This window comes from Lipotes vexillifer, unplaced genomic scaffold (genome assembly GCF_000442215.2).
Source record: "Lipotes vexillifer unplaced genomic scaffold, Lipotes_vexillifer_v1.1 scaffold217, whole genome shotgun sequence".
In the NCBI taxonomy this organism is placed as follows: Eukaryota; Metazoa; Chordata; class Mammalia; order Artiodactyla; family Lipotidae; genus Lipotes; species Lipotes vexillifer.
In genome coordinates, this window is record NW_006788200.1 from 8,769,354 (window position 1) to 8,836,956 (window position 67,603).

The following is a 67,603-nucleotide window of genomic DNA, read 5'->3' on the forward strand; positions in this document are numbered from 1 at the left end:
TGCTTCTTCTGCTATTCTTACTCCAACCACATGCCTTTACTTGTTGCAGTGGATTTTTTCAGTAACCCCATCTGCACAGTCCCAGAGGGTGTACGCTGGGATGGGCCCTGTCCAATGCTGACAGGTCAAAACCCTTCCCTAGAAAGTATATGTTTGACTTCATTGGCTTTATTGCCTTCTTCATGTTTGCAGAAAGACATTGCCTGAATTCAGAACTTACTGATTTCCAATAAAACAAATGGGCATTTCTTCTCAACTTTAGTGAGCTATGCACACAATGAGTTTATGAAGGAAAATAAATTCCCCAAGGTTATGTATACAGAGACTGAAAAGAAGTCACATTTTTCAAAAGTTACAGGCACACTGCAATTTGATTGGGAGTAGAAACTGGATTTAAAATTTTATAACTTCTTCTAACACGATAGAACAAATTAGTATTTTTGTAACAGAATGTAAGCTCCTGAGAGCAAGAAGTTTTGTGTTTAATTTACCGCTTTATCCTGAGAAGCTAGAAAAATTCCTGCACAGAGAAATACTTATTAACTAAATAAATAAATTTATCTTGAGCCCAGTTTTGTCTACTGAACTTGTACCTTTATAGAGAAGACGAATATATAGATAAATAGGTATTACTTTGCTCTCACAACTGTTGTTAGATACTTGAACAAAACTGCATCACAGGTGAGGGGGAAAGGAGTTTATAACACTCTATGACCCAAAAGGTGTTCAATGCAGTTTAGCTATTATTACATTACTCTTTGAAATAAAGACTACCTGAAGTTGTGAAGCAGAACGCTTGGTGGCGCTGCAGGTTAAGAGAGTGAAAAACTGTCGCTGCATGCTCCCCGACTCCATAAAAACCGATCCGCTTCTGGCAGCTCACAAAGGAAACATTTATACTGATGGGTAAAGAAGATTTCAGAGGCAGCTATCCCCCTGTCAATGTTAAGAGCTAACTCAAGATTACTGAACCAAGATAGCAGAGTTGGCTGCAAAGCAATTATTTTGTGATTACATACTGCATCTTTTAGACCCGGAGGAACCATGGAGACGCCGCTACCCAAAGCGACGCAAAAAAGGCAAGTGACTGCCATTATTATTCTATTACTATTGTGGGAGGTGGGTGGTGAGGTCATTAAGTATTCCGTTCTAGAAGAGAGACACAGCGGCTCATTTGTGGCCAACCTAGCAAAAGATCTGGGGTTGGGCTTAGGAGAGCTGGCTTCGCGCGGCGCCCGGATTCTTTCCAAAGGGAATAAACAGCATTTGCAGGTCGAGCACAAGAGTGGGAATTTGCTCCTAAAAGAAAAACTGGACCGGGAAGAGTTGTGCGGTGACATGGATCCATGTATACTGCATTTCCAGGTGTTACTGAAAAACCCGGTGCAGTTTATTCAAGGTGAATTACAGCTCCAAGACGTAAATGACCATGCCCCTGAGTTCCTGGAAAATGAAATCCTACTGAAAATCTCAGAAAGTAGCCATACAGGGACTGCATTTCCTTTGAAAATAGCTCAAGATTTAGATGTGGGCAGTAACACAGTTCAGAACTACACAATTAGCACCAACTTCCATTTCCAACTTTTCACTCGAAATCGCAGCGACGGCAGGAAATACCCGGAGCTGGTGCTGGCCAAAGAGCTGGACCGTGAGGAGCAGCCAGAGCTCAGGTTAACTCTCATGGCGCTGGATGGTGGGTCACCTCCAAAGACTGGGACTTCCCAGGTTCTCATCATGGTCCTGGACATAAATGACAACGCCCCTGAATTTGCTCGGCAGCTCTACGAGGTGCAGGTCCCAGAGAACAGCCCTAGAGGCTCCCTTGTCATCACTGTCTCTGCCAGAGATTTGGATGCTGGGACCCACGGAGAGCTCTCCTACTCATTTTTCCAATCATCAAATCAAGTCATTCAGGCCTTTGAAATCAACACAGTAACGGGGGATATTCGATTAAAAAAAATGTTGGATTTTGAGGAAATTCGATCTTACCGTATGGAAATTGAGGCCTCAGACGGCGGGGGTCTTTCAGGAAAATGCACTGTAGCCATAGAAGTGACGGATGTAAACGACAACGCCCCTGAATTGACCATGTCATTGCTCATGAATGATATCCCAGAAAACACCCCTGACACTGTGGTCGCTATTTTCGGAATTTCAGATCCAGACGCCGGGGACAATGGCAAAATGATGTGTTACATCCAAGACCATCTCCCATTCCTTCTGAAAATTTCTGCAGAAAATTTCTACACCTTGGTAACAGAAGGAGCGCTGGACAGAGAGAGCAGAGCCAAGTACAACATCACCATCACCGTCACAGATATGGGAACCCCCAGGCTGAAAACCGAGCACAACATAACCGTGCTGGTGTCCGACGTCAACGACAACGCCCCCGCCTTCACCCAGACCTCCTACACCCTGTCCGTCCGCGAGAACAACAGCCCCGCCCTGCACATCGGCAGCGTCCGCGCCACAGACAGAGACGCGGGCGCCAACGCCCAGGTCACCTACTCGCTGCTGCCGCCCCTCGACCCGCACGTGCCCCTGGCCTCCCTGGTATCCATCAACCCGGACAACGGCCACCTGTTCGCCCTGAGGTCCCTGGACTACGAGGCCCTGCGGGCGTTCGAGTTCCGCGTGGGCGCCGCCGACCGCGGCTCGCCCGCGCTCAGCAGCCAGGCGCTGGTGCGCGTGCTCGTGGCGGACGACAACGACAACGCGCCCTTCGTGCTGTACCCGCTGCAGAACGCCTCGGCGCCCTGCACCGAGCTGGTGCCCAGGGCGGCCGAGGCGGGCTACCTGGTGACCAAGGTGGTGGCGGTGGACGGCGACTCGGGCCAGAACGCCTGGCTGTCGTACCAGCTGCTCAAGGCCACGGAGCCCGGCCTCTTCGGCGTGTGGGCGCACAACGGCGAGGTGCGCACGGCCCGGCTGCTGAGCGAGCGCGACGCGGCCAAGCACAGGCTGCTGGTGCTGGTCAAGGACAACGGCGAGCCACCGCTCTCGGCCAGCGTCACGCTGCACGTGCTGCTGGTGGACGGCTTCTCGCAGCCCTACCTGCCGGCCCCGGAAGCGGAAGCGGCGGACGCGGCCCCGGCCGCCCCGCTCACCGTCTACCTGGTGGTGGCCTTGGCGTCCGTGTCGTCGCTCTTTGTCTTCTCGGTGCTGGTGTTCGTCGCGGTGTGGCTGTGCAGGAGGGGCGGGGCGGCCTCGGTGGGTCGCTGCTCGGTGCCTGAGGGGCCCTTTCCGGACCACCTAGTCGGCGTCAGCGGCACGGGGACCCTGTCCCAGAGCTACCAGTATGAGGTGTGTCTGACGGGAGGCTCCGGGACCAGGGAGTTCAAGTGTCTGAAACCTCTTGTCCCCAACATCATGGGTGAAGGGGTTGGTACGGACACCGAGGAAAACTCGAACTTTAGAAACCACTTGGGGTTCAATTAAGAATCTCACTTGACAAGACGTGATAAATGATCATATTCACTAATGTATTAATTTCCAACCCTTTCATTCACATAGCGCTTACATATTCACTCATTCGTAAGTTTTGTCATATTTATAGTTTGAAGTGTTTTACATTCAGAATCTCTAGGTGTTTTTTATTGTTGCTGTCTTTTTTTTTTTTTTTTAAGCCCTTCACATTTTGCATGTGAGATGAGACATTAAATGGTGAAATGGTGTTTCTCAGTTTTCTGGTGGTCAGATTTTTGGAAGTCACAAATGTTTTCAGGTTCCTGATATATGAGCTTGTTCGTTGATATCTTGTTATGACTAAGAATTATGTTTTACGATTATCATAGCATGTCAGGCTATTGTAAATGATGGCTTTTAGGTTTAAAAATAATTTTCACCTATGCAAAAAATTTTGTGACCTCGAATATCGTTGGATTTCTGTAGTGTTGTTTTGAAAACACTATTGTCTTTCCTCAAATGAACTAATATTTTATCTGGATGTTTTCTGAGTATTTTCTTTTTCAAAATTGATATTATTTAGACCGTCTGCTAGAATTTATAAGGACTTAATCCCAGTTAAATAGAAAAAATATTGGTAGAGTTATGATTTCTTTTTCATAATAAATGGTTTTTAGTATGCAAATAATGATTTTCATTCTTTTAAAATAATATGTAGTCACATGATTCAAACATATTCAATAAGACCAAAAAAGAAAGTGAATTAACACCATGATTCTCCCACTCATAAATAATTATCAATGTCATCATCATTCTAAAATATTTCTATGATGCTTATAAGTTACTAGCTGGATGGAAATAATTTTATAAAACGAATCTGTAAGAAATTGCTTCTTTATAATTAAAACCATCAGATTTTACTGAAATATAATAAAAATAATATGAAACTACAGAACTTGCTTAAGCTTAGGTAAATATTCCCTATAAGGTTAACAAAGAGGAGTATGGTGCATATAAGATATTAGCAATGATCAACTGCCTGTTGAAAAACGAACAAACAAACATTCTTACACTTCCTCCTCTCCTCACCTTACTTTATACTTTTGTTATATGTAGTTACCTTAACAATGTTTATAACACTTACAATGTGTTTTAAAAGGATAATCTTCATAATTGTTTAGACATTTTATGTTTCAAATATTTAATTTGTCATATAACACTACAACTTTTTTCAAGTTTATTCAAGTCTGTCCAGAGGTAACAACTTTTGAACCTTTTGTTTTTTTTTCCCCCATGATATTTGCCTCCATATTTCTAAATAATATGCTTACAAAATGCTTTTTCTCAAATTTAAGTTTTAGATATTATCCATTTACTTCCAAAGGGCACACACACAAACTTGCACATTTCTTCTACCCCATCCTCTCTCATACCAATATCATTATTCTGTTTAAATAGTGTTTAAATAATGATGACTTTGTAAATATCACTTAGACCCAAACCTCATATTGCTCTAAGATTTTGTTTCTATTTCTTTACTCTTAAGTTAATAATTGCCTCATTTTCCACTTTACTTAAAAACCCTTAGAAGAAAACATAGGTGTAAATTTTTCTATGTACATATTTTAAAGTTATCCCCATACTTTCTAAAGTCTAAAGCTCCTCATTGTATTATTAAGCCCATAAAAAAAACCCTCTCAGTTCCATTATTTTTTCTTGGAGCTATTGTGGAGCCACCCAGACTCCTGCTCAATTGTACACTATTTTCTCTCTAGATCTACTCCACAGCTGGCAGTTTGGGATTTGCTATACCCTTCATCCTGGACATTTCTTTTCTCTCTCTCATGTGTTTGATTTCATTTTCTGCATTTATTATGTCTTCCTCTTTATTGGTTTACCCCCCTAAATTCCTGAAAAATATTTGGTGATAAATTTATTCAGAACTTGAACATCTGAAAATTTTGGATGCTATAAAATCAAATGTTGATTTGTTGATTTTGTTGGATGTGGAATTATAGGTGAGGAATTATTTGCTACTAGTATTTTGAAGGCATTGCTTCATTGTCTTCTAATCTCCAATGTTGAGATATTCAACATTCTGATTACCCATTTTTTCTGAGACCTATTTTTTTCTTAGATCCCTGGTTCTCAACTGGGGGCAAATTTGCCATCCAGCAACATCTGGTAATGTGTGGAAACGTTTTTGATTGTCACAAGTGGAGGAGATGGTGCTAGTGGCATCTGGTGGGTAGAGGCCAGGAATGCTGCTAAACATTCTACAATGCACTGGACAGCCCCCTGCCCACAAAGAAGTATATGGCCCCAAATGCCAATAGTGTTGTAGCTGAGAAACCTCGCTCAAGATGAAATTAGGTCATTATATATTATCTCCATTGTTGTAGAATTTCTTAATTATGTGTAAGAATTCTGTCGTTTATTGTGATAAATACCCAATGAGATTTGTCAATCTTGTGTAATGTGTTCTTTAGACTAAGACAGGATTTGGGATTTGTGTGTGTGTGTGTGTGTGTGTGTGTGTGTGTGTGTGTAATTTAAAAAATGATTTCCTCTATTCAGTGTTCTTTGTTTTCTTATTCTGTAACTCTTGTTAGTTGTATAGTGACCTCCTTGGTTGATATTTAATTTTTCTTAACATTTCTCTATTTACTATTTTTGTCGTTATTTCCCTGGATTCTAATAGATTTTCTCAACCTATTTTTTAACCCTTCTGATTGAGTTTTAAACTTTTGCTAGTATAGTTTTCCTCTCAAAAAGCTCTCTTGTTCTCTGAAGGTTCTTTCTATAGCTTTTTAGTTTTTAATTTTTAAATTGAGATGTAATTTACATACCCTAACAGTCACATTTTAAAGCCGTTCAGTGGTTTTTAGTATATTCAAACAGTTGTACAATCATTACCACTGTCTAATTCCAGAACATTTTCATCACCCTGAAAAGAAACCTGGTTCCCATTAGTGGTTACTTTCCCTTCTCTCCTCCCTCTAGCCTTCAGCAACCACTGATCAACTTTATGTCTCTATGGATTTGTCTGTTCTGGACATTTTATATAAATGGAATCATACAACATGTAGCCTTTTGGGTCTGTCTTCATTCACTTAGCATGTTTCCAAGGTTCATCCATGTCGTGGCACATATCAATACTTCATTCCTTTTTATGGCCAAATAATATTAATGTGGTATTGATGTACCACATTTTATCAGCTGATGGACGTTTGGGTTTATTTCCACTTTTTCTCTATTATGAATAATGCTGCTGTGAACATTCATGTACAAGTTTTTATGTGGATGTATGTTTTTGATCCTCTTGGGCGTATACCCAGAATTAGAATTGCTAGGTCATAAATACAGTTACTCTGTTTAACTTCTTAAGAAATGTCAAACTGTTTTCCAAAGTAACTGTACCATTTAACATTCCCATTGACAGTGTAGGAGGGTTCCAGTTTCTCCTCACCAACACTTGTTATTTTCTTTTTGATTATAGCTATCCTAGATGGTGTGAAGTAGTATCTCATTGTGGTTTGGTTTGCATTTCCCAGATGGCAAATGATGTTGAGCATCTTTTCATTTGCTTATTGACCATCTGAATATCTTCTTTGGAGAAATATCCACTCAAATGCTTTGCACATTTAAAAATAGGATTTTGGTCTTTTTATTGTTGAGTTGGAGTAGTTCTTTATTCTGGATACTAGACCCTTATTAGACATATGATTTACAAATATTTTCTCCTATTCTGTGGTTTGTCTTTTAAATTTATTGATAGTATCCTTTGAAGCACAAAAGATTTTTTTATTTTAATGAAACCCAATTTATTTATTTTTTCCTTTGGTTGCTTATTATGCTTTTGGTGTCATATCTAAAACATCATTGCCTAATCCAAAGTCATGAAGATTTACACCTATGTTTTCTTCTAAGGGTTTTATAGTTTTAGCCCTTACAATTAGGTCTTTATCAATCAATGGCAGCCTTTTATTGTATCACAGAGACTTGGTCTTTTCTTATACCTCTGAAGATATTAATTTTAATTAATTTTAAGGTTTTTAAAATTTTTCTTCTAATCCTAGCATTTCATTTTTCTTTAGTATTACTTTTATCCTCTTTGTCTTTGTTCTCCACTCTCATGTTAGACTTTCCTTTTTATGTATTATGCTGCTTGGCTGTCTGTATTTTGTTTTTGTTCTTTTTCCATGAGACAATAAAAAGCTGATTAGGCACTGCATATTTGGGTGGGACTAGTTGAGTGGTGGATCTCACCTTAGGTTAATTAAATAGGAACAACATTTTGCTTGGGGACCAAAAGTTAATATCTGTAAATCTCTTCTCTTGGGCCTATGTTGTTTTCCAGAGAAGAATTCAGTAAGAATGGGAGTAGTGGTGGAAGGTATTATAAAGAAGGCACTCAGCACTCTGAGAGCTCGTTGGTTGGAAATGGGGTCTTAATCAGTATGTAGAATTTCTTTAACACTCTTCTCAATAAGGTCTCAGCCCTACCCTCAGTTGTGCTAGTGTCCCTCAGTCCAGCCCTGTCTATATAACATCTACAAATAGTGTACCTCCCATTTCCTGCCACTAAGAGAAAAGGGAGGGCACCTTGCTTCAGTGATTGGGGAAGGAATTCTCAGATACATGTAGTCCTTGTACAGATTTTCAGCCACTGTTGTTTTCAGCCTCTCCTTGGACCCTCAATATGAATCATTACTTTGGATGGATTTGATTTTCTTATTAATCCTATCCACCTGCACCCCTACTTTCTACTCTCATTTGACAACAGAAAAAAGTAAAATCTGTCCATAACCAATTGTCTGTATACTTTGCATCTTCCAAAAATTTTAGTGACTTTTCTCCCCTGCTGTTTACTCTTCTATTCTTTTTGTCTTCATAGGTTCATTTATGTTAAACCTTTGCTCTCTGTTGTTTAAATGAAGTTTCAGGGGGGAATTGAGATAAACTGGTATGCTCAAACTGGAAATGATAATGCCATCCTTACTCTCAGTTATTTTATCCCAGCTTCTCCAAACCTGAATTATTTATAGTGCATCATCTCTTGGTTTACTGGATTTCATCAGGTGTAATCCTTTAGAGAAGAGTTTATAGGTGCTGTATTTCTTGAATTATCACATGCTTGAGAAGTGTTATTTAGCTGGGTATAAAATTCTTCAGTCAACTTTCTTCAGAGATTTGTTGATACCAAATATTACATTAACCCTTTCATCAGTTTCTCAGTTCATCTATAAATTGACTGAATTTTATCCTTAAGTAGTTTTTTTCAATAAGCACTCAGGAATGCTAATGCAATGTTTTATAAATTCTTTCCTGTTTGCTGCATTATTATCTTTGTACTTGAACATCTTGGCTAGGTATAACATTATTGAGCCATAATATCTTTCCCTCAGAACCTGAAGACATTTCCATTGTGTTCTGGTATTAAATGTTGATGAGGAGAAATCTGAGGCTATTTTCTGCATCTGTAGATGACTTGCTTTCTACCCTTGAAATTCATTATCTTTATCAGGTAATGTCTTAATTTTGATACTTCTGTATTATCTTCCCTGAAGCTCAGTGTACCCTTTCAATCTGTTCTGTGCAGCTTCAAGTATGTCACTTATTTACTTATATATGGTAAGTATAAATGGTTTTTAAATCTGTCTGATAGTTCCCACATCTGAAGTTTGTATGGGTCTATTTCTGCTGTATTGTTTCTTATTCTTCTCATTTATGTTGTCTGTTTGTTCGTGTAAATTATATGGTTGACTGCACCTGAAAATTTATTTGTAGGGTGTCCTCAAGGCCTTGGTTGCATGTTCCATCTTTCAAAAGTGGTTTTCATTTGTTTTAGCCAGGATAGAAACACTATAAATAGGGGACCATCACAAACCAAGTTATGGCTTAAGGTTTCTTGCAAGTCAACCTATGCAGATTCAAAATACAAACACACATGAGACCCACTCTGTAGCTACAATTTCCCAGGCATGTTTTCTCTTCTCTTTCTTCTGTCCTACTTAACACCAGGGAGGCTTCTATATAATTCCCTGGAGTTGAGGGGAGGGAGCAGGTTTAGATTTTTGTGGTGTTTACACTGTGTTTATATTGTGGATGTAGCCCTGTGGGGTCCCTTAAAATGGGGAGGATCTTCATATAATATGCTGCACATCTGGCTGGCCCTGAGACTTGATTTGTATTTCTTTGATCTCACATCGCTTCAAATCAAAGCCCAAGGGAAAATGTTTTCACATGCCCTGAAAGAATAATAAGTTTTGTTGTTTTGATATACTGTTTACCCTTCTATTACAGGCTTCCATCAAAAATTAGGCTATTGGGCTTCCCTGATGGTGCAGTAGTTGAGAATCCGCCTGCCGATGCAGGGGACACGGGTTCGTGCCCCGGTCTGGGAAGATCCCACATGCCACGGAGCGGCTGGGCCCGTGAGCCATGGCTGCTGAGCCTGTGCATCCGGAGCCTGTGCTCCACAACGGGAGAGGCCACAACAGTGAGAGGCCCGCGTACCGCAAAAAAAAAAAAAAAAAAAAACAAATTAGGCTATTTTCACCTCTTTAATATTTTAAGGTGATTTTTATTTTATTTTATTTTATTTCATTTCATTTCATTTTTTGGCTGGACCATGGGGCTTTCGGGATCTTAGTTCCCCAACCAGGGATCCAACCCAGGACCCTGGCAGTGGAAGTGCAGCATCCTAACCATTGGACCACGAGGGAATTCCCTAAAGTGATTTTTTAAAAGTCTTGTCCATCACTTTTTATTGTTTTCCACGAGGTTCATCTGAATTTTCATCAGTTTCATAAATAAAAAGCTCTGCCTAATGTCTTTTCAATTTGAAGATTCAATTTTGCCATAATTTCAATGACATATTAGGCTATTTTTTCTTTGAATCCATTGAATATAATGTTCCATTCATTGGGTATTCTGCCCAGTCAAATCAATGATCTCCCTTCCCCATTAAATTATAAGCTCCTCATGGAGAGAGCTGTTTTTCTACTGTGTTTAGAAAAATACATACTGAAGTAATTATGGATGAGTGAGTATTGAATAAATTAATGAATAAATTTCAATCTGTTATTTTATTGTCTGGCTTTATAAACTTAAAAACTATAACTATAAGGGCCTCCCTGGTGGTGCAGTGGTTAAGAATCCACCTGCCAATGCAAGGGACACAGGTTTGAGCCCTGGCCCGGGAAGATCCCACATGCCACGGAGCAACTAAGCCTGTGCACCACAACTACTGAGCCTGAGCTCTAGAGCCTGCAAACCACAAATACTGAGTCTACGTGCCACAACTACCGAAGCCTGTACAACTAGAGCCCATGCTCTGCAACAAGAACAAGAGAAGCCATGACAATGAGAAGCCCGTGCACCGTAATGAAGAATAGCCCCCGCTCACCGCAAATAGAGGAAGCCCACACCCAGCAACAAAGACCCAACACAGCCAAAAATTAAAAAATTAATTTATTTTTAAAAAACTAACAAAATATTTTATTTATAAAATGCTTATATACTATTTACACTATTTGATACTTGCTTCATTCACCTAACTATGTATCATTTAGGATATGTGAGCCAAGGACTTCCCTGGTGGTCCAGTGGTTAAGACTCCATCCTTCCACTGTAGGGGGGTGTGGGTTCCATCCCTGGCCGGGGGAACTAAGATCCCGCATGCTGAGTGGTGTGGCCACAAAGAAAAAACAATGTGAGCCAGTTATCATCTTTTAAAATGTATGTGATGTTGAGCCCTTTTCTTATTTATCCACAGATAATTAAATTTTAAAAGTAATTTTTATCTACCATGTTGCCTGTGAGGGGCGAAAGAAAGTGTTTATGGTTCACTTTTAGACCATGCTCTGTTTTGTAAAAATATACACATTAAATTTATTAAAATTTTCATCCTTAGTCTCTCAGGAGTGCACCCATAATTTTTCATTCTTCCCTATTCTTAAACCAAGACGTGTTAGCTTAAGAGAATAGTGCCTTAACTGTTTAATGAGTTTATATTTTACATCTTTTCCTTTACAAACTCTAATTGAGAAGCTCCTATTCCTTGTAATTCAAGTGAAGGTATAAAACTGAATTATTCAGAGTTCAAGACAAAAAGAAAAAAACAGAAACCATTCTACATACATCTAACTAAAGGAAAAAAAGAAATTTTATAGAGGGAATTAGTTGCTTACAAAATCGGAAGAACTGGACAAGCAGAAGCAAGAATCAACACTGAACTACTGGTTTTGAAGGCATACTACCATTGTTGCCATAGAGAAATTAGGAAGCTGCTGCTGCTGCTACTACCCAAACTGTTACTCCCACAATGGCCTCTCCTCTCCCACCTCCAAAATTGGTGACTACACAGTGGAACATAGAGTCTGGCTGCCACAATGGCCTCCAGTTCCCCCTGAAACTGATGGCTAGACACAGAAATGCTGACTTGGCTGCAAGCACTCATATCTTTCTGACCTGTTGGTCAGCAGCAATGACAACATGAAGATGACCTTTGCCTGTCTTCAAAGGCTCATGTGAAGGCATCTCACTGGTAGAACCTAATTTACATCCAGAATAATAATTCAAAGGAGTCTGTAAAATGGAGTTTTAAGCTTTGCAGACCCTAAATTTTTAAAAAGTTAATAAAAAGAAGTAGGAATGGATGACAGGTGCCAATAGCACACTAGGGAAGCATCACTGGTTCAAAGGATCTTGTCCCAGAAATTGAATTTAGTACTTAATTGCTTTGAGGGCTAAACTTTCAGTGGAACAAGAATTTTTTGGCTACAAAACACACCACCAGGACTTCCCTGGTAGCGCAGTGCTTGAGAATCCGCCTGCCAATGCAGGGGACACGGGTTTGAGCCCTGGTCCGGGAAGATCCCACATGCCGTGGAGCAACTAAGCCCATAAGCCACAACTACTGAGCCTGTGTGCCGCAACTACTGAAGCCTTCACACCTAGAGCCTGTGCTCTGCAACAAGAGAAGCCACTGGGATGAGAAGCCCACGCACCGCAACAAAGAGTAGTCCCCACTCACTGCAACTAGAGAAAGCCCGCACACAGCAATGAAGACCCAACACAGCCAAAAATAAATAAATAAAATAAAATAATTTTTTAAATAAATAAATAAATAAAACACACCACCAATATGGAGAAATACAATCATATGCTCCTCTAAAAACCAATCCAATCAGGCAATTTATTTGATCCTATCTCCTCCTAGTGGGTAGTGGGGGCTACAGCTGTGGTCTGAATGGGTATGGCATAGACTACTAATTTCACCCAAATATATGTTCTCCCATTATTTATTATTAACAGACTTCTCATTTTTAGCTGCCCATGTGGATATGTGGGCTATAGATTATACTTTCCAACTTCTGTTGTAGCTGGGTATGGTCTTATAACTAAGTTACGGCTGGTGAGATGAGCACAAGTGCCATGGAATACTTCTTAAAGAAGTAGTCTTTTAAAAAGGAAGGCACAGCTTTCCCTTTCTCCTATTTGCTGGTCTGAATGGCAATGTAATAGCTGGATATTAGGCAGCTGTCTTGGACTGTGAGGTAAAGGTCATGTCCTGAAGATGGTAAAGCAACAAAATGGAATGGGACTGGGTCCCAGATATCATGCAGTGCATTTCAGCCACTAGCCTTATTTTATGAGAGAAAAATAAAATTCTATTTTGTATAAGCAGTTGTTAGGGTTTTTCTATTATTTCAGACTAAAATTATATAGAACATAATTCTAGCTGATATAGTAAGCTTTTTAAATAAAGTGATATTTAAGGTAAGAACCAAAGAATGAATAGAGAAAATTGTGAGACTTACATGCATTTCTTAGAAATCAAGATTAATTGAGAACAAATAGGCTAAGCAAATAACTCAGGATTCAAGAAAAACAATTTTAAAAATAAAATAAAAGAAATGGAATTTATAAATATAAAAGCATAATTTACTTATATAGAATAAAAACCACATAGATTTGACCAATTAAACACAAGTCTATTTCTCTGAAAAATTCAAGGGTATTTTGAGATAAATTGGTGGATTGGACATGTGCCTTTAATTTGACTCTATCTAAAAATGCATTAACACAAAAGTGAAGAGATATTTTCAAAAATATAAATCTATAAGGATGGAGAGAATAAGGTATAAGACAGCAGATAAAAATCTTAGTAGCTGGAAAGCAGATGGATAACTTAGTAGAACTGATAAACCAACTACCCATCCTGAAGTAGGAAAAGCTGAGAACCAACCATGGTTAGACTGCAGGATTTTCAGAAGTATTGGATATCAGTACTATCAGCCCTAGACACTCTGGAAATGATGACAGGGTGCCAAATAAGGAGACTTGTGTTAAAATTGCCTGAGAATCAGTTAAATCTCTAATGGTCAAATCACCTTCCCTGACTCCAGTCATGGAGTAACCTACTTTCCCATCCCTAGCGTAAGTCTGGAGTTTTGTTTTCTGATGACTGAAGGAAAAGAGAGTCAGCATATTAGAGGGTCCACAGTCAAAACTGAGGGGAGGGGTAATATGCATAGTGGAAATAGGTGACCATCTAAACAGTGAATGCTGATTGTTAAAATGCTATTTTAGTCACTGGGACCAATTACAAATATTTCAGTTCTCCTCCTCTCAGACACATGGTAGAATTTCAATTCTATTTCCTCTTTAAAATACATGTGGTTATATAATTTCATTTCACCATTAAAATGGAAGAAGTGACATATATTATTTCTGGGCTGGAGCTTTTGGAGACAGTGCATGGTTTAACAAGTTTACTTTGCCCACTATAGTGATCATGAAAGCCTTTGTAGAGATGGGAGTCTCCAGAAGCCTGGATCCCTCACTGACAGCTGTGAGGAGGGTCCCATGCTGAACTGTATGGGACATGTAGTGTGAGAAAGAAATCAACCTTCATTGTGTTAAATCACTGAGATTTGGAGTAACTGTTTAGTACTGAAGCATAACCTAACCTATCCTGAATAATGCAGGCCTACACTCCACTTCCCTCATTCAATCCTTTACCTTTTCAATCCATACCTTTTTCTCCTGGGTAGGAGATTTTTAAAGAGTTGGAGAATCTGACCAGTCGAAGATAAAGACCTAATCACACTGACACTGAGGTTTCTCCAACAACAAGAGCTCCCATTTCACCTTAGAGTAATAATCAGAATGGACAAGCCCTGATAACACGTTCAAAACTATTACTGAGCTCTTTAGTCTCCCAAACTAAATCAAGAACAGACACCTGAATGAGACTCCTAAAGAAAGTTTCTAAGAAGAAATATAGAAATAAAAACAAAGCAGTATGGTGTAAGGAATAGATCTTAATTTTATCTTTTTCCAAATAGTTATATAATTGATAAAAAACTTTATTAAAACCCTTTTCTCAATGGAAAAAAAAGAAATAAAAACAAAGCAAAGCAAAAAAAAAATAGGGTAAATTGGAGAAAATAGAAAATTTCTAAGAGCAAGAGGAAATTAGTTTCCTAGATGAAACTGCTTGTACCAATTGTCCTGTACAATGGATGAAAATAAACTCAAAGACACATCAGTGTTTTTAATTTTCAAATGCTTGGGACAATGACAATATACTACAAGAAGAACTAAAAATACAGGTCTCAAAAAGAAGATATAAAATAAAATTCACTTTAGACTTCTTAACAAACACGTTGGTTTAGAGCTCATGGACAAAATATTTTAAAATTCTGAAGAAAAATTATTTCCAACCTAAAACTCTATAATCAGTCACACTTACAATCAAGTTTGAGAGTAAAATAAAGATAATTTAATACACTCAAGGTCACAACAAAATTTACCTCTCATACACCGTTCTCTGGAAACTACTAGAAGATATCTATCAAAATGTGAAAGTAATCTAGGAGAGAGGAAGTAAGAAGAAAGCGAAAAGAGATAATCCAAAGCAGAACAAGTGAGGGACTTCCCTGGTGGTCCAGTGATTAAGACTCCATGCTCCCAGTGCAGGGGGCCCAGGTTCGATCCCTGGTCAGGGAACTAGATCCCACATGCCACAACTAAGCCCACATGCTGCAACTAAAGATCCCACATGCCGCAATGAAGATCCTACGTGCCACAACTAAGACCCAGTGCAGCCAAATAAATAAATATTAAAACAAAACAAAACAAACAAACAAAAACCAAAGCAGAACAAGTAAAATGAATCTCCACATGATGTTGAAGGATGATCCCAGGATGACACTTGTCTCCAGTATAGTGAACAACTAGTCCAGTTTGGAGCTATATGACTCAAGAGACAGGCATTTCGAAGGATATCATCATCAAGTCCCCTGACATATCTTCAATCAGATGAAACTCTTGGAGGATGTGATCTCTTAAAGCTATAGAATAAACCAAAAAAGAGGAAGAATAAAATCCTTGAAATAGGAAACCCAATCAGAATAAAAGGCAAAAGGAATTCCAAGAATGACAGCAAAGGAAAGTTCCAGGATGAGACCTATGCAGCAGACATAGGGAGCAACCACTCAATTTTAAGGAGAATTGATATCTCAGGAGACATGGGAATGACCATGTGGAAAATTGTATTGAGAGGAATTGGAAGTGTGAGAAGAATAGGTTACATATCTAAAGAAAACCAAGCAAATGAAAAGGCAAGGCAATCATTAACTTCAAGGAAAAAAAAGTGGGACTTCCCTGCTGATGCAGTAGTTAAGAATCTGCCTGCCAATGCAGGGGACATGGGATAAAACTGGACAGCCAAATGCAAAATAATGAAACTAGACCACTATCTTACACCATACATAAATATCAACTCAAAATGGATTAAAGACTTGAATGTAAGACCTGAAACCATAAAACTCCCAGGAGAAAACACAGGCAGTATGCTCTTTGATATTGGTCTTAATTTCTTCCCGGATATGTCTCTTCAGGCAAGGGAAACAAAAACGAAAATAAACAAATGGGACTACATCAAACTAAAAAGCTTCTGCACAGCAAAGGAAACCATCAACAAAACAAAAGGACAACCTAAAGAATGGGAGAAGATATTTGCAAATCATATATCCAATAAGGGGTTAATATCCAAAATATATAAAGGCTCATATAACTCAACAAAAACAAAACAACCTGATTTAAAAATGAGCAGAGGATCTAAACAGAGATTTTTCCAAAGAAGACAAAGAGATGGCCAACAGCCGCATCAAAAGATATTCAACCATCACTAATTTTAAGGAAATGCAAATCAAAACCACAGTGAGATATCATCTCACACCCAATAGAATGGCTATTATCAAAAAGGCAAGAAATAACAAATGTTGGAGAGGATATGGAGAAAAGGGAATCCTCATATACTGTTGGTGGGAATGTAATTTGTGCAGCCACTGTGGAAAACAGTATGGAGATTCCTCAAAAAACTAAGAATAGAACTACCATATGATGCAGCTATTCCACTTCTGGATATTTACCTAAAGAAAATGAAAACACTAATTTAAAAAGATATATTCACCCCATGTTCATTGCAGCATTATTCAAAATAGCAAAGATATGGAAACAACCTAAGTGCCCATTGACAGATAAATGGATAAAGAAGATGTGATACCCATGCATAAAATGGAATACTACTCAGCACAAAAAAGATGAAATCTTGCCATCTGCTACAACATGGATGGACCCTGAGGATATTATCCTAAGTGAAATAAGTCAGAAGGAGAAAGACAAATACTGTATGATTTCACTCATATGTGAAATATAAAAAACCAAAACCAAAACCAAAATAAACTAACAATCCAAACCAAACAAAAACAAACATATAGATATAGAGAACAGAGTAGTGGGACTTCCCTGGCAGTCCAATGGTTCAGACTCTGCCCTTCCAATGCAGGGGGTGTGGGTTTGATCCCTGGTTGGAGAACTAATATCCCACATGCCACGTGGCGTGGCAAAAAAAAAAAAAAAATTAATTACAAAAAAATATAGAGAACAGAGTAGTGGCCACCAGAGGAGAAGAGGTGTAGGGGTAGGATGAAATGTGTAAAGGGGGTCAACTGTGTAGTTGAAAACTAAACTTTTGGTGGTGAACACACCATAGTGTATACAGAAGTCAAAATGTAATGTACACATGGAACTTATATAAGGTTATAAACCAATGTTACCTCAAAAAAAAAAAAAGTCTCCTTATTGGTAAGGGAACTAGGAAAATGAGGAGGGAAAGTGCAGAAAACTACTGTATTTTCTTATAAACCTTTTAGTACTGTTTGATTTTTTTTTTTTTTTTTTTTGGGAGTACGCGGCCTCTCACTGTTGTGGCCTTTCCCATTGCGGAGCACAGGCTCCGGACGCGCAGGCTCAGTGGCCATGGCTCACGGGCCCAGACGCTCCGCGGCATGTGGGATCTTCCCAGATGGGGGCACAAACCCGCATCCCCTGCATCGGCAGGTGGACTCTCAACCACTGCGCCACCAGGGAAGCCCAATACTGTTTGATTTTGAATCAAGGTCAAAGATTATTTGAAAAAAGTGTATTTTAAAAGATCAGTAAAATAGAGATCTTGCAAGTCTCCTCAAGGATAAAAAGGAGGGGACTTCCCTGGTGGTCCATTGGTTAAGACTTCACGCTGCCGATGCAGGGGGCCCAGGTTCGATCCCTGGGCAGGGAACTAGATCCCGCATGCCACAGCTAAAGATACCGTGTGCCACAACTAAGACCCGGTGCAGCCAAATAAATAAATTTTTTTTAAATGTCCTATACTGCCAAAAACAAAAAAAAGAATAAAAAGGAGATAAAGTACTAAATATTACTAATAAGAATAGAGTTATAAATAGAGATAAATAATGCAATGAAAACATAATACCAAAATGTTTGTAAATCGAAAACATAATACCAAAATGTTTGTAAATCCAGATAAAATAAATGGTTTTTAAAAATAAACTACAAATTACTTTCAAAAGAAACAAAACCCAAACAGATTAATAATCAAAAGTAAAATGGAAAAGATAATCATAGATTTACCACCCAAACCCAACCCATTTAAAAGGCAAGTTGTAATAAAGCATGTAGAAACAGATGATAATATAATTATAAAAACTATTCTGTTACATAAAAATAGATAGAAAGCTTCCTAATCCATACTACAAGGCCAGGATACTTTAATACCAAAACCATAGAAGCTAAACACACACATTCATGTATACACACAGAGCAGCAAGGGCCAGAAAAATCCTAAAACTATGCTGGCTCATCAAATCCATCTGTGCATTAACACAATAATATGTAATGGTTAAATGTCATTTATATCAAGAACTCAAGAATTAAAAAGCTACAGAATAAATTTCAACAGATGTCAAAAATTACTCTAAAATATTAAAGAATAAAGAAAAATAAGAAAACTTTTTTGATACAAAAAATAGAGCATTTACCCCAAACTGAGATCAGCCATCATAGTTAAAGATGAAATACTAGGAGCGCTTCCACAAACGCAAGAATGACACCTGCTTGCTACTATTAATTTTAAGAGTATTCATTGCATACTCTTGGAAATGCCAGTCATGTGAACCCTAACATATACATAATACTTAAATCAGGTGAAGGGTGGAGGATGGGGGGTAGAAAATGTTCCAAAAAATATTGTGGGTAAAGAGTGAAGACCTTGAAACTGGAGGATTATTTAATTCACAAGAAACTGAAAAAAGGCCAGTTACTCTGAAGGGTGTACAGCATTATTGTTAAGCAGTTTACAAATAAAGAAAAGGCTCTCAACCAATATATGTTGACTTTTTGATGGAGACTTCATTTTCTTATATATTCTTTACTATCAATCTTAAAAACAGGATAAGGTTTTCTTAGGATTAACTGCTGGTGGGAAGCCAGAGTTTAATTTTGTGCACCTAAATTAAGGAAAAAGACTGATTTATTTTTCTGCGAATGTAGACTCACAGAGATGGATACGATGTAAGCATTTACAAACTAGGATTACTGTGGCCAGTTGAGGGAAAATATGAAATGAAACAGCAAAGACACTAAGGGGAAAAAAAAAATCCTACTCCAGCTCCTTTAATCCGCCATCTTTTTGTCCTATTCCTGAAATTGGGAGTAACATCCACAAAACGCAAGGTGGCGCTGCAGGCTAAAAAGAGAACAGGATTGCTCTGCTCCTGCTGCTGGGTGTGGCGTGGCGTGAGGTACCTGTCCAGTTTTCCCAGCACCACTTTCTGAAGAGGCTGTCCTTTCTCCACTGTACGTTCCTGCCTCCTTTATCAAAGGTGAGGTACAGATTTTAAAGTTCAGACCTTGCCTTGACTGCTTGCATGAAGATGTACCTTGTCACATCTTCTGTGCTGAACTCCCAGCCACCATCCAGCTGCAATAAGTCCTCAGAGGTCTAATGATCATTAGGCCAATGGAGAAGTCATCTGGAGCAGTCCCAAGAACTGGATCCTTGCTTAGATGCCGAGTCTTCCAGGACTGTGGCAATGGAATATGCAGTCTACCCAGGAGCAGTGGCTGTTCCCGAGGCAGAGCTTCGTGTCCTGACCAACACTGGTGCAACTTGTTCTGCCCCTGACCACCACCATGACCCAGTTATTAGCTGGGGGAAGAGCACATCTTTGGAGCTGAAGCAAACCCTGAGGGAGCTCACACCTGGAGGCTGCTGACAGCCCTCTCAGCAGCTGGAACAGAAAGCCCTTCCTACACGAAGTGCCAGGGCTACATTTCCAAGTCCTCTGTATCTAGTGACTCTGTGAAGAGGAGCATCCTCCTTAGTCTCTGGCCTGCTCTTACACATGGATGAGCTCAGCCGGCTTTCCTCCCAAGGGCCCCTCCTTTTCCTATAGAGCCCCTACTATGGAATCGGAGCATTAGTTACCGGATGCTGGCAGCTGAGCAAAAAGCCATGGGGGAGCTAGAGTGACTCCTATTCCAAGTAGGACTTGGAGACTCGCAGAAGAGCAGGATACATTTAACTTCCATTCCCTCAACCTACTTAATGTTAGGGAATCAAGAAACTACTGCAGGGGCTTCCCTGGTGGCACAGTGGTTGGGAGTCCGCCTGCCGATGCAGGGGACGCGGGTTCGTGCCCCGGTCCGGGAGGATCCCACGTGCTGTGGAGCGGCTGGGCCCGTGAGCCGTGGCCGCTGGGCCTGCGCGTCCGGAGCCTGTGCTCCGCGGCGGGAGCGCAAAAAAAAAAAAAAAAAAAAAAACTACTGCAGGAGAAAAAAATCTGTAGGGTTCCAATCTGGGGGACCATTTTAGAGCACACTTACCTGGAATGGACTGTATCCCTGTCAGATGTCATTTCTGGAGCTTGTACAAATTGACTAACATCAACATACTCTCCTTCATGCCAGGAGGCTTGGACTACATGGAAGATGTTTTTTCTCTGCCTTTGGGCAAAGCTAAGTCCAGACTCTAGAACTGTCTGCCTTAAGGTCACTCTTACTCTTGACAGAGTGCTGTGGCCTTTTTTAAATGGTTCCTCCTCTTCTTTCCCTGCCAGACACAAGGGTAGATTTTTCTCATGTTGTTGCTGTGGGAACCTAGTCGAGGTCCTACAGGGAAACCTCATGTTATTGTGAGGGCTCCAGATGGCTGGGTCCCCCTGGAGTATTTAAATCTCAGGTATGTCTGCACTTAACATCCAGCAGTTGGTCAAGTATAGTTCAGGTTTTCCTCGCCCTCCTGTTTCCCCCTGTGGTTTCCCAGTACAAGTGCAGGGCCTCTCTGTATTTGCCTGTCTCTCCAGTCTAGGGGACAACAGTTTGCCCTGGACCGTCCTCTCTTGTATGCATCCGGGAGGCATCGTCTTTTTTCTTTTCATTCTCAGTATCTTACTGGTTGTTAGGACTGAGTAGCCACCTCCAGTGTCCATGCGTGCGACACAAAAACATGGGAGACTTTTTTCACCATTTTGAAAAGTACCTGCTTGTGCTCTATAACCAGAGGTCTGAGATCTCTGTTCCTCAGCAGAAATTAAACCTTGGCATAGAAAACATGTGAAGAATAAAAGAGGCAATAGTTGGCGTTGAAAAAAAAAAAAAAAGAGAAGAAAATATTCGCATAAAGAATGTTGCAGATTCCAGTGTTAAGAGGAAAGCAGACCAGACTAGAAAAGTTGAGGAAAGGAAGCCGTGGTAATAGGTGTTGGGAGAAAGTGGAGATCCCTCCCCACAAGCATTGCTATTATCCAGCTCATTTCTAAGGATTCAGCTGATGCCATTTCTGAATTGCTCGAGGCCAAGAAAAAGTGTTTTTTGAAGACTGGTTAAAAGAATGGAGGCCAGAGTGGAGCGTGCTATGCAGCAAAGGCAAGTACTATTTCTTTGTGTATTTCTGCAAGTGTCTTGGGTTGGCGGGGAACCACTACTGTATTTTGTGGAAGAGGAAGCTGAAAAAGGCACCTTTCTGGCCAGCCTAGCAAATGACCCGGGGTTGGGGGAACTATCAGCCCGTGGACCTAGAATCATTTCAGACCAGAATACAGGATTTTTACTACTCGATCCGCTTACTGGTGATTTATTTCTAAATGAGAAATTAGACCGACAGGACCTGTGTGGCCCCACAGAGCCTTGTGTGCTGCCTTTCCAGTTGTTACTGGAAAAACCTCTTCAGATTTTCCATGCTGAATTATGGGTCAGAGACATCAACGATCATTCTTCAGTATTTCTAGATAGAGAGATTCCCTTGAAAATATTAGAAGTTACCACTCCAGGGGCGGCATTTCTCCTACAAAGTGCACAGGATTCAGATGTTGGAACAAACAGCCTGAGAAACTACACCATCAGCCCCAATGCCTATTTCCACATTAATGTCCATGATAGTGGGGAGGGGATTATCTATCCTGAATTGGTGCTGGATAGACTGCTGGATCAAGCCTGAGCTCAGTTTACTCAGTTTACTCCTCACCGCCTTGGATGGTGGCTCTCCACCCAGCTCTGGAGCCGCCCTGGTATGCATCCTGGTTTTGGACATCAATGACAACGCCCATGAATTTGTACAGTCTCTCTACAAGGTGCAGATGCCTGAGGATAGCCTTGTTGTCTCTCTGGTTGTCACCATGTCAGCTAGAGATTTAGATACCGGAAGTAACGGGGAAATAGTTTATGCACTTTTTATGCTACTGAAAGAATTCTCAAAACGTTTCAAATCAATCCAACACTGGCAATCTTCATTTAAAGCTGAATTGAACTATGAGGCAATGCAAATTTATATATTACCTTCAGGCCAAAGATGGCAGAGGACTTTCTGGAAAACGTACGATGGTGGTTCAGGTAACAGATATAAATGACAATCCACCAGAACTACTCATGTCATCACTTACTACAGCAATTAAAGAAAACTCACCTGAGACAGTCATAGCTGTTTTTAGGATTCGAGACAGAGATTCAGGAAACAATGCAAAGATGGTGTGCTCCATCCAAGACAATCTCCGCTTCGTCCTGAAGCCATCTGTAGAGAATTACTACACCCTGGTAACCGATAGCTCTCTGGACAGAGAGAAAAGAGCTGAGTACAACACCACCATCACCGTCACTGACATGGGAACCCCCAGGCTGAAAACCGAGCACAACATAACCGTGCTGGTGTCCGACGTCAACGACAACGCCCCCGCCTTCACCCAGACCTCCTACACCCTGTCCGTCCGCGAGAACAACAGCCCCGCCCTGCACATCGGCAGCGTCCGCGCCACAGACAGAGACGCGGGCGCCAACGCCCAGGTCACCTACTCGCTGCTGCCGCCCCTCGACCCGCACGTGCCCCTGGCCTCCCTGGTATCCATCAACCCGGACAACGGCCACCTGTTCGCCCTGAGGTCCCTGGACTACGAGGCCCTGCGGGCGTTCGAGTTCCGCGTGGGCGCCGCCGACCGCGGCTCGCCCGCGCTCAGCAGCCAGGCGCTGGTGCGCGTGCTCGTGGCGGACGACAACGACAACGCGCCCTTCGTGCTGTACCCGCTGCAGAACGCCTCGGCGCCCTGCACCGAGCTGGTGCCCAGGGCGGCCGAGGCGGGCTACCTGGTGACCAAGGTGGTGGCGGTGGACGGCGACTCGGGCCAGAACGCCTGGCTGTCGTACCAGCTGCTCAAGGCCACGGAGCCCGGCCTCTTCGGCGTGTGGGCGCACAACGGCGAGGTGCGCACGGCCCGGCTGCTGAGCGAGCGCGACGCGGCCAAGCACAGGCTGCTGGTGCTGGTCAAGGACAACGGCGAGCCGCCGCTCTCGGCCAGCGTCACGCTGCACGTGCTGCTGGTGGACGGCTTCTCGCAGCCCTACCTGCCGGCCCCGGAAGCGGAAGCGGCGGACGCGGCCCCGGCCGCCCCTCTCACCGTCTACCTGGTGGTGGCCTTGGCGTCGGTGTCGTCGCTCTTCGTCTTCTCGGTGCTGGTGTTCGTCGCGGTGCGGCTGTGCAGGAGGGGCGGGGCGGCCTCGGTGGGTCGCTGCTCGGTGCCCGAGGGCCACTTTCCGGGCCACCTGGTGGACGTCAGCGGCACGGGTCCCTGTCCCAGAGCTACCAGTATAAGGTGTGTCTGCGGGGAGGTACTGGGCCAGCGAGTTCAAGTTCCAGAAGCCGAGTATCACCAATCTCGCATCCCAGAGCATAGGCAGGAAAAGTGGAAGAATATCCCTCATATCAGAATGATTTCGGTTTCTGATAAAGAATGAAAAATAAATGCCGGTATTATATCTGTAAATATATTCCTATTAAGAAATTTATCTCGATTTACCTGTAGAGGAGTGCTTTCACATCATTCCAAGTATTCTTAGGGTCACAGAATAAATATCTTTACACAGAAAAGGATTCAGCTTCAGCCCTAAGAACACTCCAAAAAGCATGGATTGTTTACTGTCACCTTTTGTCTCAATTATGCTTTGTGTGCAGTCTATTACATGACACATCTTATTTGAGATATTTTTAAATTGGAATTCACTGTCTTCAAATATTACTGCTAGTTTTATTTTCTAAGTTGATTAGAGTGCTCAACAAGTATACCTATCCTAACTTTTAAAAAAAAGCACTTACTATGCATCATACACTATTTTACCACTTTTAGAAGTAATCCTATGATGGGAGGTATTTTAGAAATGAGCAAATAGATGTTCATAGACGTTCAGTGAGTTCACTAATGTCACCAACTAATAAATGGCAGAGCTAAGCATCTCTCCTAAATCCTCTGATTCTGGGGCCTTGCTGTGATGCTATACTGTTTTCTTTTGTTAGATATCGCCTGGCAAGTTTCTCCCTAATTAAGGAGAAATCTTTTTTTCATACTAATATTCCTGTTCAGTGTTTCGTGTATTTGCAAAGAAGATATGTATTTGTGGTTTTATTTTCTTATAAACTAATAATCCACTTTTTCTGGATCAATTATTCAACTATTATTTTTAAAGCTCTGATCTATCCAAATCTCAAGTAAAAAAAAAAATGAAAGATCAATCTGTGCTTTCTCCTTGTTATCTGAATATGTGACCTTCATTTGAGAGAACAGATTAACGACCATGAATAGAAATATTACATAATTTTGATCGCTTCATTTGTTTATTTTCCTCACATTGCAGTAATTTTCCTACAGTAGTCCCTACCTTTTTAACACGTTTTTCTCCTTTAATTTGAAAGTTTATTTTTTAAAGTTTCTATTCAATATACTTCAGTACTGAATCGGAAAAGTATAAGAAAAAGAATACTTTTAAATATGCAATATTTAAGAGAAACAAATGATCACTGAATTACTTAAAGATTCTGGAGAGTTAAGGAGAAGCTTTGTTTGTTATAATAATCTGTAACTGCTTTTTCTTTAACAGCTATCCAGATCATTTTTGCAGAGCTGTATTCTGAATATATCATAAGCTAGTGCTGATAACTCTTAAAATAGAAATATTACTGTGCATTACTAATGGGATATGGTCTAACGACAAAAAAAAAAGAACCTCACAGCATTAAAATCTTAAGTTGTTTCCATAGCGTCAGGATAAAATTATTTAGTTTTTCAAGCAAATCAATGGCATGGAAAAGGGGAGGAGGGAATCTTGCACAATGAGAGGAATTAAGACATACCAACCAAATGCAATGGATAGTGGATCTTGTTTAATCTTGATTCAAACAATCATAACAATTTTGAAGTAACTGGGAAAATCTGAATATAGATGGGATATTAAACAATATTAACTTAATTTCTTAGGTGTGGTAAGGGCATTGTAGTGGGTTTTTTGAGACATTAAAAGTTAGAGATTTATAATGAAGTTTTATGGGTAAAAATTTAGTTTGGGATGTGAAAATGTTGGGGAGATAGGGTAAACAATTGTAGCAAAATACTGATAATTGTTCTAGCTAGTTATGAGTACCTGGGGGTTATCATACTATTCTCCTTCATTATGGGGTTTGAAAATTTTCAAAATAAAAGGTTTTTAAAAATTTACACTATAAGAAGAGAAGAGGACACCCTTCTGAGATACAGAATCATCACTACCATCACAGATTATACATGTATTAGAAAGATTCTCCAGCCTTTCCGGTTTCATCGTTTGATATGATAACTTCATCCTGAAATAATGCTGCTCATGAATTCTTCTACCACGTGAATCTTGGGGTTTTTTTTAGTCATGACAATGGATTAATGCAAACTGAGCTTACCTAATGGCATCACATTACATGCCTGGTGTGTGTGTGTGTGTGTGTGTGTGTGTGTGTGTGTGTGTGTGTGGTTAATCTCTTTCTGCCTCAGTTTCCCCATCTGTAAGGTGAGGAACTCACAGCAGCCCTATGTAGTAAGTACCATTAATATCTCCACCTTAGACAGATGAGAAAACTGAGGCAGAGGTTAAATAACGTGTCCAAGGTTCACAGCTACTAATTATTCCCATAGTTCATGGCAATAAAAGTATATAATTCTGAAAGTTTTCTATGTTATTATATATATATTTAAATTTCTGCATATAGTCTTTCTTCTCAGGCAAACTGTTACATAAATATTTTCTTTTTGCTACAAACGCAATTAGCATTATTGAAAGTAGTCTCTACTAATATCATTTCTCCTGTATGGCCCTCAGACAATTGCCTCAACCTTAAGGTTTAGAGATAGTAAAAATAGTATTGTAGCCTTACATAGCTCGGTGATACGTACTGGCAAGAGTTGGGAACACTGGGAGTTCCCTGGTGGTCCCGGGTTAGTCCCTGGTCGGGGAATAGAGATCCCGCAAACCACGCGGCTCAGCCAAAATTTTTAAAAGCAAAACAAAAAGAGCTGGGAACATTGCATCCATTTTCAACCCAGAAAATGTAAGATCCTCTGAGGACGCGTGGTGGCGCTGCACGATAAGGTACAAACCGGAACCGCAGCTGCGTCTCCATTAACAGGCAAAACTCAACAGCAGAGCCTGGAAGCCCATGAGAAGCTTGGATGCCACAGAAGGAGGACTGGGTCCTCTGTAAAGGACTACTCACTGGAATATTTCTGAAGTACCTTGTGGAATAACTACAGTCTCAGAAACGTACTCAGGCCTTTACAGCTCAGCGGAACCACCCTCGCCAGAGGCTATACCGAGCAAGAACAATGGAGGTTGGCGGGAAGCTCATTTGCAGACAAAGGCAAGTCTTTTTCTTCTTTTTCTTCTTGGGCTTAGCTCAGGCGGGCTCTGAATTTAGGCGTTATTCTGTGGTGGAGGAAACTGAAGGGAGCTCTTTTGTAACCAATTTAGCAAAAGACCTGGGTCTGGGGCAGGGGGAACTTTCCAGGCGGGGAGCTAGGGTCATTTCCAAAGGAAACAAACTGTATCTGCAGCTCCATCAGGAGACTGGGGATTTACTGCTAAATGAGAAACTGGACCGCGAAGAACTGTGTGGTCAGACAGAGCCCTGTATGCTGCGTTTCCAGGTGTTGCTAGAGAATCCCTTAGAGTTTTTTCAAGCTGAGCTACAGGTAATAGACATAAATGACCATGCTCCGGTGTTCATGGACAGAGATATGTTGCTAAAAATATCAGAGAGCAGTCCTCCTGGGACTAAGTTTCCTCTGAAGAACGCTCAGGACATGGATGTAGGCCGAAACAATATTGAAAACTATACAATCAGTCCCAACTCCTATTTCCGGGTCCTCACCCGCAAACGCAGCGATGGCAGGAAATATCCGGAACTTGTGCTGGACAAAGTGCTGGATCGGGAGGAGGAACCTGAGCTCAGGTTAACCCTCACTGCTCAGGATGGCGGTTCTCCACCCCGGTTTGGCACCGCTCAGGTCTACATCGAAGTCCTGGACATCAACGATAATGCCCCTGAATTTGAGCCGCCTTTCTATAGGGTGCAGATCCCCGAGGACAGTCCCATAGGCTACCTGATTGTCAAAGTCTCTGCTACGGATATAGACATAGGAATCAACAGAGAGATTTCCTATTCACTTTTCCAGGCTTCAGAAGAGATTAGCAAAACCTTTGAGATCAACGTCATGACAGGAGAAATTCGACTGAAAAAACAACTTGATTTCGAAACAACTCAGTCTTATGAGGTCACTATCGAGGCCAGAGATACTGGAAGTCTTTCTGGGAAATGCACCGTTCTGACTCAAGTCATGGATGTGAACGACAATGCTCCAGAAGTCACCATGTCTGCACTTACCAGGCAGATCCCCGAGAACTCTCCTGAGACTGTGGTTGCAGTTTTCAGTGTTTCAGATCTTGATTCTGAAGAGAACGGGAAAATAAGTTGCTACATTCAGGACGATCTACCTTTTTTCCTTAAATCTTCCATGGAAAACTTTTATACCCTAGTAACAGAGAGACCGCTAGACAGAGAGACCAGAGCAGAATACAACGTCACCATCACCGTCACGGACCTGGGGACACCCAGGCTGAAAACCGAGCACAACATAACCGTGCTGGTGTCCGACGTCAACGACAACGCCCCCGCCTTCACCCAGACCTCCTACACCCTGTCCGTCCGCGAGAACAACAGCCCCGCCCTGCACATCGGCAGCGTCCGCGCCACAGACAGAGACGCGGGCGCCAACGCCCAGGTCACCTACTCGCTGCTGCCGCCCCTCGACCCGCACGTGCCCCTGGCCTCCCTGGTATCCATCAACCCGGACAACGGCCACCTGTTCGCCCTGAGGTCCCTGGACTACGAGGCCCTGCGGGCGTTCGAGTTCCGCGTGGGCGCCGCCGACCGCGGCTCGCCCGCGCTCAGCAGCCAGGCGCTGGTGCGCGTGCTCGTGGCGGACGACAACGACAACGCGCCCTTCGTGCTGTACCCGCTGCAGAACGCCTCGGCGCCCTGCACCGAGCTGGTGCCCAGGGCGGCCGAGGCGGGCTACCTGGTGACCAAGGTGGTGGCGGTGGACGGCGACTCGGGCCAGAACGCCTGGCTGTCGTACCAGCTGCTCAAGGCCACGGAGCCCGGCCTCTTCGGCGTGTGGGCGCACAACGGCGAGGTGCGCACGGCCCGGCTGCTGAGCGAGCGCGACGCGGCCAAGCACAGGCTGCTGGTGCTGGTCAAGGACAACGGCGAGCCGCCGCTCTCGGCCAGCGTCACGCTGCACGTGCTGCTGGTGGACGGCTTCTCGCAGCCCTACCTGCCGGCCCCGGAAGCGGAAGCGGCGGACGCGGCCCCGGCCGCCCCGCTCACCGTCTACCTGGTGGTGGCCTTGGCGTCGGTGTCGTCGCTCTTCGTCTTCTCGGTGCTGGTGTTCGTCGCGGTGCGGCTGTGCAGGAGGGGCGGGGCGGCCTCGGTGGGTCGCTGCTCGGTGCCCGAGGGCCCCTTTCCGGGCCACCTGGTGGACGTCAGCGGCACGGGGACCCTGTCCCAGAGCTACCAGTACGAGGTGTGTCTGACAGGAGGCTCTGGGACCAGCGAGTTCAGGTTTCTGAAGCCAATTGTGACCAATTTTCAGGGCCATTCCCCTGGCCCAGATATAGAAGAAACCCCCAACTTTAGGAAAGATTTTGGTTTCAGTATTCAGTGACAGCAATTGTGTTTCACGTTCCATATATTTTAAATTGATACTTCAAGGTGATGGTTTTTCTGGCAACCTATCATGAACTTTTAAACTACACTAAACTTGCTTGCAAATTTTGTTTTAAAGAAAGGTATCTTTTCTTCATTACTGTAAGAAAATTAATGGTCCTAAATCTTGCCTCTCAAAACACTGTTGAAGTCAATAAATGTACAGGTCCTTTCTGGCATAGCTTAGAAATGTGTTAGGAAAAAAATCAGTGGGAAATTAATTCTATATAATCAGTTATATTTCCTTGAGGTTTTCTTATTAGTTTTTAAACCATTAAGTATATAAGAGCAGTACTGCACTAACACACTGAAGCATGCCCAATCAGGAAGGAGAGAGAACTGGTACAACGAGAATCTGGCTCTTACTTTATTCTGCTCTCATAGCACTTTATTCTTATTTTCTCTTATTAATTGTATATTCATTAATATACCAGTGTTAGTTTTAATATAGTTATTGTAATTGCTTTCCATTTAGTTTCACTGGTGTAAAAGGGGAGAAAAAGCTACACTGTGTTTATCCAGTGTGATGAAAGGGCATAGTAGGAAATTGGCTTTTCCCACTTGAGAAACATTGGTCATCTTGTGACAGAAAATGCAGTAGCTGTCCAATCTCCATTCATCTTTTCTTCTTTGGTAACACACTCCAAATTTCATTTAGAGCATTAGTGTGCTTAGTCAAAAGAACGTTTTCCCAGGCTCCTTGGCAGCTAAAACGGGACATTTGACTATATGTATATGCAAATGTTGTTAGAGACTTTCCAAGAAGGCCATTAAAAGGGAGGTGACTCATCTAGGAAGGGGTCCCTTTTTGTCCTCTAACTGCTTCTTGCTGCTTGGAATGTGGGAGTCTTGATTGGAACACAATCAGTCATATTGAGCCATAAAGCAACACCAAGGATGGAAATAATGGACCAAGACAATCAGTATAGAATAAACTTTAAAGAGATGAGGACCCCTGATAATCACAGTTACCGTGTCATCCCTGGATTGCTCACTTCTGAGCTTTTTTTACATGAGAAATAAAGGAACTTCTATCTCATTTAAGCCACCATCATTTTAGTTTTGTGCTACCTCCAGTGGAATCCAATCCTAATGCTTTCACAGTAAGACTTTTTGTTAAAATGTTATACAATACAGTAAAATGGACAAATCTTAAGTGTATAGTTTGATCTAACTGATCTTTGTCAAGTTTTCCTTGATTTCTAATTTACTTAAGAGTACAGAGTGCTTTACATTCATTATCTTTTTAATCCTCTGCCAAACCCTAAGGAAGTTGGCATGTTATTTCCTCTTTTACTTGTTCACAATTCTTAAGTAATAAAAGGAAAAATTTGGAATATATTCTAAGTCTACTTGAATGGAATGTTCCAGTTCTTAACCAGTACGCTATCACAGCAGGCATTAACTGGTGGCATTGTCTTCCTAACCAAGTAAGTGAAATCCTTCTATTGCATGAATTGAACTCCTATGTAGAAATGTAACTTTTAGTCTGTAGCTTGATTTTGTTTCTATACCAGAGATCACACTGCTCTGGACCAATAAACCCAAAGTTCTTACAGAAGCACTGACCTAAGTAAGCTGGGTCAGGTACCACAATTGACCTTCATCATGATCTTATCAGCCTGATTACCTTCCTGTACCTTCTCAACATATCACATTCATTATTGCAGAAATGAAGGCCCTAAACAGGGAGTAGAATTACCCTATGGTTGTATTTCTTGAGTTTTTTTGTACTATTCCTTCAGTCTTTTTCTGTCAGTCCTAATATATATTTTCTCTTTTTTTGAAAGTTTATTATATACATTCTGTAAGTCCCTTATTCAAATTAAATATACTGTATTCATTTTAGTGCACTATTTCTTTGAAAGTAGTTGCTATTCTAGTATTAGCTCTAAATGAAATAACTAATTTCAGAAAAGTATAGGCAATGAGGTGGAGGAATTTTTATCACTAAATAATTTAGAGATTCTGGAAATTAAATAGAAATAAAGATGATAGGCTCCAGTTATTTTCTATTAAAACTAACCATATGTCTTTGACAATGCCTCTTAAAAATTATGCTGAAAAAAGATTTAGAGGGTCATAAATGACTTTATTCTGAAAGGATGGCTCACAAGAGCTGAATCAGACATTCTTCAGCATTTGCTATGGTAATCCAATTTTGTAGAGTGATGAATTTTGTTAACTCAGATGCTGGGTGCATGAAATTTCATGCTTATGTATTCATTTTCTATTTCTACTATTAAAAATTATCACAAACTTGGTTGCTTAAAACAATAAAAATGCACTACTATATAGTTCTGTAGATCTGATGTCTGATATGGGTATGACTGGGTTAAATTCAAGATGTCACCAGGGGTGCATTCTCTTCTGGTGGCTCTAGAGGAGAATCTATTTCTTTCTCTTCTCCAGTTTCTAGATGCTGCCTACAGTACTTGACTCATGGCCCCTTTCATCCATCTTCAAAGGCAGCAACATTGTTTCTCTTAGTCCACTTCTTCTGTAATCACAGAGGGGTGTAATCACCCCTCTGACCATAGCCAGGAAAGGTTCTGTCCCTCCCAGATAATCCAGGATAACCTACCCCCCACAAGGTCCTCAATTTACTTATATCTGTGAATTCTCTTTTGCCATGTAAGATAACATATTTACAGATTTGGGGAATTAGGGCATGAACATCTTTTGGTGGGTAGCCATTATTCTGCCTACCGCAGGTTGACTGCTTGAAAGAAAATTATCTGGTCTAGCAGGACCACCTGTGGCCAAAGGAAGGCATACAAAGACCTTTATAACAGAAGTTTAGACCCCACTGATTGAATGCTTTGACCCCAGACAAGGTATTTATCAAAAGTTGTTCTACAGATTGTTAACAAAAACACTGGATTTATAAAAAAACATTATGAATCTTTACTGGAATTCAATTTAAATTTTAAAAATGGAAAATCTGAACTAAAGAGTATTTTGGGGTTTTTTTAGATGATGAAAATGTTCTAAAATTGACTGTGGTGATGGATGCACTACTCTGTGAATATACTAAAAGTGACTGAATTGTAGACTTTAAACGAGTGAATTGTATGGTATGTGAATTACATCTCATTAAACCTGTCTTTTAAAAGTAATAAAACAGAAATTATTCTTGTCATGATAAAAAAAAAAATCCCAAAACATGGCAGGCCTAACCCTTAGACTGCCTTTTTGGTAAATAACTTTCCAATAATTTGAAAGTTTCAAAAACTCATGTCCTCAGGCTTAGGTGCTGGAAAGAAGAGGAAGTAATCTACTCTTTAATAGGGCGTTGATAAAATACTCTCTTTAGAACCATCACTGATTGCAATTTTGCAATGTCCACTCATCTGTAATTCTATAACATGTACCATGAAAATAATGTACTTGTGAAACTGTTCCCATATTATTTCAGAAATATTTTGCTCCTAAATTTATATTCTTCTCAGCTTAAATGTTAATTATTTTATTTAATTATTTACCCTGAACAGCTTTAAACAGTCAACATAATGAAAGTTTACTCTGAGTACTCCTCCTGTGTAACAACACAGCTCTCTCTGAACTCATAAAAACCACAAGAAAATAGAACTAAGTGTTTCATATTACAGAACACGGTTGACACAGCCTAATGTGTTACATTTAGAAGAATTTTGCATCCAACGTTAAACCAGAAAAGATAAGACATAGTAAGAACGCATGGTGGCGCTGCAGGTTAAGGTGGTGAGAAACAGAATTGCAGACGTAGCTCCAGGATCCAGCCAGTTTCACACTGCCTGGAAGCTGAAGAACAGCTTTCTCAGTCAGAGCACAATGTGCGTGAAACCTCTTTAAAACTGTATTTAGAGACATAGTTCTGACCTGCTATACTGCAGGACCGGACTACCAGGATCCTGGGCATATATGAAGCTCCTGTGAACTCAGTTTTCAGGAAAGAGCAATGGAGATTGGATGGATGCACAATCCGAGACAAAGGCAAGTCCTAGTTTTCTTTGTTTTGCTGAGCATGTATGGGGCGAGCGCAGAGTTGGGGCCCTATTCAGTAGTGGAAGAAACAGAGAGAGGTTCCTTTGTGGCAAATGTAGGAAAAGACCTGGGGCTGGGGTTGACAGAGATGTCCACCCGCGGTGCCCGGATCATTTCCCAGTGGAACAAAGAGCATTTGCAGCTCAAGGTTCAGACTGGGGATTTGCTCATAAATGACAAACTAGATCGAGAGAAGCTGTGCGGTCCGAGTGAGCCTTGCATACTACATTTCCAAGTATTAATGGAAAAACCGTTAGAGATATTTCAGGCAGAACTGAGAGTGAAAGACATAAATGACCATTCCCCCGTGTTCACTGAAAGAGAAATGATTCTAAAAATACCGGAAAACAGTCCTATAGGAATTTCATTCCCTCTGAGTAATGCTCTGGACTTGGATGTAGGCAGCAACAATGTTCAGAACTATAAAATCAGCCCCAACTCCCATTTTCGGGTTCTAACCCAAAATCGCAGCGATGGCAGAAAATACCCTGAGCTGGTGTTGGACAAAGAGCTGGATCGGGAGGAGGAGCCTGAAATCTCATTAACCCTGATAGCGCTGGATGGCGGCTCTCCGCCTCGGTATGGAACCGCCCAGGTGCACATTGAAGTGGTGGACAGTAACGATAATGCCCCTGAGTTTGAGCAGTCGCTCTACAAGGTGCATATTCCCGAAGACAGCCCCATAGGCTCCCTGGTTGTCACTGTCTCTGCCAGCGATGTAGACAGTGGAGTCTATGGGAAAATATCATACACATTCTTTCAGCCTTCAGAAGATATTAGTAAAACTTTGGAGGTAAATCCTATGACAGGTGAAATTCGACTGAGAAAAAAAGTAGATTTTGAAACAGTTCTGTCTTATGAAGTGGACATCAAGGCCACTGATGGGGGAGGTCTTTCAGGAAAATGCACTCTTCTCCTGCAAGTAGTGGATGTGAATGACAATCCTCCAGAAGTGACAGTGTCCGCACTCACCACTCCCATCCCAGAGAACTCCCCTGACATTGTAGTTGCTGTTTTCAGTGTTTCAGATCCTGACTCTGGGGACAATGGGAAAACTATTTCCTCCATCCAGGATGACCTTCCTTTTCTTCTAAAACCTTCAGTCAAGAACTTTTACACCTTAGTAACCCAGAAAACACTAGATAGAGAAGAAAGAGCCGAGTACAACATCACCATCACCGTCACAGATATGGGAACCCCCAGGCTGAAAACCGAGCACAACATAACCGTGCTGGTGTCCGACGTCAACGACAACGCCCCCGCCTTCACCCAGACCTCCTACACCCTGTCCGTCCGCGAGAACAACAGCCCCGCCCTGCACATCGGCAGCGTCCGCGCCACAGACAGAGACGCGGGCGCCAACGCCCAGGTCACCTACTCGCTGCTGCCGCCCCTCGACCCGCACGTGCCCCTGGCCTCCCTGGTATCCATCAACCCGGACAACGGCCACCTGTTCGCCCTGAGGTCCCTGGACTACGAGGCCCTGCGGGCGTTCGAGTTCCGCGTGGGCGCCGCCGACCGCGGCTCGCCCGCGCTCAGCAGCCAGGCGCTGGTGCGCGTGCTCGTGGCGGACGACAACGACAACGCGCCCTTCGTGCTGTACCCGCTGCAGAACGCCTCGGCGCCCTGCACCGAGCTGGTGCCCAGGGCGGCCGAGGCGGGCTACCTGGTGACCAAGGTGGTGGCGGTGGACGGCGACTCGGGCCAGAACGCCTGGCTGTCGTACCAGCTGCTCAAGGCCACGGAGCCCGGCCTCTTCGGCGTGTGGGCGCACAACGGCGAGGTGCGCACGGCCCGGCTGCTGAGCGAGCGCGACGCGGCCAAGCACAGGCTGCTGGTGCTGGTCAAGGACAACGGCGAGCCGCCGCTCTCGGCCAGCGTCACGCTGCACGTGCTGCTGGTGGACGGCTTCTCGCAGCCCTACCTGCCGGCCCCGGAAGCGGAAGCGGCGGACGCGGCCCCGGCCGCCCCGCTCACCGTCTACCTGGTGGTGGCCTTGGCGTCGGTGTCGTCGCTCTTCGTCTTCTCGGTGCTGGTGTTCGTCGCGGTGCGGCTGTGCAGGAGGGGCGGGGCGGCCTCGGTGGGTCGCTGCTCGGTGCCCGAGGGCCCCTTTCCGGGCCACCTGGTGGACGTCAGCGGCACGGGGACCCTGTCCCAGAGCTACCAGTACGAGGTGTGTCTGACGGGAGGCTCTGGGAGTAATGAGTTCAAATTCTTGAAGCCGATTCTCCCCAACCTCCCGCCCCAATGCCCTGGGAAAGAAATAGAGGAAAATCGTACCTTCTACAATAGCTTTGGGTTCAATATTCAGTGACCATAATTCACTTTTATATCTTATAGGTATGTTGTTCTGTGGCACTTCCATACCAACATTATTTTCCCCAAAATGTGTGTGTTTGAAGTTGTACTGATGTTACTTTTATATTTTTGCATGTTCTACCCACCTTTACTTTTAAGTGAATGTTTGTCTTTACCTGTGGTTGTAGTTAGATAGCAATTTATTCTCTAACCAAGGAGGTCTTAATTTGTAATTAATTTGCCTCCTTAAATAATAACACCAAATCAGTTTTTGCTCATGGCCCTCTCTCCAGTTGAACTTTCATTCACAATTATGCTTATGATAAAATAAAGCAGACCACTTTCAAAGTATTTCAAGGGTTCAAGTATTTCTTCATTTTCTTTATTGCGGTTTTTCTTGTCGTTGAATAATGGTTGCTATTCAGAAATGTCATCCTTTCTTTAAATTCACCACTTTTTTTAGTTAACATTTTAAAATGTTTATTACTGCTGAAAATATACCTGAAAAATCATGTCCTATGATACAATCATAAACACCTTGTTAGAATGGGCCAGAAGGCAATTTTCTTAGTGTCTCTTCTTTACTCATCTTGGAGGGTTATTCTGAAGACACATTAATATTGTGGCCACCCAAAGAATACTGGAATATGAAGTTATAATTTTCCAGATGTCTCATTAATGTTACAAAGGTATGATGCAACCTAGTTGAATACAGGCTCCCAAGTAATCATTTGTTTATTGTAGAGTGGACTTGTTTGCTAATGTGTATAATTTTTTGCCTCCTGTGTTATCCCAGAATTTAATATATATACACTGGGCACTAATTTTCAAACTTTAAAAAATCACAGGCAACTGAAAAATTATATTGTATATATTATATAACATACATGTTTTATATGAAAAATGTTTTGTGAACAGTGCTTAGCTTTTTTGTGATACAATCTGAAATTGCCTGTATTATTCCATTCTATTTAATTTTCAAATGTGGTCATGATCCACTAAATTGATTTCATGACCTACTAATGAGTAGCAATCCAAAGTTTCAAAACCACTGTTCTCAGATATTTGTAGAGTACTGAAAATTATGAAAAGATAGTCCTTTAACATTCTAATTTTCGAACTTTTTTCAAGTCATTGTAGGAGGAAGTTTTGTTTCATGCTGTACAAGCACCAACCAACCACTCTTGCCTTTAGTAACCTGACTATATTACAGAAGAGAAAGCCTTCATTTTTGGGGGAGGATCTTTCCAATGAATTTCATCAAAAAGTCTAAAGTCTGTATGTTGTGGAAGGAAAATGTAGATGAGCAAAATGAGTAAGGGTATAGAAGGAAAGGAAGTGTGTGTGAGAGAGAGAGAGTAGGCATGAGAAAGAGGAGGTGCATGAGGGTGAGTAAAATGATTGCTTTTATGCCTGAGGTGGGGCCACAGACTGGAGTCAATGCCACGCACTGCCTCTTGAAGATATTCTAATCTTAACATTATAGAGGGGCTGGGTATTAGTTAATAATGCCTGGAAGTCAAACCTCTTGCCCTAACATATCCAAAATAATCTAATGTTTACAGTCCTTGAATGCTAAAATTTCACCACCAGTTCTTTTGAACTGTGTGGACTGATTAATTACTCTTTGAATTCAAGATAAATGGAGGGAACAAAAGTCTCTCCATGCAGGCTAACTAAATTCTAATTTTCTATTTTCAGAAGTGGAAATTGGAGTATGTTCTTCTTCCCTAAATGAAAGCTTCCTTACATAGAGAACAAAAACTCATATTAATTAATCAAAATTAAGTATTAAGGTTACCTCCTGTGTTTACTGTTCTTAGTGGGGAAAAGATGGAGGACTACTCGCTTAAAGAGATATACAGTGTTATAGCTGTCAACAACCAAGGTGGGAGTGTTCTAGCAGCTTGTTTCCCCAGTAAGCTTGGTCTCTCATCTATAATGGGGAAGGGGGAAAGAGAAGTTTAAACAGCTCAGGCAGAAAATCTAACAGGTGCAACAGCAGAGAAAAGGACAAGGTGCTTGTCCTCTTGCTTAGAGTTCTTCCAGCTATCTGAACAGGAGGACTTGTCTATTTCTGGAAAGAACTATGTGTTTCCTGACTCTAATGGAGAGAGGCCAGGCCTTCAGGAGCTAAGATGCCCAGATATAAGTAAACCAACCAGTTATCTTACAATGTATTGCTAAAAACAGATTTTGCTCTATGCTTCAGATACCTTATTTATAGTTAAATATAAACCAGTGCATAGGAATCCAACTGTACCAGCCAATTTTATATTAAAGGACTATAAGTTGTCCAATGGGAAGAGGTCACTTACAAAATGGAGATGCAAGAGACTGCTCAGCCTCCCAGAACTGATTTTCTTGAAAACCCTTACCAATAAGAACAAAATAACACTTTGGGTTGGAATTTGCCAAGAGTATGGGTAAGAAAGGACATAAGGACATTTTCACTTACAAACACATTGTTTTCCTCATCTCCTTTCTACTTCAAGTCCCTATCCTAGTACTGCATTCCTGAATCCACAGATTGATCTAACATGGCCTCTCCGTCCTCTGCTCCAGTTGTCATTAGTGCCTTGGCTACATGCTGTACTTTTTCACTACCCAGAACTGTTCTATGAAATATGATTTCAGATCTCTCCCTCTGAGAACACAACCTTCTATGCCTTTAGCCCTCTCATCCTGCTACTCATATCACATCTTGTCTTTGACCTTGTCATGACCTCCATTCCATGATGCTACTACCACCTATCAACCCCCTCCTGTTTTAATTTCCTTCCCATCCAGCTGACTCCCTGTTTTACCACTCCCAATCACTTCATGCTCATATTCTCAATTCTCTTGTTCAACTTGCCTTCACTCTAGGATTTCCTTCACCACCTGATGAAACTCCACATTAGATGAATATAGTTATCTCTTTTCTCTTACACCTGGGATGCTGCACTCTATAAGACAAACTGAGAAAATGATCAATAGTATTGCCACTAAGTTTATCACACCCAAACTTAATTGGGCTTTCAAGATCAAGACATATTTTTGTATTTTCCTAATCAGCTTTCTCTTTTATTCTCCATAACAACTACTTCAAACCTACTTATCTTACTTGAAACTACTCACCCTACTACTTACACACCCCCTTTTAGCAGATGAACTTGCTTAATACCTTAAAGAGAAAACAGAATCCATCAGATGGGAATTATCTCAATTTCCTGTCCCCAAACGTATACTCTTGATAGCATATGTACTTGGAAAATTTCCTCTGCTGAGGTCCCTTCCACCTAAGTCCAATCCCTTCATATATAGGATCCCTGGATCCTATTTTGACCACTTTCTAGGGGCTCACATTGATTACATCCTTTCTTGTGTATCTTAATTTTCTGCCTCTTTACTCAATACTGCAAATTAGCATTTAAAAACATTTCTCTAGGCTTAAAAAACCCTCCTGAGTCTAAATTCTCCTCCAGATACCAATCTACTTCTTTCTTTTGCAGCTAAGTTTCTCAAAAGGACTGACATTTTTATTTCCTTATCCCTCTCACTTTTCATCCCAGTGAAATCTAATTTTTATCACAACCACTCTACTGAAAACTGCTATTGTAAAGCTCATCAAAGATTTGTGTATAAGTTAGGTAAGGTTACACTACTGAAATAGAGCAGCACAACTACACAGTGGCTTGTAAAAGTATGTATCTCTTTCTTGTACCAGCCGCAATGTAAATGATTGGGTAGATAGGGCAGCTTTGCTCCTCATGGTCCTTCTGGAACCAAAATTTGTTCCAAGTAATTCCTCTTACATTCCCTGTTTCAGTGCATAATCTACATGACTTGTAGCTGGGTCACTGCCACATCTGGGTTCTAGCTGGCTAGGAGGGAAGAGACACATACAGATGTCTTCCATTCCAGACCCAGAGGTAGCAAATAAAAATTCTGTTCACAATCTGTGAGAACTTAGCCACACCTAACTACAAGGGAGGCTGAGTCACCATGTGCCTGGGTACAGTTCTATTACTATATAGAAAAGGAGAACAGATTTTGGCAGACATCTATCAGACTCCTCCACAATGACCATCTTCTTAAATCCAATGGACCATTTTAATACTTATTTTTCTTGAGTTTTCTGAAGGATTTGCTACTGTTGATCTTCCTCATCTCCTTGAAATGCTATTTGCATGATTCTGAACTCTGCATCTTCCTTGTCTTTTTAAAAAAATGCTTCCTGGGCTTCCCTGGTGGCGCAGTGGTTGAGAGTCCGCCTGCCGATGCAGGTGACACGGGTTCGTGCCCCGGTTCGGGAAGATCCCACATGCCACGGAGCGCCTGGGCCCGTGAGCCATGGCCCCTGAGCCTGCGCGTCCGGAGCCTGTGCCCCTCAATGGGAGAGGCCACAACAGTGAGAGGCCCGCGTACCTCAAAAAAAAAAAAGCTTCCTTACCTCTCCTTTAAATGAAGATGATTCTCAGAGTTCTGTGCTAAGCCTCTTCTATTCTTATTTGACACACTTTTGCTTGGTTCTCTTAGAGATCTCATGGTTTCAAACACCATACACAGGCATACCTCATTTTATTGCACTTTATTGCATTTTGCAGATATTGTGTGTTTTTACAAATTGAAAGTTTTTACAAATTCAAAGCCCTGCAATGAGCATATCTATCGACACCATTTTTCCAAAGCATTTGCTCACTTTATGTCTCTGTGTCACATTTTGGTAATTCTCACAATATTTCAAACTTTTCATTATATTTGTTATAATAAAACAAATATAATGGTGATCTGTGATCAGTGATCTTTGATGTTACTATTTTAATTGTTTGGGGGGGCACCATGAACTATACCCATATAAGACAGTGAACTTAATAGATAAATGTGTGTTCTGACTGCTCTACCAACTAGATGTTCCCCATCTTTTTCCTTCTCCTTGGGCCTCCCTATTCCCTGAGACACAACAATATTGAAAATAGGCCAGTTAAGGGACTTCCCTGGTGGCACAGTGGTTAAGAATCCACCTGCCAATGCAGGGGACACGGGTTTGATCCCTGGTCTGGGAGGATCCCACATGCCACGGAGCAACTAAGCCTGTGCGCCACAACTACTGAAGCCCACGTGCCTAGAGCCCTGCTCCACAGCAAGAGAAGCCACCACAATGAGAAGCCTGAGAAGCCGGTGCACCTCAACGAAGAGTAGCCCCTGATGGCCCCAAGTGGAGAAAGCCCTCGCGCAGCAGTGTAGACACAACGCAGCCAAAAATAAAATAAATAAATTTTAAAAAAATTTTTTAAAGAAAATAGGCCAGTTAATAATCCTACAATTTGCCTTAAGTGTTCAAGTGAAAGGAAGAGTCACATGTCTCTCACCTTAAATCAAAAGACAGAAATGATTAAACTTAGTGAAAAAGGCATGCTGAAAGCCAAGACAAGCTGAAAGCTAGGCCTCCTGCACCAAACAGCCAAGTGTGAACGCAAAGGACAAGTTCTTGAAGGAAATTAAGAGTGCTACTCCAGAGAACATGTGAATGATAAAGTGAAACAGCCTTATTACTGATACGGAGAAAGTTTTAGTGACCTGGATAGAACATCAAACCAGATACAACAGTGCTTTAAGACAAAGCTTAATACAGAACAAGGCCCCAACTCTCTTCGATTCTATGAAGGCTGAGAGAAGTGAGGAAGAAAAATTTGAAGCTAGCAGAGGCTGGTTCATGAGGTTTAAGGCAAGAAGCTGTCTCTAGGACGTGAAAGTGCAAGGTGAAGCAGAAGGTTCTGATATAGAAGCTGCAGCAAGTTATCAGCAAGATCTAGTTAAGATAATTCATGAAGCTGGCTACACTATACCACAGATTTTCAATGTCAATGAAATAGTCTTATATTGGAAGAAGATGCCATATAGGGCTTTCATAGCTAGAGAGTAGAAGTAGGTGCTTTGCTTCAAAGTTTCAAAGGACAGGCTGACTCTTGTTAGGGGCTAATGCAGCTGGTGACTTTAAGTTGAAGCCAATGCTTATTGACCATTACAAAAATCCTAGGGCCCTTAAGAATTATGCTAAATCTGCTCCGCCTGTGCTCTTTAAACTGAACAACAAAGCCTGGGTAACAGCACACTTGTTTACAACATAGTTTACTGAGTATTTTAAGCCCACTGTTGAGATCTAGTGCTCAGAAAAAGATTCCTTTCAAAATATTACTGTTCATCGACAATGCATCTGGTCACCCAAGAGCTCTGATGGAGATGTACAACCAGATTAATGTTGTTTTCATGCCTGCTAACACAACATCCATTCTGCAGCCCATGGATCAAGGAATCATTTTGACTTTCAAGTCTTACTATTTAAGAAATACATATCATAAGGCTTTGGCTGCCAAAGATAGTGATTTCTCTAATGGATCTGAGCAAAGGAAACTGAAAACCTTTCGGAACAGGTTCACCATTCTGGATGCCATTAGAAATTCATGATTCATGGGAAGAGATCAAAATACCAATATTAAAGAGTTTGGAAGAAGTTGATTTCAACCCTCATGACTTTGAGGGGTTCAAGACTTCAGTGGAGGAAATAACTTCAGTTGTGGTGAAATAGCAAGAGAACTAGAATTAGAAGTGGAGCCTGAAGATGTGATTGAACGGCTGCAATCTCATGGTAAAACTTTCTCATGGATGAGGAGTTGCTTCTTATGGATGAGCAAAGAAAGTGGTTTCTTGAGATGAAATCTACTCTTGGGGAAAGTGCTGTGAAGATTATTGAAAAGACAACAAAGGATTTAGAATATTACATAAACTTAGTTGATAAAGTAGCGGCAGAGTTTGAGAGGATTGACTCCAATTTTGAAAGAAGTTCTACTGTGGGTAAAATGCTGTCAAACAGCATTATGTGCTACAGAGAAACTGTTCATGAAAGGAAGGCTCCATCGATGCAGCAAACTTCATTGTTGCCTTATTTTAAGGAATTGCCACAGCTACTCCAACCTTCAGCAACCATCATCCTGATCAGTCAGCAGCCATCAACATCAAGGCAAGACCTTCCATCAGCAAAAACATTACGACGTGCTGAAGTCTCAGATGATAGTTAACATTTTTTAGCAATAAAGTATTTTTAAGTTAAGGTATGTACATTGTATTTTTACACATAATGCTACTGCATACTTAACAGATTACAGTATAGTGTAAACATAACTTTTATATGCACTGGGAAACGAAAAAATTTGTGATTCACTTTACTGAGATACTTGCTTTATTGCAGTGGTCTGGAATGGAACCCAAAATATCTCTGGGGTATGCCTGTACATGCTGATGAATCTCAAAGTCCATATCTCCAGCCCAGATTTGTTTTCTGTGTTTTAGTTATATATGTACACACACACACACACACACACACACACACACACACACACACACACATTCCACAGGCACTTACCTCAATATCAACATGTCCAAAACTAACTTTATCTTTTTCTATTTCAATCTTAGTTGTTGTTGTTTTTTTCAAGCATTCCCTGTCTTAGTGAAAGACGCACTAACCATCAGTACCCAACCCAGAGAGGTGTTCATTATCCTTAAGGCTTTCCACTTTTTCTCCCCATGCAAGCCATGAATCACTGGGTCTTAAATATTTTTATCTTCTAAATATCTTTCTAATCACTCCGCTTCTCCTTATCAACACTAGTATTACCTTCATCCAGGCTACCATCACCTCCTAACTGGTCTCTCTGATTCCAGTTATTCCCCCTGAAACTGATTATCATACTTCAGCCAATTTTGATTTTTCAAAAATGCAGGTGTAATTATGTTAATCAACTGTTTAAGATCCTACATTGTATTATAAGTGCCTTTAGGATAAATTTTTAAATGCATGCCATAACTCATATAATTGTTTATGTCCTTACTCTGCTTCTTTCCCCCAATCTCATTTTAACATTCTCCCCCTTCCATGGTTTAAAGCTTGAGGCATATTTAACTTCCCTGTTTCCTTAAAATATCCATTCAAAGCACTTCTTCTTCTCCTGAATGGCTCCTCCAGATCACAACTTGTAGTTCAATACCTTAGGAAAGGTTTCAGTGATGTCCAAAAATATGGATTAGATTTTACTTATTTTAACAGGCACATAACAAGCACTTACTAGCCACTTTGTAAAAATTAACTCATTAGATTCCTATAATAATAATCCTACGAGGTAAACACTATTATTACCCCTATTTTACAGTTAAGGAAGCAGAGGTACATAACTTGCCCAAGACTTAAGATAGTGAGTAGGAGAACTAGGAATCTAATGTAGACATTTTGGTTCCAGAATCCATGTTCATAACCACTATGCAATGCTGTCTCCTAGGTATAAGATGTCCCTTCTTGTTATTTATATATTACTATTTACCTGTGCATACATTCTGGCATATTTTATTTTATTTTTTTTTTTTTAACTTTTTTTTTTATATTTATTTGATTGTGTTGGGTCTTAGTTGTGTCATGCTGGATCATTTTTTAGTTGTACTATGTGGGATCTAGTTCCCTGACCAGGGATCAAACATGGGCCCGCTGCATTGGGAGTGCAGAGTCTTAGCCGCTGGACCATCAGGGAAGTCCCAATACTAACTTTTTTTGAGCACTTTATATGTTTTATCTCACTGAATCTTCAAATAATTCACTGTAGTTTGTACCATAATTCTCCTCATTTTTTAAAGTGAGCAAACCAAGCTATGGAGAGGTACTTAAAATTCACAGAATAGTATGTGGTAGAGTTGGAATCCAAACTTACTACAGAACTCTTGCTCTTAAACCACTACTTTATGTTCTTGCCCTTTGTCCTGTTCCATGTGGTATCTTCCAATGCCATGCGTGGGTTGTGACCTGTAGTGCCAACTGATGCTCAGCAGAATGCCACCTGCAGAACAGGGGGGATTCTCTCCTGAGGTTCTGAACCTCAAGAGGGAAAAGCCTTGCTTAAAAATGGTGTCATTCCTCAGACACAGCGCCTTTCCCAGAGCTCCATTCATCCTTCGCTGCTGCGCGGCCTGTAATTGTACCAGCTGAAGATCGGCCCAAGAAGCCGCGACCGCTGGGCGTCCGAAAACACTAACTCCATTCTGGCATATTTTAATTACTTGCCTGACAAATTTTCTAGACTGTGAGCTCCATAAAGATGCACATACGTATTTTTAAAAATATACAAGTGAAAAAAGCAATGACATTACTAACTATAATCGACTGAAATCTATAAGTGTTTACAAGAGTGTAGGGGAGAATATATTTGCAATTACTCAATAAATGGCCTGAATAAAATATAATTTCTTCAGTTCAGGACATTTTAATGGCTCCTCTTGTCAGGCATTCAAAACAGTGATAATTCAGTGCACTTCATGAACCTTGTTTAAATACTGATTCAAACAAACCAACAGTAAAAATTATTTTGGAGGAAAATGTGTAAAACCAAACACAGATTGAATATACATTATATTAAGCTACCAGCACTAAATTTGTAGATTGTGATAGTGGTATAGTATATATTTTTAAAGTCCTTATCTATTACAGATACTTAATGAAGTATTTAGAGGTAAAAATACGTGGTGTCTGGGATTTGCTTTAAAATACTCCAGATGAATTTATGAATTACTTGTTCAAAGAGAGAAAAAAAAATTCTACTGAAAAAATTCATAGAGACACATGGTGGCGCTGCAGGATAAGATGAAAAGAGTGCTTCTGCAACACTGTGGGCTCCATTATTCACGGGAACAGAGAACATCCAACCCACTGAAAAGAGAGATATTACGGAGCTTCACCTACAGACCTGCTGGAGGTTTATATACTCTCTAGAAGTTTCCAATAAAAAAAGAATCAGAGCCTCAGCTTGCAAAATTAGAGCTGAACTTAAATTTTTCCACAAAAGAGGTTTCTTGAAGAAACCATGGAGATCAGAGGGGCACTCGTTCTGCGGAAAAGGCAAGTTCTGATAATCTTTGTTTTACTGGGATTGTCTCAGGCAGGTCCTGAGACTGTGCACTATTCTGTGGCAGAGGAAAGAGAAACTGGCTCTGTTGTGGCCAATCTGGCAAGGGATCTGGGGCTTGAGGTGGAGGAGCTCTCTTCGCGGGAGGCGCGGGTAGTGTGTGATGATAATGAAAAGCATTTGCACCTCGATTTGTTGACCGGGGATTTGCTCCTAAATGAGAAACTGGACCGGGAAGAGCTGTGTGACTCCACGGAGCCCTGTGTTCTGCATTTTCAGATGGTATTGGAAAACCCTTTACAGTTTTTTCGGGCTGAGCTGCATATCAAAGATATAAATGATCACTCCCCTACATTTCTTGACAAGGAAATAGTTATTAAAATATCAGAGAGTACCATTATTGGAACCACATTCCTAATGGAGAGTGCCCAAGATTTGGATGTAGGAAGCAACAGTCTCCAAAACTACACAGTTAGCCCGAATTCTCACTTCCACATTAAAATTCAAGACAGTGGTGATGGAAAGATATACCCTGAACTAGTCCTGCACAGAGCGTTGGACCATGAGGAGGAGCCTGAGCTCAGATTAACACTCATAGCACTGGATGGTGGATCCCCGCCCAGGTCTGGGACAACTTTGGTCCTCATCAAGGTCTTGGACATCAATGACAATGCCCCAGAGTTTCCTCAGAGGCTCTACAAGGTGCAGGTCCTGGAGGACACACCTGTTGGCTCTTGGATTATCACCATCTCTGCTAAGGATTTGGATGCAGGAAACTATGGGAAAATATCTTACACATTTTTTCATGCATCAGAAGATATTCGTAAAACATTTGAAATCAATCCACTATCTGGGGAAGTTCATTTGCGATCACACTTGGACTTTGAAGCAATACAGTCACACATTATAAATATTCAGGCAACAGATGGTGGGGGTCTTTCGGAAGAATGCACTCTTCTGGTTAAAGTAATAGATATAAATGACAATCCACCAGAAGTGACCATGTCATCAATTACAAAGATAATTCCAGAGAACGCCTCAGAGACCCTTGTGGCTCTTTTTAGTGTCCGAGACCAAGACGCTGGGGAAAATGGGAGGGTCGTTTGCTCTATTCAAGATGACCTCCCATTTTTTCTGAAACGGACCTTCAAGAACTTTTTCACTCTAGTTGCAGAAAAAGCACTGGACAGAGAGGAAAGAGCCGAGTACAACGTCACCATCACCGTCACTGACATGGGAACCCCCAGGCTGAAAACCGAGCACAACATAACCGTGCTGGTGTCCGACGTCAACGACAACGCCCCCGCCTTCACCCAGACCTCCTACACCCTGTCCGTCCGCGAGAACAACAGCCCCGCCCTGCACATCGGCAGCGTCCGCGCCACAGACAGAGACGCGGGCGCCAACGCCCAGGTCACCTACTCGCTGCTGCCGCCCCTCGACCCGCACGTGCCCCTGGCCTCCCTGGTATCCATCAACCCGGACAACGGCCACCTGTTCGCCCTGAGGTCCCTGGACTACGAGGCCCTGCGGGCGTTCGAGTTCCGCGTGGGCGCCGCCGACCGCGGCTCGCCCGCGCTCAGCAGCCAGGCGCTGGTGCGCGTGCTCGTGGCGGACGACAACGACAACGCGCCCTTCGTGCTGTACCCGCTGCAGAACGCCTCGGCGCCCTGCACCGAGCTGGTGCCCAGGGCGGCCGAGGCGGGCTACCTGGTGACCAAGGTGGTGGCGGTGGACGGCGACTCGGGCCAGAACGCCTGGCTGTCGTACCAGCTGCTCAAGGCCACGGAGCCCGGCCTCTTCGGCGTGTGGGCGCACAACGGCGAGGTGCGCACGGCCCGGCTGCTGAGCGAGCGCGACGCGGCCAAGCACAGGCTGCTGGTGCTGGTCAAGGACAACGGCGAGCCACCGCTCTCGGCCAGCGTCACGCTGCATGTGCTGCTGGTGGACGGCTTCTCGCAGCCCTACCTGCCGGCCCCGGAAGCGGAAGCGGCGGACGCGGCCCCGGCCGCCCCGCTCACCGTCTACCTGGTGGTTGCCTTGGCGTCGGTGTCGTCGCTCTTCGTCTTCTCGGTGCTGGTGTTCGTCGCGGTGCGGCTGTGCAGGAGGGGCGGGGCGGCCTCAGTAGGTCGCTGCTCGGTGCCCGAAGGCCTCTTTCCGGGCCACCTGGTGGATGTCAGCGGCACGGGGACCCTGTCCCAGAGCTACCAGTACGAGGTGTGTCTCATGGGAGGTACTGGGACGAATGAGTTTAAATTTCTGAAGCCGATTATCCCTAATCTTCCAGTCCAAGACACTGGTAGGCATATAGGAGAAAATGAGAACTTTAGGAATAGCTTTGGATTCAACATTCAATAAAATAGTTTACTTTAAACTTCTAATCTTTTGTCATTCTTGGCAAACTGTGGATCCATTTTGCCAATCTGTAATAGATTTTACGTTGGACGGTAGTTGCATGCATTAATCATTCCTCATGTTCTCCTCACAGTTGCTTTAAAAATCTTTGTGGCTATAATGACATGAAAAATAATCTGTGTTCTGCTTTTTCATATATTTGGTCAAAATTTCATATTAATGGAGTTATTGCTAATTTTTTGTTCTGATAATGGCATAGTTATGCAAGACGATGTCATTATTTGGAGGTGCAAACTCAAGTATTAAGAGCAAATGCCACAATGTATGTAATTTACTTCTAGACATTTCATCAACGCATAGATACAGCAAAAATTAAAAGTGCTGTTGTAGAGAATGGACTTGAGGATATGGGGAAGGGGGAGGGTGAGCTGTGACAAAGCGAGAGAGAGGCATGGACATATATACACTACCAAACCGTAAGGTAGATAGCTAGTGGGAAGCAGCCATATAGCACAGGGAGATCAGCTCGGTGCTTTGTGACCACCTGGAGGGGTGGGATGGGGAGGGTGGGAGGGAGGGAGACGCAAGAGAGAAGAGATATGGGAACATATGTATATGTATAACTGATTCACTTTGTTATAAAGCAGAAACTAACACACCATTGTAAAGCAATTATACCCCAATAAAGATGTTTAAAAAAAAAAGTGCTGTTGAAGCTGGGTGGAAAGTATATTGGATTTTACTGCACTATTCCCTTTGAAAATTTTCATCACAAAGGGTAAAAGTGCCACCTCTCCAGTATTCAGTAGTAGGGTATCTTATTTGTTTGTTTGTTGTTATATAGTGTTTTTCAAGAATTCACTTTATGACAAGATAAAAGTGACCACACTGAAAATTATTGATTTCTTAAGTAATTTTCCTTTTTTTACTGTTCGTTGATGCTGTTTTGGGAAGAGTCTTATAATGTTCCGGGATTTTATGTTGCTATTTTGTTTTCTTTCAATATACCACATTTGCTGGTTTAAATTTGTATTATTTTATATTGTTCATTATGTAACTCATACGTTCATGGTATCATCTTGAGTAAATACTCCTCCATCAGAAGAGTACAGATAAAAACTTCTTAAGAAATTAAAATGAAAATTCAAACTGGTAGAGAAATTAGGTTCACTTTTCTATTGATTTTAAAAAGTAAATATAGGGCTTCCCTGGTGGCGCAGTGGTTGAGAGTCTGCCTGCCAATGCAGCGGACAAGGGTTTGAGCCCTGGTCTGGGAAGATCCCACATGCTGCGGAGCGACTGGGCCCGTGGGCCGCAACTACTGAGCCTGCGCGTCTGGAGCCTGTGCTCCACAGCAAGAGAGGCCGCGACAGTGAGAGGCCCGCGCACCACGATGAAGAGTGGCCCCCGCTTGCCACAACTAGAGAAAGCCCTCGCACAGAAATGAAGACCCAACACAGCAAAAATAAATTAATTAATTAATTTTAAAAAAAAAGATTAAAAAAAAAAAGTAAACATAAAAACATCCTTAATACTTTGTGGCCTCTCTCAGATGTTCACAAAGAAGGAATAGGTCTATATTAATGGTTTATAGATGTCTCATGGTGCTCCAAATTATAATGTCTCCAATCTATAAGTGTACAGTTCAGTGGACACTTTGGTAACTAGAATGTAGTGTGGATATAGAGCTACTGTGCATATACATTTCTGTGATTTCTCTCATAAAATTAAATATTATAGACTAGATGATGTAGTAAAATGCAATTTTGCTTGACATTGTGAAATGGGTAAAACAAATTCCAGTTTTTTGGAAATTTTTTCTTTGCTTCATGCAGTTTTTACTGGTCTTATTTTGTGTTGCAACAGATATTTACTAGTTGTGAGAATTTTATTAAATAGACATTTAAGCAGTACAATACTGAAAAAGAATGTTTGGGCCCTCTTTATCTCTCAGAGTCATTAGAAGCAAAGCTTATGCTTCTTATGCATGAGAGTAAGAGTAGATAACAAAATATCCTATTTGAATGATACAGAAACAAACTTGTACACTACCAGATAGAATGGAATTCAAGGTCAGATATTTTATATAAGAAAATTTGGTGATGACTGAAGAGGTGTCAAAATCACTTGGGGTGGGGCGGGAAGAGACTGATTACTTAGCAATGTTATTGTGAAAACTGGCTCACTATATAAAGAAACAAAATCCTTATCTCATGTGATATAAAAATAAACTTCATGTGGATCTAAGAGGTGAATTTGAAATATTTAATTGAAAAAATGTAACAAGTCTAAGTAAAAATATCCTTATGACCTTATTATTGATTTCGATTTCTTAAACAAGGTTTTAAAAGTGCCAACAGTAAGGATAAAAATTGACAAATATTACTACCTCAAAACTAGAGGACAGCCCAGACAAGCTAGCAGATGACAGACAGGGAGAAGCTACTTGCAGCATTTTCACTGAGAAGGATTAATATTTAGATTATTCAGATAAGTCTTGCAGATAGCAAAAGTCAGAAAGTCGGGAGAGCCAATAGAATATTTTTAAAAGGACAAAAGGGAAAGGAAATTCAAAAGAGGGGAAAACAGAAAGTCTGAGAAGAACATGAAGTGATACTCAACCTCATTAGTTGCTGATACACATGATAAAATAGCAGTTTATACCCATAGCATTAGTAAAGATGACAAATTTCCATCAAGTGGAACCATAGGAAATTGCATATACACCCCATTTTGAAAGAGTTTCAATAGTATTTTTTTTTTAACATCTTTATTGGGGTATAATTGCTTTACAATGGTGTGTTAGTTTCTGCTTTATAACAGAGTGAGTCAGCTACACATATACATATGTTCCCATATCTCTTCCCTCTTTGTCTCCCTCCCTCCCACCCTCCCTATCCCACCCCTCCAGACAGCCACAAAGAACCGAGCCGGTTTCCCTGTGCCATGCGGCTGCTTCCCACTGGCTATCTACCTTACGTTTGTTAGTATATATATGTCCATGTCTCTCTCTCGCCCTAACACACCTCACCCTTCCCCCTCCCCATATCCTCAAGTCTGTTCTCCAGTAGGTCTCTGTCTTTATTCCTGTTTTACCCCTAGGTTCTTCATAACATTTTTTTTTCTTAAATTCCATATATATGTGTTAGCATACGGTATTTGTCCTTCTCTTTCTGACTTACTTCACTCTGTATGACAGACTCTAGATCTATCCACCTCATTACAAATAGCTCAATTTCGTTTCTTTTTATGGCTGAGTAATATTCCATTGTATATATGTGCCACATCTTCTTTATCCATTCATCCGACGACGGGCACTTAGGTTGTTTCCATCTCCGGGCTATTGTAAATAGAGCTGCAATGAACATTTTGGTACATGACTCTTTCTGAATTCTGGTTTCCTCAGGGTATATACCTAGTAGTGGGATTGCTGGGTCATATGGTAGTTCTATTTGTAGTTTTTTAAGGAACCTCCATACTGTTCTCCATAGTGGCTGAACCAATTCACATTCCCACCAGCAGTGCAAGAGTGTTCCCTTTTCTCCACACCCTCTCCAGCATTTATTGTTTCTAGATTTTTTGATGATGGCCATTCTGACTGGTGTGAGATGATATCTCATTGTAGTTTTGATTTGCATTTCTCTAATGATTAATGATGTTGAGCATTCTTTCATGTGTTTGTTGGCAGTCTGTATATCTTCTTTGGAGAAATGTCTATTTAGGTCTTCTGCCCATTTTTGGATTGGGTTGTTTATTTTTTTGTTATTGAGCTGCATGAGCTGCCTGTAAATTTTAGAGATTAATCCTTTGTCAGTTGATTCATTTGCAAATATTTTCTCCCATTCTGAGGGCTGTCTTTTGGTCTTGTTTATGGTTTCCTTTGCTGTGCAAAAGCTTTGAAGTTTCATTAGGTCCCATTTGTTTATTTTTGTTTTTATCTCCATTACTCTAGGAGATGGGTCAAGAAGGATCTTGCTGTGATTTATGTCATAGAGTGTTCTGCCTATGTTTTCCTCTAAGAGTTTGATAGTTTCTGGCCTTACATTTAGGTCTTTAATCCATTTTGAGCTTATTTTTGTGTATGGTGTTAGGGAGTGATCTAATCTCATACTTTTACATGTACCTGTCCAATTTTCCCAGCACCACTTATTGAAGAGGCTGTCCTTTCTCCACTGTATATTCCTGCCACCTTTATCAAAGATAAGGTGACCATATGTGCATGGGTTTATCTCTGGGCTTTCTATCCTATTCCATTGATCTATCTTTCTGTTTTTGTGCCAGTACCATACTGTCTTGATTACTGTAGCTTTGTAGTATAGTCTGAAGTCAGTATAGTCTGAAGTACACCCCATTTTGAAGGAGTTTCAATAGTATTTAATGAAATTTAGTATGTACATACTTTATGATCCAGCAATTCTACTTTGGGGCATATAAACCAGAAAATTCTTACACAGCTTTACAAAATGAAGTGCATGATAATGTTCATCTTGGAAAAGCAAAGAATAGGAGTCTATCTACATATCCATCAGTAAAGCAATTGATAAATAAAATGTGGAACATGTTTGTGAAGGATTATTATGCAGTGATCAAAAGGAGTGAACTAGGTGTACAGACAACCACATGAATAAATTCCAAATGTTTCAAAAGGAAGAAAAAGCCTGAGATTTATTGTATGTACCATATATATCCATATAATACATAATATCTTAAACTTATAGAAATATACAAATATATAAACATTGGAAGAAGAGAAGAAGGAACAAATGTAGGAAAGAAGATGTGTGTTTCTACATAGGAGTGCAGACATAAGTGTGAGCTATACCAATGTCAATGATAAGACATTGTTTAAATTGATTGCAGCATTACAGAGTTGATTTAGTATTGATCAGATGAAGTTGGTTTAAAAAAAACACATTATTTCTCTATCCTCTCAATAAGATCAATTTCCCATACTCCATGAAAGCTAAAAATTTGCTTGTCATTTTAAGACATAAAAATATCCTTGAGAATTTACCTTTTTAATAAGGGTGGTATACATATGTACACCAACACTTCCACTGAAAAAAATAGCTAATAAAACACTAATATATTGTCAGGTCACAGTTAATGTTTAAAGGTAACTCAGAGAGAGGAAATCAGCCCCAAATCCACTTTTTTTTTTTTTTTTTTTTTTGCGATATGTGGGCCTCTCACTGTTGTGGCCTCTCCGGTTGCGGAGCACAGGTTCCAGACACGCAGGCTCAACGTCTAGGGCTCATGGTCCCAGCCGCTCTGCGGCATGTGGGATCTTCCCAGACCGGGGCATGAACCCGTGTCCCCTGCATCGGCAGGCAGACTCTCAACCACTGCGCCACCAGGGAAGCCCCCCAAATCCACTTTTTTCCTTGGGAACAACTGGAATTCTGGGATATGTGAACCTCTATTTTGATGGTGTATATGGGGGAGGAAATCAAAGCCTGACAAACTGAGAAGCTGATAGAAGACCCACACTTTAATAAATATGGAGGGCTTCCCTGGTGGCGCAGTGGTTGAGAGTCCTCCTGCCAATGCAGGGGACACGGGTTCGTGCCCCGGTCTGGGAAGATTCCACATGCCGCGGAGCGGCTGGACCCGAGAGCCATGGCTGCTGAGACCGCGCGTCCGGAGCCTGTGCTCCACAACGGGAGAGGCCACAACAGTGAGAGGCCCGCGTACTGCAAAAATAAATAAATAAATAAAAATAAATATGGAATCCTAAGAACGACACCTTTATGGTAGTATTAAACTGGAAATGGATGAGCCCTTGTATGCAATTTCAGCCTTGAACTTGAGTTTTAGCGTTGAACTTGATTTAAGGTGGTCATTGACAAATAGCGCTCCCAGATCCTGATAGAACCAAATACAGACCTTCTATGAAAGAAGGTTTATTCATCTTAATTCTAGAATTATTCATATAAATAATTTTTATGTTCTTAACTTGAACATAAAGATAACTGCACGCACAAGGAAACATGACACCATGAGTGAGAGCCAGCAGAAAACATAAAACACTTGCAAACACACATAAACTTGCAAACACTTCAAATATTTTTATTATCAGAAACAGTCTATAAGAAGCTAACAACTTTAACCGAAATAAAAGTTACACCTGAAAATGTACAGGGAACAAGAAACAATAAAATGTGAAAGATTAGGAAAGAACCAAATAGAGCTCCTAGAACTGAAAAATATGATAATCAAAATTTTAAACTGAATAAAAGTTTAATAGAAAACTAGATGCAGTGAAATAAAGAATTTGTGGAGCGAATGATAGGTCAGACTATAATAACTTATCCCACATATAGCTCAGAGGGTTAATAAGGTGGAAAATATGGAGGAGGTGGTTAGAAATGCAGAACAGAGTAAAAAAGTTTAACATATATTTAACCAGAATTTCAGGAGAGATGAGAAAGAATAATGGCTGGGAATTGTCCAGAATTGATGAAAACCTTAATGCACAGATTCAGTAGACCCAAATAAACCTAACAGGATAAATGAAAGATAACCATACCTGGAAACATCATTGTGAAATTTCAGAAAGACAAGACAAATTTCAAAAGAAGACATTTAATCTTTAAACACGTGACAGACTGAAAGCTATGTTCCATGTTGACAATTCCTCAACAGTATTAATGGAAACTAAAAGAAAGATACCTTCCAAGTGCTGAAAGAAATCAGTAAACCTTCCTGCCTAAATAGTCCCTGCATGTGAGTCATCAAATGAGAGAATCAAATCAACTGGATGTCAGTTGGTTTTAAATTAATTAAGATCATGGGAAAGAAGTGGTATAAAGCTATTTTTCAAATATAACTTTATAGTTTTACTCTGTCCCTCCCTTGCCACAGTTCTGAGTCCAGGAGTTTGACCTACTCTGTTTCTAGCCTTCTTCAGCCCTAGTGACATCTAATTTTACCGTAGTCTAGTAGATCTATATGACCATGGCCAATTTCTGAAGATGGTAGTCTTTTAGAGCTGTACCTCTGAAATCACAAATTCAAATGTACTTCTCTTAATCTACAGCTTACATTCTTTCTCAAAGGGCTTCAATCACCACTCATACCAATAAATCCCACATTTGTCTCTGCAGCCCAAACCTCTTTCCTCAACTTAATTTATATAATGTAAGATCATTTATGTAACAATTTATATGGATACTCTATGGACACCTCAAACTCAACATGTTTTAAATTAAAACTTTCTATTCCTCAAAACTAAACGTCTTCTCAAGCTCTAAACATGTTCCTCTTTTCTCCTCTTCCTGTGTTTACTCTATCAGTTACTAGCACTAACACTCTCCCAGTTCCCTAAGCCTGAAAAAAAGTACATTGACTTTTACTCCTTCTTATTCTACTCTGTGTCTAATCACCATATCCTGTATATTTTATCTTTATCATTCTAATACAACTCTATAACTGCATTTCTAGGTGACAGCAATATTATCTCTTACCTGTATTAATGGAACAACGTCTAATCCATCCCTTGCCTCTAGTCTTAACTCCTCTGTGATTTATCTTCAACTCTGAAACAGGATGATCTTCTTGAAAAATAAGAACACGGTCATGTCACTTTTCTATTTAAAACACTTTAATAATCTTGCATTTCTATTGATGTAGATTCCAAATGACTTGGCATGGCTTACAAAATACTTGCTGATCTTTCCAATCTCAAATCTCACCATTCCTCTCCTCTTACTCTATGGCTCAGCCATACTGATTCTATTTCAGTTCTTCCAAAACACTTCTTTCATTTTTGGATTTGCACAATCATGTTTTTAGTTTGCTGGAAATTTTACCCCACACCCAATTTTTGTTTGGATTACTCAAACTCGTTTTTCATGTATCAAATTAGAATAAACTTTTTCCGGAAAAGTCTTTCCTCTACTTCAAATCCTGGTTAGATGACCCTCGTCTATGCTCTCATATTAGCATGAACTTTTGCTATCATGGCATTCATTATGCTCTGTTTTAAATGTGTGACCACTTTTCTGCCTCCATCTTTCAGGACAGAAACTATGTCTGTCTGTTTACCACTCTATCCCTAACACAAAGTGTATGCTCAATAAATATTTGCTGAAAAAACTAATGAATGGATGATAATATATTTAGAATTATGTCTCTGGAAGTCCTGGGTCTACAAAACAGAATTCAGTTCCACAACTAAACTGGGTTCTAGTTTGTTCAACTTTTTAAAAATGTTGACAGAAACTGGACATGTCTTACATTATTCACTACTGTTGAGCACTTACTTTCGACTACACTTATGGAGTATCCCTAAATGAACAGTACCATTTACTCAGCCTGAAATGTCCAGCCTCCCCAAAACAATTATTTGTACATACCAGTTCAGTTTTAAATACATGACCTTATCTTTATTGTCTTTTCAAAGCATATTTGCTGATATCTAAAGAAGACTAAGATCTTTGGTTCCCATTTCCAATTTTCCTGGGAACCTCTTGCTCACTAAGTCAATTACATAAAAAGTCCTCTTAACTATTTTTGGTTGTTTTAGTTGTTTAGCTGTGTTGTCTTCACAGAGATAGCATAACTTATTTGAGGTTGGGACTATATCTTAAATATGCTTTTTATAGCCACCACAGCTCTAGAGATTGTGGTTTATTGTGTTAAAGACTGAATAGTAACAGCATCACAAGAACAAAACTGAGAAAAGAAAATAGGAATATAGGAGAAAGTATAATTCAGAGTCATCAACAAACACGCAAGATAAATTAATATTTTGTCTCAAACTTATTTGGCTTTGTTTAAAACCTGAGACTTCGCAGAGTCGCATGGTGGAGCTGCAGGATAAGATGGGGAAATTTTTGTACCATCAGATGTTCTGGTTACCGTGAACCACTGGAACTGAGGGCTCCAGAGAAGCAGTGGTGATAAAAAGAGGCTTTCAAGAGAAAGCTAAGGAGCCAACAACGCCCTCGCCACCGAATTGCAAGTCTATAGATTCTCAATGGTCCAGGCTAATAGCTGAGAGGAGCAGTTTGAGGCTGAATTGAAATATTTCCGCGGAAAGACGTTTGGCTAGGGAGCCAGGGAGCCAGAGAGCCATGGAGCCGGGAGAAGGAAGCCCTCAGCAGATAAGGCAAGCGCTGCTTTTCTTTGTTTTCCTGGGAGGGTCTTTGGTGTGTTCAGAGACCTGGCGCTATTCTGTGGCAGAGGAAACGGAGATCGGCTCTTTTATAGGCAACGTGGTGAAAGATATAGGTTTGGGCGTGGAAGACCTGGCTGCGCGGGGGGCCAGAGTCATCTCTGATGACTATAAACCATACTTGCAATTGGATCGGCAGACTGGCAACTTGATCTTAAATGAGAAACTGGACCGGGAGGCGCTTTGCGATCTCACCGAGCCATGCATATTAAATTTCCAGATATTATTTGAAAATCCTTTGCAATTTTTTCGAGCTGAGCTTAGGGTCAAAGACATAAATGATCACACTCCCACGTTTCTAGACAAACATATACTTCTGAAAATCTCAGAAAGTACTACTCGAGGAACCTCATTCCAAATGGATAGCGCTCAGGACTTGGATGTAGGAAAGAATGCTGTTCAAAACTACACATTAAGCCCCAATCCTCATTTCCACCTTAAACTGCAAGACAGTGAGGAGGGTGGAAAATACGCAGAGCTGTTACTGGACCAAGCTCTGGATCGAGAAAAGGAGCCTGAACTTAGATTAACACTAACAGCCCTGGATGGTGGGTATCCGCCTAGGTCTGCAACTGCACTGGTGCGTGTGTTGGTCTCAGATATCAATGACAATGCCCCAGAGTTTGAGAGGTCTGTCTATGAGGTTTTGGTACCAGAAAACAGCCCTCTGGACTCCTTGGTCGTCAAGGTGTCTGCTATAGATTTAGATGCAGGACTAAATGGAGAACTATCTTATTCATTTTCCCACGTCTCCAGAGACATACGGAAAACATTTGAAATCCATCCCATTTCTGGCGAAGTCCGTTTAAAAGCACTTCTGGATTTCGAGTTAATTAAGTCTTATACAATAAATATTCAGGCCATTGACGGTGGGAGCCTTTCAGGAAAATCAGCAATTTTAGTTAGTGTTGCAGATGTGAATGACAACCCACCAGAAATAGTCATAACATCTCTTACCAGCCCCATACCGGAAAATTCGTCACCTGAAATGGTAGTCGCTGTTTTTAGCCTACGAGACCAAGACTCTGGGGACAACGGGAGGATGGTTTGCTCAATTCAGGACAATCTCCCCTTTCTCTTGAAGCCTACCTTCAAAAATTTCTACACCCTGGTAACAGAGAGCCCTCTGGACAGAGAGACCAGAGCAGAATACAACGTCACCATCACCGTCACGGACTTGGGGACACCCAGGCTGAAAACCGAGCACAACATAACCGTGCTGGTGTCCGACGTCAACGACAACGCCCCCGCCTTCACCCAGACCTCCTACACCCTGTCCGTCCGCGAGAACAACAGCCCCGCCCTGCACATCGGCAGCGTCCGCGCCACAGACAGAGACGCGGGCGCCAACGCCCAGGTCACCTACTCGCTGCTGCCGCCCCTCGACCCGCACGTGCCCCTGGCCTCCCTGGTATCCATCAACCCGGACAACGGCCACCTGTTCGCCCTGAGGTCCCTGGACTACGAGGCCCTGCGGGCGTTCGAGTTCCGCGTGGGCGCCGCCGACCGCGGCTCGCCCGCGCTCAGCAGCCAGGCGCTGGTGCGCGTGCTCGTGGCGGACGACAACGACAACGCGCCCTTCGTGCTGTACCCGCTGCAGAACGCCTCGGCGCCCTGCACCGAGCTGGTGCCCAGGGCGGCCGAGGCGGGCTACCTGGTGACCAAGGTGGTGGCGGTGGACGGCGACTCGGGCCAGAACGCCTGGCTGTCGTACCAGCTGCTCAAGGCCACGGAGCCCGGCCTCTTCGGCGTGTGGGCGCACAACGGCGAGGTGCGCACGGCCCGGCTGCTGAGCGAGCGCGACGCGGCCAAGCACAGGCTGCTGGTGCTGGTCAAGGACAACGGCGAGCCGCCGCTCTCGGCCAGCGTCACGCTGCACGTGCTGCTGGTGGACGGCTTCTCGCAGCCCTACCTGCCGGCCCCGGAAGCGGAAGCGGCGGACGCGGCCCCGGCCGCCCCGCTCACCGTCTACCTGGTGGTGGCCTTGGCGTCGGTGTCGTCGCTCTTCGTCTTCTCGGTGCTGGTGTTCGTCGCGGTGCGGCTGTGCAGGAGGGGCGGGGCGGCCTCGGTGGGTCGCTGCTCGGTGCCCGAAGGCCCCTTTCCGGGCCACCTGGTGGACTTCAGCAGCACGGGAACCCTGTCCCAGAGCTACCAGTACGAGGTGTGTCTGAAGGGGGGCTCTGGGACTAGCGAGTTCAACTTTCTGAAGTCTGTTGCCTCCAATCATCAGGAGTCTGTAAATGATGTAGAGGAAAACTCAAACTTTATTAATGGTTTTGGATTCAATTAGGAATTTTTTGGTTTTTCAGAGCATTCGGGATGAAAGTTTTCTCTAAATATACCGTTTCCATTAGCCTTTTGGGCCATATAGAATTTCTTGATTTTTTTTTCGGATTTCATTTTGCTAGTTAAGGAGATTAGAAATTTTATTTGAGAATATACTCATACTTACTCTATTATTTCTATTTTGATGGAGACAAAGAACTTTCAATTTTACTTCATTACTGAAAAGTCATGAATATTTGTTAGTTTTTCAACTTTTCATCATCAAGCACTATTGATTTGAAGATGACCCCAAACCCATTCTGATTGTTGTCCAGAAACTTTTTGTAATTTTTTGATGTTGTGGTTACTTAGGAGATGAGCATGATACAAATATAATGAATTATTAGTAAATCTTCTGTTTAATCTAATATTATGCCTCCTTGTCTTAAACTTTTAAATGGAGAAATATCTGAAAAAATGGCATGTTTTTGTTTCACAGTAGTATTAAATGGAAAAGACTACAATTTTTCCTATACTTAAAGGTGTTTTCTCTATTTTTATCAACCTGCAGTATATAATATATGAGTAGTATTGAAAGATTATTAGGTTTTTTTAGGATATTTAAATAATAGATTCCTTTTGTGGTGTCTGTCTAGCCCACCCCATCTTTTTCTGGAAACTTCTCTCTTCAGTAAAAATGTACTGTTGCAGCCATGTTTATTTTCTATGACCCATCTCCCTCTGTGATTTCAAACAACAAGACAAGGTGGTAGACATTAGTGATCCAAACTGATCCAATCTCATTATCTATGCTTAGAAAAATGACTTTAGAAACTGGTTATAGTATCTCTGTTAGAAACTTAACAAGAAAGTGATACCATGTTGGCTAAATACATGAAAGAAGCACAGAAAGCCAATCTACTTAGAGACAAAAAGGAAGGAGATGCCTCATTGTGGATTTTCCAGTCGCTCCCAAATGTACTTTCTCTCTTGAGCTTTTGGAAATAAATATGAAATTTTAAAATAAATTTCCCTCTAAACAAGATAGCTAAGTGGATTTGTTCTCTTATCAAAAGCACTTTTAGATATGCTTGCATGGATTGGACCTTACTATTAATTTGAGATGTTAAAAATTGTGGTTTTCATATTAATGTAATATTTAAGATCAAAAGGTTGTGGAATATTAGTAGTCTGTAACGGAGAAGAACAAGCGTTTGTTAGAATATACAATTTTGAGAAGAATTGATGGATATATCCAAACTGTACAGTCTTTGGAGTGTTTAATAGAAATTAGAAATTATTAGAAAATTCTACTATATAAGAGTTTTTGAATATCATTAGTGTCATAATAGCTTTACTGCAAAATAACACTGATAATGTAAAATGTGTTCTAAGAGATGTATGCCTTATTTGTAGGCTCATTATAGCCTTGTTATTATGTTCTTTCTTTTTTATAATATATTCCTTTGCTTAGGGGAACCAGGGTATTTTGTCATTCAGTGAAAAAACATTTTAGATCATTTTGAATTATTTCAAATTACTATTCAAAGGAGCATAGAAAAAAAGTCACTTGAGAACATGCTGTCTTGTTTATTTAGCTCATACAATGAACTAGGATGTTAGCAAAACAGGGGGCTTCTACATTAGGAGGAGAATCCATCTATCAGAATTATAAAATTAATTTATTCATTGATCTATTTAACAAATATTTGTTGAGTATCTCCTAGGTGCCAGGAACTATTGTAGATGTTGATGGATGTAGAAGTGAACAAAACAAAGTTCTTAAACTCAAGGGTGACACAGAAAAGAAACAATTAAATGTGTACATATATGCTGTATAAGATGGTGACCAATGCTAGGGAGAAAAAGCAGGAGGAGATATGGGAAGTGCCCTCATATGCATTTTTCCACAGTTTGAAAGTTTAATAAAATCATAAAATCTCTGACCTTATATAGAAAGGGTATTATAAATTGGAATGAACTAATAGCTTTTTCCTTGATGTGATTCAACCAATGGAAACCACAATTCTGGCACATAGGGTGCCTAGAATTTGAAAGGAAATCTAGAGGAATTCAAACTTTTTGCTGAGAGAACTTTAAGAAATCACATAGGTATATATTGTTATTTTTACAAGATGACTGATCACTTTTAAGTCTTTCATTTCTCAGTTTTCCTCAGAATACCCCACCCAGACGACAGGTTCTAGAAGATAGGGACAATGTCTGGATTGCTTACTGATGTATTTCAGAGCCTAATACATAGATATCAGTCACACTCCTTTGAATGAAGGAATGAATAGTTATAATTGCATGGTTTTCTGATTACATCATCTCCCCCAAACCATTTCCAAACTCCCAATAGCCATCTAGATTATTATATACCGAGAGAATGCAATTGCAGCAATTCTTTTCGAATACAACGCATGATGGCGCTGCAGGCTAAGACGTTAAAAAAAAAAAAAAAAAAAAAAAAAAAAGCCCAGGAAATGCTACGAACTCTACCTCAGATCTCCAGCGGAAGAGAAAAACCTGTAAGCAAAGCTCAGCACCAAAAACTCCAGGGAATGCTGCTCGCCGACATTTCTGGCCAGGTTACCCACTGGGAGATCCACTATTGTCTCAGTCCCATTTGCTACCTAAGATAGAGCTGGCCCCTGTTTCTGGAAAGGCGTTTGTGGGAGTAAAGATGGAGGCCGGAGGGGAGCGCTTTCCTAAACAAAGGCAAGTCCTGATTCTCTTTCTCTTGCTGGGAGTGGCTCTGGCAGGCTGGGAATCCCGTCGCTATTTCGTGATGGAGGAAACTGAGAGCGGCTCCTTTGTGGCCAATCTTGCTAAGGACCTGGGGCTGGGAGTGGCGGAGCTAGCTGCGCGAGAAGCCCGGGTGGTCTCCGAGGACAACGAACCCTGGTTGCAGCTTGATCTACAGACTGGGAAGTTGATATTAAGTGAGAAACTGGACCGGGAGGAGATGTGCGGCCCCACAGATCCATGTGTAGTGCATTTCCAAGTGTTACTGAAAAAACCACTGGGAGTATTTCGAGCTGAGCTACTGGTGAGAGACATAAACGATCATTCTCCTGAGTTTCCTGAAAGAGAAATGACGCTGAAAATCCTAGAGACTAGCCCTCCTGGGACCGTGTTTCCTCTGAAAACAGCCCAGGATTTGGACGTGGGCAACAACAACATCCAAAACTACAATATCAGTCACAACTCTTACTTCCATGTTTCCACCCGCAACTGGGGGGACGGCAGGAAATACCCAGAGCTGGTGCTGGACAAAGAGCTGGATCGCGAAGAGCAGGCCGAGCTCAGATTAACCCTCACAGCGCTGGATGGCGGCTCTCCGCCCAGGTCTGGCACCGCCCAGGTCCGAATCTCGGTCTTGGACGTTAATGACAACGCCCCTGAATTTGCACAGACGCACTACCAGGTGCAGGTCCCAGAGAACAGCCCTGTAGGCACCCTAGTTGTCAAGGTCTCAGCTAGGGATTTGGACACTGGAACAAACGGAGAGATATCATATTCCCTTTTTTATAGTTCTCAAGAGATAAGCACAACTTTTGAGCTAAGCAGCATTTCAGGAGAAGTTCGACTAATTAAAAAACTAGATTTTGAGACAATATCCTCATATGAGCTGTATATAGATGCGTCTGATGGTGGGGGACTTTCTGGAAAATGCTCTGTCTCCATTGAGGTGATGGATGTTAATGATAACTTCCCAGAACTAACTATTTCATCACTTACCAGCCCCATTCCTGAAAATTCCCCCGAGACGGAAGTGGCCCTGTTTAGGATTCGAGACCGAGACTCAGGGGACAACGGAAGGATGACTTGCTCCATCCAGGATGATCTCCCCTTCCTCCTGAAACCATCTGCAGAGAATTTCTACACCCTAGTAACAAATGGGGCGCTGGACAGAGAGAGTAAAGCCCAGTATAATATCACTATCACCGTAACAGATATGGGGACACCGAGACTGAAAACCGAGCACAACATAACCGTGCTGGTGTCCGACGTCAACGACAACGCCCCCGCCTTCACCCAGACCTCCTACACCCTGTCCGTCCGCGAGAACAACAGCCCCGCCCTGCACATCGGCAGCGTCCGCGCCACAGACAGAGACGCGGGCGCCAACGCCCAGGTCACCTACTCGCTGCTGCCGCCCCTCGACCCGCACGTGCCCCTGGCCTCCCTGGTATCCATCAACCCGGACAACGGCCACCTGTTCGCCCTGAGGTCCCTGGACTACGAGGCCCTGCGGGCGTTCGAGTTCCGCGTGGGCGCCGCCGACCGCGGCTCGCCCGCGCTCAGCAGCCAGGCGCTGGTGCGCGTGCTCGTGGCGGACGACAACGACAACGCGCCCTTCGTGCTGTACCCGCTGCAGAACGCCTCGGCGCCCTGCACCGAGCTGGTGCCCAGGGCGGCCGAGGCGGGCTACCTGGTGACCAAGGTGGTGGCGGTGGACGGCGACTCGGGCCAGAACGCCTGGCTGTCGTACCAGCTGCTCAAGGCCACGGAGCCCGGCCTCTTCGGCGTGTGGGCGCACAACGGCGAGGTGCGCACGGCCCGGCTGCTGAGCGAGCGCGACGCGGCCAAGCACAGGCTGCTGGTGCTGGTCAAGGACAACGGCGAGCCGCCGCTCTCGGCCAGCGTCACGCTGCACGTGCTGCTGGTGGACGGCTTCTCGCAGCCCTACCTGCCGGCCCCGGAAGCGGAAGCGGCGGACGCGGCCCCCGCCGCCCCTCTCACCGTCTACCTGGTGGTGGCCTTGGCGTCGGTGTCGTCGCTCTTCGTCTTCTCGGTGCTGGTGTTCGTCGCGGTGCGGCTGTGCAGGAGGGGCGGGGCGGCCTCAGTGGGACGCTGCTCGGTGCCCGAGGGCCCCTTTCCGGGCCACCTGGTAGACAGCGGCACGGGAACCCTGTCCCAGAGCTACCAGTACGAGGTGTGTCTGACGGGAGGCTCTGGGAGTAATGAGTTCAAATTCTTGAAGCCTGTCTTCTCCAATATTCTAGAATCGGACCTTGGGAGGAAGTCAGAAAGATGTTCAACCTTCCAGAATAGTTAGGTATCTAAAACTTCCCCAATGCAAACATTAGTTTTGTCTCCTACACCTTTCCCTTTTTTAACCTAGTAGTAATCTTTAATGCTACTTGTCTTTCTTCTTTTCTAGTTTTTCTTAGTAATACTACTCATTGTTTTGTTGGCCTGTTTGTCCTATAATTATTTTTACAATTATTGTTAGTAAAAATTTTATATCAGGAAATTTCATATTTCTGATTAAACTTTTAGTATTTATTTCTAAATGATAATATGAAAGTTAGCCTCTCAGAATAAATGTAATTCTAAGTTTAAAAGTACACTTCTCACTATATGACACTACATAAAATGTCTGATCCCTTTTTATCATACTTCATTTTTTAGTTACTGGAAGTTTTTTAAGTTTTTATTATTTACACAGTTAGACTTGTCTATAACCCATCTTCTGTTTGGAGTGGAATCAATTTATATTTACTTATGTCCAATTTCTTCCAAGCTCTGTTTGGATTTTTGTTTTACCAGTAGGCAGCAACATGTATAATTTCATGCTATTTATTTCAAAAATCACACTTGTAATCATTGGACTTTCACTCTGAAATATTGCATATGTTATCTCATGCAAGTATATATTTATCATCTATTCTTTCTCATCTAAATTAATGTTGAAAATACTTGTAAGTTCTTCCTTATATCTAACTGAAGTTGTGATCCTGTTAAAGAGTTTACTGATACCAGGTTGACTATGTTTAAGGAGTTCTTTAGACGTGACCAAGTAATGCATTGCCTGCAATTGTCCCTTGCTATTGTAGATGAATTCTCAAGTGAGCTCCAAATTCTGGGCCTAGAGGAGCTTTTGATGACACAGCATTCCAATATCTGCTTGCCTTTGGATGACGACATTGTTCTGGTTAATAGGGAATTTGAAAGAAAATGCATTGTAGAATTAATATTACTTAACCAAAGAAAACTTAGTAAAGGATATGTTGGTGAGCGAGTTGAATGATTTGAAGACATAATCAGCTCTGTTGTCAGGACTCCTCTATCTCCAGGATCCTCATAAGTGGATACTATAGAATGGTGTGGTTGGCAGAGTAATGGCCCCCTAAAGACATCCACATCCTAATCCCTGGAACCTGTGAATATTCTGTGTTGTATTGCAAAAGGGAATTAAGGTTGCTAATCAGTTAGTCTTAAAATAGGGAGAATATCCTAGATGATCTGGATGGGCCTGATTCAGTCAGTTGAAAGGCCTTAGAGCAGAGCTGAGTCTTCCCTGAGATGAAGAAATTCTGTGGGCAGCAGCTTCTTATGCCCTAGACTTCCAGCCTGCTCTTTCTAATTGCCTGCTCTACAGATTTTGGACTTGCCTAGCCAGCTCATCCAACCAAGTAAGTCACTTCCTTGCAATAAATCTCTTAATATATATCTCCTGCTGGTTCTGTTTCTCTGGTTGAACCCTGACTGATACAGATGTTGGTACCTGGAAGTGGAGTGCTGCTGTAACAAATAACTAAAAATATGGAAATTGCTTTGGAATTGAGTGGCAGGCATAGGCTGGAAGAATTTTGAAGCACATGATGGAAAAAGCCTAGATTGCTTTGGACAGACTGTTAGTTGAAATACAGATGTTAATAACTCTGCTAGCGAAGACTCAGAGGGAAGTAAGGAGTATGGTGGAGAAAACATATATTGCCTTATAGGTTACCTAAATCAAAACCTTAGGAGACTTGGTAGTAATATGGATGTTCCCTGGTGGCACAGTGGTTAAGACTCCACCTGCCAATGCAGGGGACAGGGGTTCGAGCCCTGGTCCAGAAAGATCCCACATGTTGCAGGGCAACTAAGCCCATGTGCCACAACTACTGAGCCTGCGCTCTAGAGCCCTCGAGCCACAACTACTGAAGCCTGCACGCCTAGAGCCCATGCTCTGCAGCAAGAGAAGCCACCGCAGCAAGAAGCCCACGCACTCTGTGCACCGCAATGAAGAGTAGTCCCTGCTTGCTGTAACTAGAGAAAGCCCACGCACAGCAACAAAGACCCAACACAGCCAAAAATAAATAAATAAATATTTTTTTTAAAAAAAGTTTAAAGTCACTGCTGATGAGGGCTCAGAAAGAAATGAGGAAAATGTTATTGGAAACTGGAGGAAATAGAATCCTTGCTACATAGTGGCTGAAAACTTAGCTGAATTGTGTCCTGCAGTGGAAATGTGGGAGGAAAACGACTTGTAAGCGATGAACTTGGATATTTAGCTGAGGAGATTTGGGCTGAGGAGGCATGGGTTGAAAGTACAGCGTGGTTTCTTCTTGCTGCTTATAGTAAAATGTGAGAAGAATGAAATAGACTGAGCGAAGGACTGTTAAGCAAAAAGGAACCAGAATATGATGATTTGAGAAATTCTTAGCCTATTCAGATTGTAAAAGAAGCTAAAATTAGGAAGGTGTGTTCTGGAGAGAAAGCCAGTGATGTCACAGGTGTACACTATTTGTACTAGACATACACATTGAGATGATACTATAATGAGATGTGATCTTTGAGGACCTTAAATATATTTTTTTTATGTGGGATGGATGTGAATCTTTGGGGACAAGAGGGTGGACTGTGGTAGGGAAAATAATGGCCCCACAAAATATCTATGTCCTAATCTCTGGAACCTGTGAATATCTTATGTTATGTGGCAAAGGGGAATTAAAGTTGCAGATGGAATTAAGGTTGATAATCAGCTAACCTTATAAGGAGATTACCCTAGGTTATCCAGATGGGTTCAGTGTAGTCACAAGAGCCTTTAATAGGAAGTGGAAGTGGGAAACAGAAAAGTCAGTATCAGAGTGATGTTCTGTGAAAAAGACTGAACCAGCCATTACTGAGTTTGAAGATAGAAGGGAGCCACAAATGAGGGAATGCAGACAGCCTCTAGAAGCTAGAAAAGGCAAGAAAATGTATTCTCCCTTAAAGCCTCCAGAAAGGAATATAGTTCTACCTTAACTTGAGCCCAGTTTAACTTCTGACCTCCAGAACGGTAAGATAATTTTGTGTTGTTAAGCCACTAAGTTTATGGTAATTTGTTACAGCAGCTATAAGACATGAATACAAATGGCTACCAACAAAGCCATTTCCAAGCCCATTTTTCTTTTCCTTTCCCTA

At 41.9% G+C, this 67,603-nt stretch overlaps 7 protein-coding genes and 1 non-coding gene across 8 annotated transcripts; 7 read left to right on the forward strand and 1 right to left on the reverse strand.

The window, feature by feature from the left end:
• The first annotated feature begins 1,044 nt into the window (after nucleotides 1-1,044).
• On the forward strand, nucleotides 1,045-3,438 carry LOC103085625 (protocadherin beta-17-like). The gene has a single exon (XM_007461490.1). The coding sequence runs from the start codon at nucleotides 1,045-1,047 to the stop codon at nucleotides 3,436-3,438; it is 2,394 nt and encodes a 797-aa protein (XP_007461552.1).
• An 18,217-nt stretch (nucleotides 3,439-21,655) lies between these two features.
• Nucleotides 21,656-24,035, forward strand: PCDHB7 (protocadherin beta 7). Its single transcript, XM_007472055.1, is given in 8 exon segments — nucleotides 21,656-22,252; nucleotides 22,254-22,491; nucleotides 22,494-22,551; nucleotides 22,553-22,597; nucleotides 22,599-23,875; nucleotides 23,878-23,925; nucleotides 23,928-23,989; nucleotides 23,991-24,035. Coding segments are annotated over 8 exon segments (2,370 nt in total).
• Nucleotides 24,036-26,762: 2,727 nt separating this feature from the next.
• PCDHB8 (protocadherin beta 8) lies at nucleotides 26,763-29,361 on the forward strand. Its single transcript, XM_007461491.1, has one exon. It carries the CDS (start codon nucleotides 26,931-26,933, stop codon nucleotides 29,328-29,330), a length of 2,400 nt encoding a protein of 799 aa, XP_007461553.1. The 5' UTR covers nucleotides 26,763-26,930; the 3' UTR covers nucleotides 29,331-29,361.
• A 3,781-nt stretch (nucleotides 29,362-33,142) lies between these two features.
• Nucleotides 33,143-35,711, forward strand: PCDHB16 (protocadherin beta 16). Its single transcript, XM_007461492.1, has one exon. The coding sequence runs from the start codon at nucleotides 33,312-33,314 to the stop codon at nucleotides 35,709-35,711; it is 2,400 nt and encodes a 799-aa protein (XP_007461554.1). The 5' UTR covers nucleotides 33,143-33,311.
• Nucleotides 35,712-44,186: 8,475 nt separating this feature from the next.
• On the reverse strand, nucleotides 44,187-44,259 carry TRNAG-CCC (transfer RNA glycine (anticodon CCC)). The gene has a single exon. It is a non-coding gene; the product is annotated as a tRNA-Gly (tRNA).
• Nucleotides 44,260-45,582: 1,323 nt separating this feature from the next.
• Nucleotides 45,583-48,332, forward strand: LOC103086751 (protocadherin beta-14). Its single transcript, XM_007461493.1, has one exon. It carries the CDS (start codon nucleotides 45,583-45,585, stop codon nucleotides 47,980-47,982), a length of 2,400 nt encoding a protein of 799 aa, XP_007461555.1. The 3' UTR covers nucleotides 47,983-48,332.
• An 8,539-nt stretch (nucleotides 48,333-56,871) lies between these two features.
• Nucleotides 56,872-59,828, forward strand: LOC103087025 (protocadherin beta-18-like). The gene has a single exon (XM_007461494.1). The coding sequence runs from the start codon at nucleotides 57,057-57,059 to the stop codon at nucleotides 59,445-59,447; it is 2,391 nt and encodes a 796-aa protein (XP_007461556.1). The 5' UTR covers nucleotides 56,872-57,056; the 3' UTR covers nucleotides 59,448-59,828.
• A 2,060-nt stretch (nucleotides 59,829-61,888) lies between these two features.
• Nucleotides 61,889-64,487, forward strand: LOC103087302 (protocadherin beta-15). Its single transcript, XM_007461495.1, has one exon. It carries the CDS (start codon nucleotides 62,109-62,111, stop codon nucleotides 64,485-64,487), a length of 2,379 nt encoding a protein of 792 aa, XP_007461557.1. The 5' UTR covers nucleotides 61,889-62,108.
• Nucleotides 64,488-67,603: the final 3,116 nt, after the last annotated feature.

What these genes read in the sequence shown, in the direction of transcription:
- PCDHB8 (XM_007461491.1), top strand. Translation starts at nt 26,931, where the DNA reads ATGGAGGTTGGCGGGAAGCTCATTTGCAGACAAAGGCAAGTCTTTTTC.
- LOC103087025 (XM_007461494.1), top strand. Translation starts at nt 57,057, where the DNA reads ATGGAGCCGGGAGAAGGAAGCCCTCAGCAGATAAGGCAAGCGCTGCTT.
- LOC103085625 (XM_007461490.1), top strand. Translation starts at nt 1,045, where the DNA reads ATGGAGACGCCGCTACCCAAAGCGACGCAAAAAAGGCAAGTGACTGCC.
- PCDHB16 (XM_007461492.1), top strand. Translation starts at nt 33,312, where the DNA reads ATGGAGATTGGATGGATGCACAATCCGAGACAAAGGCAAGTCCTAGTT.
- LOC103087302 (XM_007461495.1), top strand. Translation starts at nt 62,109, where the DNA reads ATGGAGGCCGGAGGGGAGCGCTTTCCTAAACAAAGGCAAGTCCTGATT.
- LOC103086751 (XM_007461493.1), top strand. Translation starts at nt 45,583, where the DNA reads ATGGAGATCAGAGGGGCACTCGTTCTGCGGAAAAGGCAAGTTCTGATA.